Below are 72089 nucleotides of genomic sequence, written 5' to 3'. Positions count from 1 at the left end.
TGATCGACACACTACTAGACGTTGCTCTGCTAACGGACACTCAACGTCGGCCCGATGCGACGGACTGATGTTGATATTGGAAAAAACAAAAACATGTTGACGAACACATGCTGACGTTTGATCAACCGCACGGACACGTTTCTTTCTTGACTTGTCGGTTAACATTCCCACCGATTAAAGAGTAAAAAACGACATTTATATTAGCTCGGTTAGCAATAGACAGCAAAGTAACTAATGCTAAGAAGCTGGCTGCTGGTTCGCGTCATCAAAGTTTAACAAGCAAAACAAAACTAGGAAGCAACAAATAAACGTAAGGCCGTCAAAGAGGCATTAATACGTCCGTGTCAGCTAGCTAATTGTTAACTAATAAATGCAGATGGCGTAAATACAACGCTTAGCAAACAAACGTTAATGTTAGCATGTTTCGCAATGGTGATGGAATGTTTTCTTTTCGATTAAACTAAGATAGCTTTATCGTCAACTCTCTTATAAAGTAGCGTCTGAAGTGACCGCGATGTGTCATTCTTACACACAGCTTTGAGTAGTGAAAGTTAAAACTGAGCTTATCTAAATTCGTGCAACTTATTTAATGTCTGCACCAGGAGCTAACATTATGAGAACATTAGCGCTGTGAGCTAACGCTAACCAGCAGCTGCGACACACCGTGTGGTGACAACCTCGATCAACGTCGTTAGCCGTGTCTGCAAACTAATGTCACGCACTGTAAAACAGTTACCAAAAAGCACTTACCTTCGACTGATATGCATGGGATGTCGATGGGTCCATGTCACCCATCTTCACCGAGTACCTGGCCACCTGGCGTTTTGTCAATAACGTGACAGCTAACGTAGAGCAACGAGCTACTCGACCGTAAACACACGGAGGTTACCTAGCTTTTGCTTGCTAGATACCTAACATCATAGCTAACGTCGTCTACGTTACTTGTGCTAAAACTCGAAGCAACAGTGTTCACTCAGTTGTTCCACCAACGATGACGTCCACCTACTTGTGCTCGCGGTATCAACTAAATCGCCTCAAAGTTGCAAAACGTGTCTCCCGTAAATAGTAAACGTTACTACTGTATTTACACCGGTCTGTTGCTTCACTACGCAGACTGATAGTAGAGCGGTTCACTTTAGCTGTCACCTGGTAGCTCTCTAATCATCTTCTGTGGTGGTTATTGGCGTTTGGCAAACCATTTTATGCGTGGATTACCGCCCCCTACTGGGCTGGAGTGCGAAGCAGTAGATTGGCATGTCTCTCTATTTGTCTTGTTGTTCTTAAAATAATTAGGAAAGGAGATTGTGTACCCAATTCCCCAATTAAATACTATACTCTGGAGATTAAAAGCGTAAATTGCATATTGGGCTACCACTGTCTTCCAAACTAATTAAAGCCACATAAGTGTGCTTGTGAGCAGAGATACACTTCCCCTATTCATCAGATAAACGTGTAAACAGCCTTCTAGTGGCAAACTCTGCACAGCGCCTGCATCATTCAGCACAGAGAGGGTCGTGCATCCAAATGAAGCAATAAGCAAAACACATTTTAAGTGGAGGGGGAGTCTTAAAAAATACATCCTCTCATACATCCTCTAAAATTAAATAAAAGTAGCTCTAATAAGTCAGATTGTCATGAGCTCAGAAAAAAAGCCGTCTTTAGCTTTGTGACAATGGCTTTTCCAGCAAATCCATTTTGAAAAGTTTGTTTATCTTGTGAAGTAGGCATATTTTCTCAACCCAAAAAGGGTAGAATTCAAAATGTAGAGATACATTCCACTGAACACGAAGGGCATAAAAAATTGTAATCTCAAAAATGGAGTAAAATGTACATTATTTGCCTCTGAGATGTAGTGGAGTAGATAAAGTTGCATAATATGGAAATACTCAACTAAAGCACAAGTACCTCGAATTTGTACTTAAGTGTACTACTTGAGCATGTACTTTTTTCACCACTGGTTTTGTCTCAACCACCCCAAACAGCCAATAGCCTGTTTTCTTTATTCTTTCATCTGTAACACAAAGACTGAGTTTCATTCCAAAGATTCTGTCACCACTGTACCCATTTGTATGTAAATGTACTCACTTCATCCCATTCACTCCCACATGTATTGGAATCCATAAAAAGAGAACACCCAGTGCAAACATTTGAAATGATCTATCACGTGTCGAGTATTAAAACCATACAAGTATGTAATTCAAATATAATATGGTTTTATGCTATGCCATAAAAGTAATGTCAATAGTTAGAATTACGAACTATGATTAATTAATCCAACATTATTAATCGTGGGTACAAATCCACACATATATATATATATATATATATATATATATATATATATATATATATATATATATATATATATATATATATATATATATATATATATATATATATATATATATATATATATATATATATATATTAATTGCCGAACGTCGCGAGGAGAGCGCTCATTTAACAAATAGAATGCCTCACGTGTAAATCATAAAGAAGACTTTTTCTCAACGGAAGTCCCTTTTTTTTTTAACATGTTCCGGTTGATTTCCTTGGTTTGAGATTCCGCGCGCGTCGACGGGAAGAAGTCAATCTCCAAACATTCTGATCGAACATTATTGTTAAAGATGTCGAACGTCAGACTGCAGCATTTCAGGAGCTTTTTAACCGAACGCTTTACTTCTGTGGCCGTGGATATATTTGGAGAGATTGAAACTATTGTGGAGGCGTACTGCGAGGAAAACAAACATCTGCGGGATGTTCTGCACATGGTGCTTAACCCTGAGATACAGCTACAGAGGATAGGTGTGTTTATTTACTGACATTAGGTAATACAGCTCAGTTTTAATTGTTATTGCAATGTGAGGTTTATGTCTCTGCATCAGGCTGGAAACGAGCCCATGTTAGTTAACGCTAGAGCTGAACTACATAATGAAACGTAACGTTAAATAACGTAATATTAATAACAGTGTAGCGGTTTAAACTGAACTGCAACGTTACATTGTATAAGCTTTCTGCTGTGATCGTAACAGTTTATGCAAGTAAGTGCTCTACTTGAGTACACCGGTGAATGTTCTTCACTTAAGTATTTGTGTATGCTGTAAAGCAGTATACTTTCAAAGTATTCTCCCTCAACTAATACCCAACTCTCAAATTACTCTTTAAAATAAACATTGTTCAAGACCAGAGGGATGTACGACAAAAGCAAGTTTGACACAGGCAGACTTTCTTTGCGACTAACCCTAAAACCTCAGAGAGATAAGGAGACTCGCCAAAGAAGCAGCACTGATGAGACGTGAAAACTAACAACAGAGCCACGTCTCCGCCATTTTGGACTAACTGCTAAGTCCAGTAAAACGTCAACATACAAAAGTCAAACAAAATTATTTCTTTTTTTATTGTCATTTATGGCATGTGCTGATAGAAAAATACAAATGAACATGCTACCTGTACATCTATTTACTTACTTCGTACATTTATGAAAGAATCATAGCAGTAATAGTAATTAACCAAAACTTAGGTTAACATGGGTTAAGATTTACAAACTCAAATCCAACACACTGCATATTATTCTATTCCCTCAGCTGAGAATCTGAATTGTTTCTGGAGAATAATGCCAGAAAAAGATAATGGAGCCACTCAGCCTCGAAACACTCCCTCTAAAAACATCCCTCTTTTCAATCCCCAAATCTAAACCTAACATCCTCCGGAGGTTGTTTAGGTGTACAGCATGACCATCTAACCAGGAGGGCCATCTTTGTGACATTGTAAACTGGCTTTATTGATCTAGCGACGTTGTACACCGGGCAGGGAATATAGAAACTACCAAAACGTCTTTGAAAATACGTTGATTATAAAACCATCTAAAGTGTATGAGTACATCCACCCCTGACTGCAAAAAAAGATCTGAGCATGTTCAAACAATGAATGGAGAGCTTCACTTGTCTCCCTTTTTATCTGTTCGACAGCATTGTTTTCTGGTGTGCAAACAGAACTACAGCTTCAAGGGGCCCGTACTGTGGCTTTATTCTTTTTATACCCAAAGTAAAGCAAACAATGTATAAATACTTACTATTAGCATTCTCCTTTTTCTCCACAATAGATGTTCCCCAATACACTGGAGCGGCCACATACGTCAGAGAGCAGCCCCCTGAGCTGAGCAATAAGTTGGATCCGGAAATATCAGAGCCGCTATCTAAGAAACCTAAAGAAGAGCAAATTGAACAAGACAGAAGTTTTGGATCAGAACAACAACTAGAGCCGGGGGAAGTTGGTAACTTCATTTCCAGAGAGCAGCCCCCTGAGCTGAGCAATAAGGTGGATCCGGAATTATCAGAGCCGCTCCCTAAGAAACCTAAAGAAGAGCAAATTGAACACCACATACGTTTGGGATCAGAACAACAGGAGCCGGGGGAAGTTGTTAACTTCATTTCCATAGAGCAGCCCCCTGAGCTGAACATTACCCACGACACTGGAGCAGCCACAGACGTCAGAGAGCAGCCCCCTGAGCTGAGCAATAAGGTGGATCCGGAAATATCAGAGCCGCTGTCTAAGAAACCTAAAGAAGAGCAAATTGAACAAGACATAAGTTTGGGATCAGAACATCAACTAGAGCTGTGGGAAGTTGGTAACTTCATTTTAAATGTGGAAAGTGACCCCAACAAAGAGGAAACCAGCATGTCCTGCATTATTGACTCATTCCACGTAAGAGTGGTTGAGGTCAACCCAGACTCTCCAGGAACCATCTCAGCTAATGAAGACGAGGACTGTTACGCTGATGAAGACCAGGACTGTTCCGCAGCAGCCTCGGATACCTCGGCACCGTGGTTCCCAGATCTCACACCGCTACCCAGGAGTGAGGAGAGCACAAGTAGAAGTCGGGAACTTCAAAAACGTGATAAAAAGTCAGGAACAGGCTCAACGGTAAGGTTGTTTTAATGCCATAGAACCCCATTTAAAAAAGCATTTCATGAATAAATCTAACTGACAGGCTGGAGAAGCTTTGTGATGTCGTAGAAAAACATCCAGTCATCCAGAACAATGTTCTAGTTGGAAGCAGAGTCACGTGGTTGTTGAGCTGTCATCAGAAACGCCCCTGACCGGCTCAGGTATGCTTATGTTCCTGCTCAAATGGAAATAGATACCGGTACTTTGAATGTATTTTTTTTTATGCTGATGTTAAGGCAAAGTAAGTATTTTTAGGATTGCTTTGGGCCGTGGTAACTTCTGATTGTGACTTTTTCCACTCAGAGTAAAGGTGTATCGTTTTTCAGAGTTCATCTGGGTACAAAACAAACCCTGTATATATCCAGCCATGGATAAGTCCCAGAGAATTACAATACAGAGCAAAAATGCTCTGGAGAAAATGAAGTTGTCCCAAATGGGTTTTTATCGTGCAACTTTGATCTGAAGATGTCCTGGAAATATCCCTAAAATGATCCTGTAAGAACTGTGGGAAAACACCGTGGCGCCCTTAAGGACTAGTATCGAATGTTTTGTTTGTTTTTAACAGTTGATGCGTGAAATAATAAAAAATGTTCTCTTCCTGCTACGAAATGTTAGAAGCCAAGGTGGTCCCGACAGAAAACCATGCTAGAATTACCACGGTAAGAATGACTGCACTTTTATAATTGTGATTATTATATTTTCATTTAATATATCGCGAATAATTGTAACTTGTTTCATACAGGATGACGACCCACCAATCTTTCCTTCCTGCCCCGACTGACTGCCGGTCCTTTTTGACAAGGCTCACAGAAGCCTTCAAGTATTTTCCAGATGACAAGAAGCCTCTGATAACTAAAATGGGCCTCACGGAGGATGTGGAGTTGGTGGACTGTGCTTTTGGTAAAGTCCCTAAAGGTTGCTCCCTGTCCTATCAGTGCCCCGTACCATCAGAAAGGGATTACAGGATTCACATCGACGAACCCCCTCGACCGCTGCTCCCCCTGGCTGATCACAGACTGAAGCCGATGCCGGTCGTGCTTACCCTCAGCGCCAAGGAGCAGGAACACATGAACGTCATGCAGATCACCTGGGAGGCAGCGCACCTGCTGGAGCAATCCACGCGAGGACACAAGGAGGAAGAAGAGAAGCTGAGGACTCGGCGTTTGACCAGCCGGTTCAAGGAAGTCTGCAAGCTCAAACCAGGAAAGACCAACGCGCAGCACCTGCTATTCAAGATACAGAAAAGATTGCCCCGGTGCAAGGCGGCGCAGATAGAGGAGGAAATGAAGGCCGAGGCACTTCGGGAATACTGTAAACATTTGCGCGTCAACTGGTCCCCCTGCGGGTTCATCATCCACCCGAATGCTCCGTGGCTAGGGGCGCTGCCCGGCGGGTTGGTGTACGACCCCAAGGAGACTCCCAGCTTCGGGCTGGTGCACGTCAAGTTCACCGGGTTCAGGAGCTTCATCGAGTGCAAGTTCCTGTTCTACCCGGATGGAATCCTGCAACTGAAGAGCAACCACTCGCACTACTGGCAAATCCAAGGAGAGATGATGTTGACGGGCACGGAGTGGTGCGATCTGCTGGTGTTCTCCAGAGAAGACATGCTGGTTCAGCGCATCTACCGAGACGACGCCATGATCAACGTCATGAAGACGAAGTTGGATGATTTCTTTTATTATTACTACCTGCCATGTTTGTCTTAAACTGACGGCCCAGCTCGAGCGTCGCCACGCTGCTGTTATACAGTACTTGCTGGTGGGTGGTTGGTTGTGAGTTTTCACAGATTGCAAACTACTTGAATGTGATTTTTCTTTTCTGATCACACATGTTCATCTGGCGTTATTAAACAGACATTGTATTGGTTTCATTCAGTCTAGTCGACAAGAAGGTTTTTATTCAGTAATGTTTCTCATTGAAGTATGTTTTCATTAACCACGGATACATTATTGATCCTTTGTACTTTATTTTTCTTTGAAATGACTGTGGAGAGAGCCAGATGCCGTAGGTAATTCAAAACTGAAGTAGAGTTTATATTTGTCATGTTTACCTCTCTTCCTGCGCTCCAGAGGTGTCCTGTTCTAGGGCTGCACCTACTTTAAAGACACTTTTTTAAATTGTTAAATAATCTGCTGATCATTTATTTGATTATTCTACCTCAATTTCTCCGAACCCAAGCTCACATTGATTATGTTTTGACGGTTTTTCTGTTTACTTTCATAAACGATTAAGAAAACCAGCAAATATACACGGGTGAGAAGCTGGAACATATATTTTACTTAAAAAGACACACGGTTGATTACTAAAGTTGCTGATTCTTTTTTTGTAGTTTTTGTTTATCGTCAATTTGTCAACTATGTGAGTGTTCTTTCTCATGTTGGTTGAGTTGTGTTTAATCAAGTTTTTCATCACGTAAGAAGCATTACAGGTTCAAATGTTGGCACAAATTTCAAGAGACTACAAAGCACAATAATTGGTAGTGATTCTGCAGTTTGATGAAGCAGGAGGTTTGAATGTTCCAAAATAAAGATTCTTACACAATACCCAATTTATTTTCTCATGCCAATGCTTACACTTTACTTACACTTCAAACCCTTTCAGGTCTCAGGTCTTCAACTTTGAAGAAAAGCAAAAATCAAACTTATTCAGCTCTTCTAACTCCCACAACTTACACTGTTCATACACAATTTACTGAGAGTGATTTCATCGCTTGCATAACACTGACAACATTTTGTTATTTTACGGCAATTATTTTTTTTTGCAGAAAATAAAGATATTTGAAGAAAATCAAGAGGTTGAATTCGCAATGATTGATATTAATTTGAAACAGCGTTGCGGAGGTAAAGCCAATGGCAACAGGTGGAGTGTTGTCTTGTGTGGCCTCTGCTCCTGTAGGGGGCGCTGTGTCCACTCACTCTGAGGTAGTTGCAGGACTCCGCAGCATCTCTTTGGTTAACGTCAGTTGACGTCGACTGAAGCGATGTATTTATTTTGGGTAGAAAAAAGAAGACAGCTATTCATGTAAAAAAAAAACCGCGTTGTCATGTTTCACTCTTACCCCACGTGCGTGTGTGTGTGTGTGACAACAATTATTAGTCAGCAGTTCTCACACAGTCAGTCACATTGTGTCCTCTAGATTAACCGGATGCAGTTGTTTTGATATTACCAGCTCGCTGCACTCGCTCAGGCACACCACACGCACACACACGCGCGCGCGCGCACTCACGCACACTGTTGTGTCCCGTCTCGTTGATCTCGTGGGTCAGGGTGCTTTCTGACCACCTTTGTTTTTTGTGTGAAAATGGCTGTTAATAAAACATACATCAGTATCGGCTATGCGTCGTTTGGTGTGCTCGTGGGGTTTTCTGCTTTCCTGGTGTGGAACATCGCGTTCAATCAGCCGTGGACTGCTGCCATGGGAGGACTGTCAGGTAAACACTGTTTGCAACAGTGCTTTTTCCCCCTTCTTTTTTTGCGCGTGTCATGGTAAAGCTCAAGTGTCCCGTGCATGTTTTTATTCCAGTATTCTGATAAAATACCAGTGAGCTGAAGGTTTCCTAGTTACTAAACCTACTGATCGTAAAATATGAGCCTGTAGTTACACAGACCACAGTGCAAACGTGTTTCAGAAGGGCAGAGATGTCAATCTATCAACAGTGTCACACAATAAGTCAAAGTATTTTATATATATACATATATTGTCAAGGTCAAAGCAGTATATCCTGCTGCTGATTTTCCATTTAATTTCAAATTTTTCTGTTGTAGAAGCTAATTCAAATGATTGGAGGTATTATAAAGTACAGACATATCAAAACATCTGCCACATTAGTTGGATATTATGACCGTTTTTCATAGGTTATAATAAATAATGCTCGTATAATAAATGTTACAAATACAAAATATTAAAAGGACAGTATCATCCCACATATAAACTTCCTGTATTTAATGATAATTTACAAAAAATTTCAAAGCATGTTCTAGTGTTTGAATAGTGTAATGGTACCATTCATTTGAAGACTGCAAGTTCATTTTGTGCTTCAATGAATAGAAACCACTGTTTGCTCAGAAGGCACATAATTGCATACAATTGAAGGCAAATGTTTGGCATCAGTGTAATTGTATGATAATAATATGATCCTCTGAGTCGAGTCATTTCTAAGTGTGGCTCTGATTTGAAATTTTGAGTGTTAAAATGGATTATTATAACGTCAGATCCCATTCAGTCTACCAAAAACAAAAGATGGAGCGTTGGCTTCATGCATATTCATGTGTGCAGTGAGTTGTGTTCAGGGTTGTTTCCATGCATGTGACCTTTGAGCTGCTGTTGAGGTTTTTAAGTCCATATCTATAACCTTTGCACTCATCTGTTCCCAGGATGTACTGTTATCAATTTTAGTGATGTAATACATGTTCCCAAAGATAAAACATTTCAGTGTTATGAAAAACGCGTTAACTCTCCAGCTTTCTCAACAATGGCCACCCAACACCGACACTGCTGCTGCTGTCAGACCGCTCCAGTTACGCTCAGTGAGGGCTGTTAATGGTCGGTGATTTAACTGTTGCATGTGGCGGAGATTCACAAAAACAAAAAGGGGAACACAAAGAAAGAAGTGTGATTCATTTGCTCAGCATTTTGGCAACATGCTGTGTCATGATGTGCCTGAAGATGCACACTCACTCCTGATACCACCATCAGTTCATGACCTTACAAACTCGGGTCGACGTCTGTCACGTATGAGCAGTCAACATCTGCTGGTGAAAGTCAGTCACCGAAAATCAACATATCATTGTTTTTATGACACACGTGTCTATGTAGTATTTGTCTTGGCATGGTTGCCTGTAAAAAAATCTAAAAATGTTTCATCGACTCAAGAAATCTATCAATGTGTAGTTCTTAGGTCAAAGCAGCTCTCTGTGTAACATGTAGTCTTCTGAAAGCTCACCTGTCGGTTGTGTTTGTCCCTCAGGTGTGCTGGCACTTTGGACCCTGATCACTCACGTCATGTACCTGCAGGACTACTGGAGGACCTGGCTCAAGGGCCTCAAGTTCTTCTTCTTCATCGGGGTCTTCGTCTCTCTGTTAGCAGTCGTGGCCTTCCTCAGTTTCCTGTCTATTGCCATCAGCAACAAGCAGTGTAAGTTCTTCTACATCGCCTTCCTGTCTCACATAGTTTGGTGTTCACGCTGTTCTTCTCTCAAAGTGTTTATGTTCTGCAGTGTGGTATAATCACACTGAACACACACAAGTAACAGCCCCAACAGACACAATGTAAGTTTGAAGGCCAATACGTAAGAGAAAGATCAGACACAATAATGTAAATAATCACAATCAACAAAGAAATGAAAAAATTCAGCACAAGTTGCAACAGCTGAAAGAAGCTGGAGAGCGAATAAGATGATTGGTTTGAATCCTGGTCGAGTTTGGTGCCTCCACTCCGCCTCCACCTGACTCTTTTAGGTTTACATGCAGATTTCCTACAATTCCCAGAATGCCCTTTGGGAAATTATCGGAGCAAGTTTCTCCAGTTGAGAAAATGTCAGAAAAGGTCGTCCCTCTTACACAAAATGCAACGTACATTGCCTTTTGTTTCTGCTATTGCTATCTCTGTTTCATTTTGTCATTTTGGTCAGTTTTTCACACTTCGGGCCAAATTAACAAACTGCTTAAAATGGACGTGAGTCAAAAAGATTTGAAAGATTTGACCCCCATCTTCTGAGACCTGTTAAATATCTACGTGGTCGTGGTGAATGATATAATGTGTCCTATCCTACATGTGATCACTTGCTTTCAGAGGCTACTCACTTAGCAGTAAGTAGGAGTAAGTCCGTTGATGAGTCCGTCTTTTTGTCACTTTCAGGGAAGTACTTTTATACGAGTAAGTTGGATTTGTAAAGCTTTCGTGAGTGTAATTGTTTAAAGTTTATGTTCGTATGGGCCAAGGCCTTTTCACCCGACCTCACCGATGCTCTTGTGGCTGAATGGGAGCAAACCTCGTAGCCGTGTTCCAACATCTTGTGGCAAGCCTTCTCAGAAGAGTTGATAGTTGCTTTCGTAGCAGATTAATGGTCATGGTCTCTCCCTCCCACACAGCCCTGACTGACCCTCGGAGTCTCTACCTGTCCTGTGTGTGGAGCTTCATGAGCCTGAAGTGGTCCTTCCTGCTCGCCTTGTCCGCTCACCGCTACCGCAAAGAGTTTGCCGACATCAGCATCCTCAGTGACTTCTAAGGGCACTCAAACATCCCGCAGTGACTACACAGACTTTGGAGTACACTCGCTGCGCTGGCTTCCCAGCCTGAGAGTCCAGATGTGTTGAAGGACATTTTAAGAGGAATCAGAAGAAAGGTTGGACTACTTTTTGTTGTGGATGAGAACCCTGATCCTTGTTACTCCCTTGCCTTCTTGGCCCAAACCTCCTCATCCTTTTTTTTTTATCGTGTTTGCAGGGTTTGTTGCTGACTTGGCCACTTTACAGACAGATCCAGCCCTATTTTATAAGATCTTTGATATATTTTCATTTCCTCAGCACCCTGCTTGGTCATGTATCTGCACAATTTCTTCATGACACAATACATCCAAAAAAAATGGTAATGTTTTTCATGACTCAGTGAAGGGAATTACTGTGCTTCCACACAATCTTCAGTGGTAAATATGTGTTGCCGTTTCATGCTGTAGCCACTAGAGGGCGCCATCCTTCCAACAGTTCAACACCATGTACGGTACACCATGTAAGGACGTGTGCTTGACATCCCAGCTTACATCTTCTTATTATTTAAAAAAAAGTTCTTGTTCAATGAATGATGAAATGTTGCACATACAGCGGTCAAATGGATGAAATCTGCATATCACAGTGCATCGCTCCTAATGGTGACAACACGATGTATATCCAAGAACCTCTTTAACCGAGCGTGTCGAGGTCTTGCAGAGGGCAGGTCACCCGAAATCCTGCAGCATCAACGTGACTGCTTTCATGTAACAAGCACCACATGTCCTGGTTTGATGTGTTCGTGAACCATGAAGGGGCATTTTTAATGTAAAGAAGGATTTTTGTGTTATTTTTGATCAGTGTGAACATGGGCCTCAATCATGGCTTCGATTTGTGACGGTAGCGACACCACTCATGTGCATGCATGTTGCTTTGCATTGTATTGTCCTCATCTGAACTGCTAATGACGCTTCTATTGTTGCTTCAAGAGATTGTTTTGCTGTATTTCCTTATATCTCTGTACATGTTGGAAATGAAGAAAGAATGAACGCAGGTGTTCTTGGATGTATCTGAGAGTCATGTTAATAAAACGTTTTTTTAGTCATGCCCTGTGCTTTGTTGTGAATAACTGTTCCCCCTTTTTTTGAAGAAGTCATATTTTTTTGGTACAGTTTCTGTTCCTCCAAAGCATTTAGCTTTTACGGAATTTTAGCAGCAAAAACTATTTTTTAAATTTTCTTCATAAGACTTGTGACTTTCATGTAGCATGAGAAAGTGTCACAGGGGCAGAATGAAGGTGCTACACAGCCTCCTTCCTACCGACCCCGGGTCAGGAGGGTCAGTGTCGGGCATTAGAGTGGGATTTGCACCACGAGAGGAATAAACCACTTTCCCCCCACCCAAGCCACATTTATGAAGAAAGAAACTCCCCACAGCACTGTAATCGCAACTGTGAATGCAGGTCAATACGCTGCGCTTTGAAGTCAGGCAATTATTCCATCCATCCACATTTTTATTTTGCCCCTCAAAGGGAAGGTTTTTGGGGGGGGGGTTGGGTGCAGAGACATTTTTCGTGTGTGATTTTGTTAAGGCCTGATAGGAAGACTTTGAAGTTGAAAAATATGCGACTGAAATATTACAGCCCTGTCAGTGTTTGGTGCACTATAATCCACTAAGTTATTCATTTACATGAAGATATCTGGTGAAGAAATGTGTCTCTTGAATCCTGCAGCTGCTCCCGAGTGTAACGCAAAGTGAATCATGCGCAGTGTTTCTTTATTTACTAGAAGTATCAGTAACTTTGATCATTGCGAAGCCACTATCATTATTTCACCCTCTTTGTTGCTTTCCTGCATCCTTCCTCTTGTGTTTTAAGGACATTTTTTGGTGGTACTTATATCTTAATTACATTACACTGGTTTGTTTGTTAGCCCCCAGAGTCTCATTGCATCAAGGTAATTGCGATGTTGTGGTTAAATCACCATGGCAACATTTTTTATCTGTCCGTTATAAACTTCGACATTAAGAAACTGGAAAACAATCCGGCTCACTTTCCACTGAGCAAGCTGGGGGCTTTGGAACCAAATGCGTCCTATTAAATTTATACACCAGCCTGTAAAACGTGTGTGTGTGTGTGTGTGTGTGTGTGTGAGTTTGTGTGGTATGTAAAGAGAGGGAGGGGTCTCGTTTTATTCAATTATGGGACTCCTTTCTACCCAAATCAAGGAAGGAAGTTGTCTCAAGTGTTGACTGGCAGTCTGGTAGAGTGCGGTGAGACTGGAAACTAAAGTTTAGACCTTCAAATAACACAACCATCCTAAACATCCTGTATAATTAGATAGTAAAGAGCAACAGCAGCTGAATCAAAATCTATAACAAACAACGTAAAGGGGAAAATATTCCTTTGCATTGCACACATGCACACCTTCACAGCAGATGCTGTCAGAAAACGACACAAACGCACCTCTTCCACCCGTCTGCGACTCGTGAGTACTCGCTGACTCATCAAAATGAGCAGTTACATGCGTACAAAGTCAAATACTGTACTTAAGTAAAATATCCATACATTTACTTTCTACGTCTACACCATTACATCTCAGATTCTGTACATTTTTCTTAACTACATTTATGACAGATTTACGTACTTTTCAGATTTGTGTGTTTTGTACATCACGGTCCGTTTTTTAAGATGATGCATTGTTATAGATTAAACTCCCCAACAGTGTATGAAGTGGTTAAATCAGCTCCGTCTTGACCAACTGCAACAATACTGTTTACATATTAATGTCTGAACTATCCAGACGTCATGATATTACAGCACTGACATGGGCCATTCTGCATAATTAGTACTACTAATGCAGTATTTTCACATGTAATGTATTAATGGCAGTATTGGAAGAAATATTGCAATCTTTCACTTAGTTAGCATAGCAATATCACATTATTAATAATCAATAATGCACATCATTTTACACCAGTGGAAGAACAAGTCTATTAGCAGCAAAAGGTATTACAAGTACTTGTTAAGTGGCAGAATAAATTATATTCCAGGAATATACTGATGCATTAATGTTTATGTTGGCATTGTGAAGCTAATTTTAACTACTTGTTAAATTATTGATCAATTAACTGTTGATTGATTAATCTACAACAATGCGTCATACGTTATGGGCTGTCTGTAAAATGTTTATCTTCAAAGTAACCAGTAACTTCATTTGTTTGATCATCACAGTTTAATATTTCCCTCTGAGATGACGGGAGCAGAGGGACAAAGTAAATCAAGTAGAGTACAAGTGCCTCAGAATTGTACTTGAGTAAAAGTACTTGGTTACTTTCCACCAGTAATACAGGGTGAACAGGGACTCACAGCTTTGACTAATGTCTGCGATGCGTGCTGGACAACAGCTCCACTGTGAATTATGATCGTCGGTATTAATGACACAAAAAATGCAGCATTTGATCTAAAAAAAGATGCGTCAGGAGGAAAAAGTCTAAATGAAACGCAAACATCTTGAATTGGTCGAGCACCAGATGGCCTCTTTGACGTTAAGAAGCCGCTTTGGCATTTTAAGAAGGCAGTCCCAGAATGATTTCCGAGGAACTTCCGCAAAGCGAGGTACAAAGCCCACAGATATTTAAGCAATATCCATAGAAATTTACTGTTTTATTTACAAACTGAAACATATGTTTCTGGTCCTGTGCAGCCCCCCTCGCCTCCCGTCTTTCCCTATTACCACACTAATCTACTGCTGCAGGATTTCTCCCACACTATCTCTGCTTTTTCCTTTTATTTGTCTCGGTATTGTCTTCATCCTCACTCATCATCCGTCATTCAAACTCTCCCTGCAGACCTGCCTGTTAACAGCACACCCCAACTCGGCTGTTGTTTCTTCCCTTCTCTGACTCTTGTGTTTGCTGTGTGCGATGCTGTCCGTGCCCCTGGGACCACTGCGAGCTCGCATCTGAAACATTTTAGAGACACACATATTTGCTGTTTTAGAGCACAAAGGGATATGCCATGGCAGAGGCTGTTTGAAGTGGCTTCACATGGGGGAACCAGAACCAGAACCAGGGATTTGAGAGAAACCATAAAGAAATGTAACTTCGGTGAATTCATCTAATCCAATGGAAGTGGGGATTGATTCAATGTGAAGGCGCGCCCCTTTGAAGCTGGCCCTGTTGATGTTTCTAATGCAATAGCTCTGTTGTAGAAACGCAGCATTCCTCTCTACCTTGCACACAGTGCTTCACTGTGAGTTTGACAGGAGTGGATGCGTGATAGTGCCTAATCCAGGAGATCCCAGGTTGGCACTGCTTCCAGGAACCAGTATTTGAAGTGTGAGATTGGAGACAGCAGTGCTTGACTCCCCTCAGGCTCCTTATCTAAAGACATGATGTTTAGATTGATTTGTGGGGTGATTTCTCTGGTTTTCGAAACAAGGAGCCGTGTTTGTAGAGAGGCCAAAAGGTGTGTCAGTGCCCTCACAATTGGAAGATATTCAGACTGAGACGAGAGCACATTGTATCTCATGTACGTATCAAAACAAGAGAGGATCGGAAACGCATTCACCTGACGGTGGTTTTCCTTTCCTACCCGTGGCCTTGTATTGCATTGGTGTGAATATACAAACTTTATATCGTCCTCATCACAATGTATTCTGTTGTCAGCGTTCACGTTTTGTATGAAGCTGTCTTGTGGCTTATTATTAAGCTCATTTCAGAAGTTGAACCAGCATGGTCAGCTCCGATCGGCTGATTTGGCGACTCTTATAAGTGTTTACAAAGAAAAAGAACCTAAAACATTGAATTTGAAGAGCTGACTCAGCAGAGGAAATGACTTTCATGTGATGATTTGCTATTTATAGGGCTCGATCACGTCAGCGTCTCTGCCCGGCCGATCAGAGTCAGCATTATTAACTGGAATAAGCAGTGTGTTTTCCTTCTGTTGGTCATGAAACGGTTTCAATAGAAACAAAATACGTTGATTCTTTTTCATCCACATAGAAGTTACTGTTCCTGTTTTTTCCATTTTTTGTCCAGGTGTCACTTTATCACATGCACACGTAGATCATATGACCCTCTGTTTGCACATATGGACATGATGTGATGCAACAGTCAGGCAACATTACCCGCTCACACACATGCACACACACACACACATCTAGCCTCAAATCTCAGAACAAGTTTCATCTTCCACTTGTTTGTTTCTGTGTGTAACACTGACAAACTTCATAACTTTTTAAACTAGATCCCTCTTTTCAAGTCTTTATGTGTTGTAACTAATGTCTTAATTCAAAGTTAATAAATAACTTACTAATGCCTTATATAAATGTTTTTGGGTTGCCAGGTTGTGGCTGGAAAGGGGCTTTTACTAATAATTACCTACATTTAAAACTGCATTATTACCAAAGGGAAATGTTATGTTGTTTTTAATGATGGATTATACATTTGATTAATTAAGTTTCTACGACTTCAAAGCCCTTTATAAAGAGTGACTTATAAGAGAGTGGTGCTGAAAACAGTCTCAACGACACACAGTGGATGTCTGTTTTTAACCATCATGCACTTCTTCTTCCCATCATATCCCAGAATAAGCCACACAAGGCTTTCTCCAGCCCAACCTGCTGCTCAGCGCACACCAACCCAGCATCCTGTAGTCCCAGCTCAGCTGTGAGCTCCACTGGGACTGTTTGTAATGTGCCATGAACGAACCCCACCACTTAAACACTGTAATCAGAGCCAGAGCAGGATATTGGCTTAATTACACATGAAAGCAGGGACATTTGAAGGAAGCTTGAGCACAAAATATTATGATAAATTACGGTCTAATACGAGAAGATAAGTCACAGCTAAACAAGAATAATACAGGCTTGCACGCAGTGCGGGAGGGAAGCATTTTTGAATGCATGATTTCACTTTTACATTTGAAAAACACATATGTTAAAGGTATCTATAAACATTCTGGAGATTTCAATCATGTCACATGGTCTTCGTCAGCAAATGGAGTTTGCCAGTTGTTGGAATTGTCGATTTCATTAAAAACATTTTTTTAGTAATAACAATCAAATAAAAAATGTGAAAAAGCCCAAACAATAATATTTATTAAGAGTTCAACACAAAAAAAAATGGATCCGCTTCATCCGGACTGTGTGGGTGTGGTTTGAACAGGTTTGATTGACAGACCTGGCAACATGAGCAAATAGCCCAACTGTCACATTTTGATTGGAATACTGTGAATGGTGCACAGATGTATATCACCGTTTTCCATATGAGTCCAGAGGAGCACAGAGAAAAACAGCGCAGACAGAAATCTGTCAAGTGAAATAACCAAAACTGCTCTAACTTTGTCAGAAAGTTTCATTTCATTCATCGTGAGAGGCTAATTTAGACGTATTGTCGATGTGGACTTATTAGTTGTATACATAAGAATGTCAAATAAGTTATCATCAAAATGTTTCTCTGCCTTTGTGGGCACATTCTTACCAACTGCGCTTTATATAATTTCGAAATCTCAGACATAATGGAATAGTTTGACATTCTGGGAAACGTATGGCTCTCTTGCTGAGAGTTAGATGAGAGGATTGACGCTACGCTGACATTTGTACGGTAAACACAAAGTTACAGCCAGCAGCAGATTATCTTAGTTTAGCTTTGCGCAAAGACTGTTAACAAGGGTAAACAGCTAGCCCGGCTCTGTTCTAACAAAATCCACCGACGCAATTTGTAATCTTTACACTTTTTGGGAGGATTAAACAAATAAAGATAAAAGAGTTGATTGTTGACCCGTAGTGGTGCTGATAGGCTGATTTTGTACCTTAGGACGGAGCCAGGCTAGCAGTTTCCCCCTGCTTACAGTCTTCATGCTAATCTAAGCTAACCGAGCTGACTCCAGCTTTATATTTAACTCACTTCCATGAGAGTGGCATCAATCTTCTCATCTAACTCTTGAGGTGAATATTCTTTGTCCATTGATGGTTAAACTTTGAGAGTTTACCATTTTTTCCTTCAAAATCTCCACCTTTGCACAGTTTGCATTCGATTTGCTTATTATCCACACCTCTCGTTCCCCCCAAGCCCCATCACCACCATCCCCCACATACCATGCACCTTCACCCCTTCATCCCCCCCACCGCCCTGCTCCTCCAGAAACCCTCTAAGTGGATACCCCACAGGAAGGGCTTCTCCAGGGGGGAAATGGGTCCCAGATGTCTGCCTTTGTGCCACTATAGGCTCCTCGGGAGGGATGGAGCCGTGGACGGGTGGGTATGGGGTGGAGGAGGGTGTAGTGTGCAATGTGCAAACATCAATAACGGCAGCCAGGAGGGTGAAGAAACTCCCGGGGTGAAGGTGAGGAGGAATTTAATGATTAGTTCCTTTTGTCAAGCCAGCGTGGATTTCCAAACACATCATTTATGATTGGTCACGCTGCCCCGCTCCTACCAGCTGAGCACGTCACCGCAGTGCTTCGTCCTTTTGCTGGATGACGGTAATTGAATTGACTGCATTACGGTCTTAAAGAAACTGTTTTCCCCCTTTTTTTTTTCCTGGAGAACTTCAAAAGTTTCAACATGGCCGCTCCTCAGTGCAGTATTTCAGTCAGGACCAAACCACATGTTGTAGAGACAGAAACAGACAATACATTGGCCTTCTTTGATATCCAAGCCCCCTTGTGTGTGTATGTGTGCGTGTGTGTGTAAGCCAATATATACTAATATATATTGATATATTGATATATATTGATATGTGTATGATCTATTTTCAGCTCTAGAAAGGGTTAATTATGACCCCCGTGGAAATAAAACGAAGACGAGCGCAGGGCCCGAGTGTTTAGTGAAACATTATGTCAAGACTCTGACAAGGAAATGAAATGTGCAACATCAATCAGCCTATGAGGACAGAGATCAAACGAACCTCCACACTCCTGCATCTGGTTCTGTTTGGACAGCCTCACTTTTTTCCCCCTTCTCTCTCTCCTTTCTTCTCCTTTTCTTCTCCCCTTTTCTTATTCTTCTCCCATTCTCTCGCTCTCTTCTCTCCCCTTCTGTTCTTCTATGTGCCACGACATTCCTGTAGGCCTACTCGCTTTGTTAGCTCATTTTTTCCATGATGGTGGCACACCGCCACGATTTTGCTCAAGGTAAGCGGCAGCTCCCGAGATTAGCCTCCGCAACAATGACTTTCCTGTCCCTCCACTGTCTCCACCAGAGCTCCCAATAAGCCCAAATTCTAATACCAGTTAATCCTGGAGTTGACTTGCCTGTTATGTAAATACGACCTCATATAATTCACTGTCTCTGTCCATGGCCTTGCTTTGATGGCCAGATGAGGGGTTTTTTTTCTTCCAAGTTGATTAAACCCAACTGGGATCGAGCTCCTTTCCGTTCAACGTCCCTCTTTGAATGAAATGTAAACCAGTGCAATCACGAGGCTCATCAAGAATCTTCTGAACTGCTCTCTGCACACACGGTCCTTCAAATGCCGCGGCAATCACAACCAAATTGTCGGCTAGAAACTGTCAAGCAGCGTGTCAAGAGTGAAATGAGGTTTTTCGTTGGAACCCAGAAAACTTTTGTTTGTAAATAATACAAGTTTCTGAATATCTTGTCTCTGCGTCTTCATATAACGTCTCTGGACTGTGACTGAATTTGTGTCAGTTTTGGAAACATCAAAGATGCAGCAACTCTGATAAAAAAAAAGACATGTTCGGAGGTGTTGAAATATAAAAGCTACCATTAAGTATGCTGTCATCAAAAAGTACCAAATTTCAGCATCTTAGAGCAGCGGAAAACTCCCCGCAACATTTCTCCGCAGAGATCTACGCATGAGTCACTCAAGTCGTGACGCATGTAAGGTGTAAACGGTCACAATGTTGGGAAACTGTTGTGGATTCAAAGTAAGATTAGTGCACGATTTAGTCATTTGATGAAATTGCAGGTCGTTCTGCAGAGATTTAAACGAAACATTAGCTTGAGCTGTGTTCCGTCATTTTCTCAAGGAGACCTGTCTGCTGTGTCATGACTGCCAACGTGTAGAAATGTGTTTAAGTGGCTGCAGGCCCAGATGGGTTCGCGGTGTGGAGGTTGAACATGTGTCGGCACTGCCTCGAGGCCATGGATGGCACAATTACGTGCTCTCTCACCTCTGCAGACTGAGGTCACTGGGCCACTGAGGTCAGGGGTTATTTAGGGTCCTGTCTGTGCTCCCTTCCCAACCCGACGTAGATGACTAGGAGCAGCTGATGTCACCAAAACGCTGGTTAGGTGTTAGATAACGGATGTCTTACGAGGTGTGTAGGAGTTCAGAGTACATCAATGTGTACAGAGACAATGACAAATCTCAGGAAGCTCATCTTATACAATTCTTTCCAAGATGCATGCTTGCACAACCTCAAATGTTCTCTCAGATCAACTTAAAACTGCTGCAACAGATTTATAAAAATCCTTTTTTTTGGTTTGGTTTTGGACTTTACGGTCTGGCATGGCAAACAATTTGATAGTTTTGCAATTATAAACAAAGCGCATTTTTTTTAACCTATAACTCCTTTGGTCTTTTAATTTCTGCAGTATTTTGATTGAGTTGGGCCACGTTGTGACCCCGGGGTTTAACGGATTTGTTTTTACAGTGTCCGGTTATCAGCATGATAAAAAAACATGGCAGACAAATGTTAGTGTGAACTCACACTTGTTTCCATGTTAAAGGAAAAAATGAAAATGCACATGATTGATGGCTTTTATGTTGTAGGAAGAAAAGCTGTTGACAATGTGTGTTCATAAAAATACCATATAACAAGTATTCAATACCAACGTTTACACAGATGACTGTCAGAAATAGAAGGTTTAGGTTCATTCCTGTACTAATGGTGAGTTGATGAACGAGAATGCAGACACGGGAGTGCATGCTGACTGACGCTCCAGCCCCAAATCTGGAACCCATAAAGCCTCAGACATCCCTGCAACATTAGACACAGCACTTCTTATTGGCTCAGAGGTCCACTTACCCCCTTCCTCTATTGCCCGCCCAGCAAACGCACACTTCCTGCTTCTCCGCCTGGCTCAGGCCGAACCACGCCCTCTGGATGTCCGCTTAGCCAAAGAGAACTGCCCGCAGGCCCTGAGTTAGCATTTGGGTATAAAAGAGGCGGAGGTGGACCTGCCTGTCAGATGGTTTGTTGTTGTTCTGTCTGCCAGGTTGAGAGGGGAATGTAAAAGTTAGAAATTGAACAAGGTAACCAGGAAACAGGACAGCCAGAGCGTCGTCCAAGCCGATGGAGTTTCTGAAGCCGTAACTTTCTTTGACGAGAGAGAAGACTTTTGTTACACGAGCTTGTCAAGTTCTGGTTTGTTGTTGCTTGAAAAAGAGCATCACAGCGTCTCGTCTTTGCAGTGGAGGCTGTAAGGTTGTCGGTGGACAGTACGATGAGAGAAGAGGTGTCCTGCACCAACTCCCCCGAAGGAGGTCTGGGGGCCAGCGAAGAGGAACTAGAAAGAGGGTCGAAGAAGACCTCCCAAGCAGGGAATCGGAAACGTTCCCCTTACCCCAAGAAGGACGGCCTGGGTCAGGCAGAGGAGAGCAGCACCGGCAGCCCCAACAGCCTGGTTGCATGTGGTCCAAAGAAGGTGAAGAAAAGCCCTTCGACAGTTGTGTCGTTGGCCCCCACGTCGCTGGGCCCCAGGCTGGACCAGCCATTCGAGGACCTCCACTCTCAGCGCGTCATCGCCAATGTGCGGGAGCGTCAACGCACTCAGTCCCTGAACGACGCCTTCTCCTCTCTACGCAAAATCATCCCCACGCTACCTTCGGACAAGCTGAGCAAGATCCAGATCCTGAAGCTGGCCTCACGCTACATCGACTTCCTCTACCAGGTGCTGCAGAGCGACGAGATGGACGCCAAGCTGGCCAGCTGCAACTACCTGGCCCACGAAAGACTGAGCTACGCCTTCTCTGTCTGGAGGATGGAGGGTGCCTGGGCAATGTCCACCAGCCACTAGGCCAGCCATCGAACTTCTCTCCTAAACCCTCTCATGTCCACATCTCCACCCCACCGCCTGTGTCTGTGTTTGCACCCATTTCACGACCTCTGAACCTCTGAATTCTTCCCCTTTTGGTCTGATCTTAACCTTTTCATCTCAAACCTTCGCCTACATTCCTGCTCCATCTCTGTGCTCCATGATGGTTCACTTCACCTCTACACCAGTGTTAACATCCAGAGTTGAATCTTTGCAACTAAAAACCTGTTCTCCTGCATTGTTTCCACCTTCACTGCTCTCCCCTGTCTGTCCTAAAGTTTAGTCCAGTGCAACAAGACGCTCCACTGCAGCCCCTCAGGTATGGACAAAATATACAAAAACACACTCACAGACAGCATGAACACATACATAAATCATACACAAACACGCACGTGTACACTCACCGTGTCATCAGCACACGTGATTTTGTTTTTTCTTTTCATGTTTGAAATAGTCATAGTAGTATATTATTTGTTGACTTTCCGCTCAACAAATAAATACCTCCAATGATCTTAACAACGAAATGCACAGACAGGAATAAAAATACCATTCCGTGCTTCAAATATCCTGTTCAAATAAAAGCAAAAATAAAACAAAAACTGTTCTAAGCTTTTATTTTACAAGACATGCAGCACATTAAGAAAAGGCTCAATAACAGATGTATTCAGACTAAAGAATGTGAAGCAAAGTTGTTTTATAAAGCACATTTATTTATAAATGAACAATAAAATCTCAATATAACTATACAACAGCTGTTAAAATGCCTTAATTGCAACACATTAACACACACTAACTAACTTATTGGTTTTGATATTTGCAGCTATGGAGTCTGTTTATCTTTGCGTTCAGGTGAATACAAAATGAACAGTTTATTATTTTATGCAAATATACAAAAATTGTTCTCCAATTTATAAAATTACATTTGGATGAAGGGCATGTCAGTTATATTATTTTACAAATTATGTCTTTAATTCTGATGTTTTGATCTGTATGTTTGGCTCAAACTTTCACTGAATTCGTTATCTTCACACAAAAAACACTCAAACTGAAAAAACTGATTTTGTAAAATGCAATATGCTGCTAATTATTGGCTGATATTTAGTTGTGTGTTGATACATAACACAAACTTTGTTGATAAATGTTTCGTAGCTTAAATAAATAAGTCATCAAATTAAGTGTTTGTTCTGTGTTGGTTTGTGCAAAATATTCTGCCATTTTGGGTGCAATTGCTGCAAAACACATGTCAGTGTCACGAGACATTTCACGTTAAATAAAAGTCATCAAGAAATAATATAAAACAAAGGTAAAAAAATGACATATAATGTAGATAATAATTTAAAATCAGATAACAAAGAATCAACATGTTTGTAACAAGAAATGACAGAAATGTCTACAAATCCACTCAGCATATAAACAAACCTCTCTTGAAGTCAAGGCCACTAAATAACGTTCAAACAGCACAATCACAGTACAATAACTTCGGTAAAACATCAACATTTCAAAGAAATCATTTTAAGCACTTTGGTTGTTTCACTTTATTGACTGAACTGAACAAACAGCACATTATCATCATCGTAATCTGAACGCTCCAGTGTTTGACAGACCTCTGATGTATTTAAGACAAATGTTTTCCTCCAGAATCTGTAGGATCGGCTTCACACAGGGTCTGGGTTTTTTCAACCATTACCAGATTCCAGCACAGGTACAGCATGAAAGGAGGGAAAGAAAGGGAGAGTGGGGAGAAATAAGTGGAGGCACATCTCTCTCCCTCTCCCTCTCTCTCTCTCCCTCTCCCCTGCAGCCTTGCCCTCTCTCCTCAGGATCTTGTATCGTGCAATCAGGCCCCGCCGGGGCCCAGACAAGCAGGAACCTTTAGATTGGAAACAGTTGTGAGGTATTAGGAAGGTGTGTGTACCAGGGTTAGGGTCAGGCACACGGGCATGTGTGTGTCAACGCATGTACATGTGTAATGGTGTGTGTTTGTGTGTGTGTGTGTTTGGAGTGAGCTTTAATTACCTGTGCAGTGTGCGTGCATCTCTGTGTGTTTATGTGAACACATCTGCAGATTAGTAAACAGGAATACACTCGCAGATGTTGTTTAGTGGATTGTATCGCTCCCCTCTCTGGGTTTTAGTTTTAAAAGACTTACAGTTTAAATTCTGTAAATAAGGCAGCCAGGAAGTCCTTCAAAATAAAACGACAACATACAAGATAAGACAAGGTGCAACATCTGTGTTGCTGTGCTGGAAGAAATACATAGTTTTTAATCAGCTAGATTTTAGGTTATAGTAAACACTTGACTTTGAACATATATATATATATATATAAATGAACACACGTAAGTACAGCATTTGCACAGTTACATGCAATTCAATGTGCAGGAATCAGTGAGTCACAAATACTACTGCAAGTACTACTACACATACAACATATATTACAATGTCCAGACACACACACACACACACACACACACACACACACACACACACACACACACACACACACACACACACACACACACACACACACACACACACACACGTAGCTGCCGGCCATGTGCACACTGCAGGTGTTCCACTCTGCTTATTATTAAACCTCCAGTGGCCTCAACAGCAGACGTCGAGGGCTCCACTCAGCGCTGTGGATGGAATGCCAAGGCCCCTGCACGTGGTAGCGGAGTGTCCTTGAACGCAGCGCAGTAGTTATGACCCACCACTTTGCCTGCTCTGCCTGTTAGCAACAGCTCTCCAGGGGCCGCCACGAAAAGTGCAAAAAGAGTGGAAAGAAATTCAAGGCCTGAAACTGACCTGAATGTCTAAGTTTAGGAATGATTACGAGGTTAGAAAAGCGTCCGAGCAACATCAAAGACAGACGCATGTGCATCCACGCATGCGTGTGTGTCTGTGTGTGTTTGGTGTAATTTAAATTAAATTGTGCATACATGTGTTAAATGACATTGATATCAGTGTCACTCCATTATGTGAATACAAACAGAATGTCCAAAAAGGTGCAGCCTATTTTCAAGTTTTCTGAAAGCTTGGTAGGCTGTATATGTAGGGGGTAGACAAAATAATTGGAACACTTGACAGTATAGCAAAGTGTATTATGTTCCATGTGAAGTTATTTGAAGCCGTAATTTATGTCAATGTATTAGATTGCAGGTAATTGACAAAGATATTTCTGTAATTTTGTCCACCCAACATAGTTTTTTACCAAGAAAATAACTCTTCGTTTATTTGTTCGACCTTGGTTTACACCATCTGTACAAAACGTATCCTAAATATTTTGTACTTTCACTGTAGGAGAACCTTTATATTTTCCTTGAGAGTATAGCATAAACACACACACACACACACACATACAATACAAGAACATAAACACACAGGGGAGAGTTATGTATATTTATGATGAGCATAATTTTAGAACGCGTGGGTGTCTGGCTCAGGATGAGTCTTTCAGAATGAGAGGATTGTTCTGTTTGAGTTACAAAAAACAATACTCTCCCTTCTGTTTATACTACAATCAAAACGCCTGTCACTGCTTTTTCCTCTGCCGGAACCACTGGCTCTGCTGCGTGTGAGTGTGTGTGTTATATAGTTTGGACTGACCAGCTGTTGGATGCTCTGCTGTGCATATCAAATCTCTGGCTTTCACTTCGGACTGATCAGGGACCAGATGTATCGTCCTCTGAGGTTCATCTGCATTTTAAAAGTCTCATCCAGAAGTTGCGGCTTCTGATAGTCATCTTTATTTTTAGAGAGCCAAACTGTGAGCTGAGCGCAGGTGGGAGGGTTGTGTGTGTGTGTGTGTGCGCGTGCATATTAGTGTGTGTGCATTTGACTGCTACAGGCATATGTGCCAGTGCATTTGTATGTGTGTTGGACTACTCAGACAGCTGCAGGGCTAGAGAGCCAGAGGAATGACTTCTGGTTTGACACGTAGGCAACAATACGGCAAATATTTGGGTCCAAAATGCATCATGCGCTGTCAAACATTCACATGAACAATTCACAGAAACAGAAAACGTTATTTGCAATTTAAATTAAAAGTTTCAATAATTAAGGAAAAATGCTCAGCAACAAAATGTCAGCAGCATCATTCAATTATTTTTCTTTAACAATTGTTTTCTGTGAATCTCCAATGCTTAGGCAATATAAACCCAGTAAAAGAGTAGCACTCCCCCACCAACAATTAAAACAACATCGAGAGGCACTTACTGAATGTACATCAATTTAATGGCTACTGGAGAAAAAAAATGCCGCCCACAAGTATTCAACGTAGAGTTTAATTTCATGAAAATGTAACTTTAAATGTTGTAAAAACCAGACGGATAAATGTGAGTTTCAAAAGTAACGTTTCTGGAAACAAAAAGCAAAGCAAAGAGAATTAGTGGACGCCCTGCACTTTGTTACATTACATGAGAAAGAAAAGCTTTTGTCTGTCAATTTACACATTCACACATTTATGGCATAATGAAAGTCATGTGACGGCCCGACGCCCACAAACATACGTGTAACTCTGTCTTGCTGACTTCTTCTTCTCTCTGTGTCTTCCTTGAAGCATGGAAAGGCGCACTGTACACTGTAATTAGGGTGAACTGAGAACGCTCCAGAAGAAATGTTTGCTTGTTAAAACACAAGAGGAGAAGTTAAAGGAGCTGTAGGGATTTTTCCACTTTCCGCTAAACGTTCTGTGTTTGTTTGTTTGTACACACATGTTATAACCTCGACACACATCTCAAAGACTTTCAGTGGATTGTTTTGCAGAAAATATGCTTCAGAATGAATCACAAGTATATTCAATGTCTTCTTACCTTCAAAGTGTCACGCTAATACAATGTTTACCGTTTATGCTCATCGCTGTGTTTCTCCTCTCCACAGAAAACCGATGAATGGAAAATTCTCTACACTCAAAGAAGAAATGTGTTCCTGCCTAACCAGATAATCCCCCATTTTTTAATCTCTCAAAACACTATTTTCTTTCTCTTTCTCTGGACACGGGCTCGAACTCACGAGGTGTATTTTTGCAGCTTGACTCCCAACAGTTCTGTGTTTGTGAAACACCGGTGAGGAGACATGACAGTCAAGTGCTGAACATTTTTAAAGATGAAAACAAGGGAAAATACAAACAGCTGGCCTGCGTTGACAATGAAACAAAATGGCTGCTGGTTCGAGTGCCTTGTGGGTAACACCGTGATAACCATCATCCATTTGACTCAACGCGTCGGATGACTCACTGCCAGACAGACATTAAGATGACTAATGATGATGGCACAGTGATGGTTAGAGGGCGGTCACAGCCAATGAATGTTTACAGCCAAAATGCTAATAAGCTAATCGCTCTGGCTCTCAAAGCCCCATCTTGTGGGAAAATGAGGAGCACGAGGAATCTGATGCAGATCTTCTACTTTGTTGTGCTGCAGTAAGCTGGATTGCTTTCTGTGTTTTTGGAGGTTTTTAAAGTGTATGTTTGTGAATTTGGTGTATGCACACTGTATTACTTTAACTCTGCTCATGCATTACACTTGGCTTTAATGAAAAATGCCCATGGGAAAATGTCTTAAACCACTGATTACAGTTCAGCCACTATTCCTTTTGTTTTTTTCACTTCAGCTTTTCTGTTATTAGTGAGCGTAGCAGAGTTGTATTTTAAAATGCAAGACAATCTGATCGATGTATGTTTTTTCCTGCCGCTTTACGAATCTTTGCAAACTTGCTGTGAGCGTTTTCACTGAATAATGCAAAAAAAAATAAAAGCAGAAAGTTTCTTGTAAAATCCGTCAAAGTGATTCCAGCCATGATATATGACAGAGGATTCATTTGATCCTTCAAGTAGTCTAATTACTGTTTGATCATATTTCTTTTGTATTGTTTTGCATTTGCTTTTGATGATCTTTATTGTGTCAGTTCCTGTGGACAATAAAACTTTTCTTGATGCTGTATACGAGTGTCATATTTTAAGGACTAATGGCATACGTGTCAGCATTCAGTAGTAATTCAGATATGAGAGGAAGCTGCGGTGAATTTGCTCAAATTAAATGGTACAAGATTAACAAAGTTAAAATGAGCATGCCGTCAGAATACAAAAATGATCTTCTTCAAATGTATTTAATTTACCTTTATTAAGGATTTTTTTTGGGGAACAAAAATAGTAATAAAGACAAAAGGTGACAACAAAACAAAGTAATTATGTACACTGTACACAAACAAGTCTGAGAATCCTGGACTTTGCCTGCAGTTTAAATCCAGTTTGTTAAGGCGACCTTTACACAGGCAGGTCAGCACGATTACATTACGTCATTTAGCTTTTATCCAAAGCGACTTACAATTCAGATCCTATCACACCGTAGGCACAGCTACGGGAGCAACTTTGGGGTTACGTGTCTTGCTCAAGGACACATCGACATGCGACTAGCGGAGCCGGGGATCTAACCGCCGGTCGTCTGATTGAAGGACGGCCCTGCTCTCCACTTAGCCACAGTCGCCCACTTTAAGGCACACAAGGCTGACAATTTGGTCTCTACGTACGCACAGGGTTCATTTTTTTTTTTTTTAGATCAAATCCAAAAATAAGTCATTTGCATGAATTAAGACAAAAGATAAGACATTGGGTATGTCGGGTCACTGGCCCGAATGTTCTCATAAGACGACGCAAAGCTGCACTCAGACTGTCCTACATGATATGGAGCTGAGACCATCATTTGTTTTCACATTTTCACGACAAATATTTGACCGGTTTCGTGTTGCGTACACAATGCAACATAAAGAAAGAAAGAAACAAAAAAATCAAATGTACTGCACTGAAAAAAGTCAAATCCATAGCACCGTCATAATTGTGTTAGACATGCAAAGAGAACTTCAAAGTAAATAAATAAATCATTTTTTTTTGGAGAAATGAATTTGTTTATATATCCGTCCTGTGCTTCTGGTGCTGTTCAAAGTTTGGATAGAAAAAAAGAAACATTCACAAACTCTTGAAAGTCTTTGAAGTTCTTTAAGCCATGCCAGTCCAGGAATGGCACATTGTTCTCATCAACTTTGGTTGCGCTTAACCTGTGTCCAATTGCACTGTGTGGATATTCAACTATCTCAGTGTCATTGCTCCGTCCTACTGCTAAAATGTCGTTGTTTTGTCCGGAGAGCAAAACATCCCCGTCGCCGACAGTAAACAGAACGTTGCTACGTCAGCGACGGACGAAGGACACGTCGGTTTGTCCTCATCGTGAAAGAAATACAAGTTTAAAAGAAATTACAAGTACAGCAGGAATGTAAATCCACAGGTAGAAACACTGGTCCACTTAACAAACATGATCGAAGTTCAGATTTTAAGACCCAAGTCGTGCTGATCCTGCCATCCTGAGGGCAATATAAGTGCACTTTGAGTGTGGGGCTGTCATTAAGGCTTTGGATTGGGTCTCATCCAAAGTGTGATCTGCATTGTCACATATACAATCATTACTGAGTGGTCACGCTGCGCTGAGGCATCATGGGTGATTTGTGTCTTTGCTGATGTGTAAATAATGTCTTCGTCCCCTGATGTTGATACTCCAATGACGAGAGTTATTAGCTCTTCATTGTGACTATAGCCACCGATAAGAACTACAGTATGTCTACACTTCTAAGATGCACTTCATAAAAGACGGCAGCGTCTTCTTTTATCCCACACTGTAACTAGAGTCTTGCTGCAAGAGCAGAATAAGACAATCTAAGACAATATGTGGACTTACAAAAATATATGAAACATATGCATCTCAGACTTCACTGTAGCTTCACTCTTACTGGATACAACAACAAAAATCGTCTGACATTCGCGAAAAAAATAATCTAAAAACATGAGCAAACAGGATGTTTGATTGTCAACATGGCCGATGTGGCTGCGTCTCCTCCATCGCGTCCAGTTCACATTACAGAGCGGTGCAGTGCAAAACGATCAGAAGCCCCTCATCCGTTCCTTCGTTGGATCTTTGTCACGTTCAGACAAATGACATCATCATAGTGGGACGCGGTTGATATGTCGGCGCGTCCGGTAGGGACGACTCCTTCCGCTCTTGAGTGATTGGCTCCGTAATGCCAGGAGACCTTTGACCCTGCCTTCAAGGTGACAACACTCTGCGTGGTCTCTCGCAGGTGTTGTGGAAGTCATGTACAAGATGAATGTTTAAAGTCAGAGTGCTTTGTCAAGTGTGTGTTCCTGCTACGCCACGTTATCAGCTCCCATTGCTACAGGAGAATGGAGATGCTTCAATAATCTGCCTCTAGTTGTCTTTCTTTTCATCTATTTCTCACTTCAGTGACAGATGTCCTCTTCAGGAAAAGCTCGTAGAGGCGTCACGAGAGTGTGACGTTTGCCCAGGTGAATGCTGTCGCTCAGTGTGTGTTTGAATCAGAGTGGTCAGACTGCAGCCAGTAGGTTTGCAGGCTTAGGAGTTTTCATGAGGCGATGAATACAGTGGTTGAACTGAGGAGGACATCTGCTTCCAGTGATGGTCCAAATGCATAGCTGTGTGTGTGTGTGTGTGTGTGTGTGTGTGTGTGTGTGCTTGTTTCCATCGAGACTTGGTTAAAGGCAGCTGTCAGGAGACTCACTCTTTTCTCTGTCAGTTTTTCTGGCTGTTTCCTTAATGAACGAGAGAAGTAGAAAGATTTTACGATAGATTAAGTTGTGTACCGTTGCTAGAGCAGAATATATTAAATAAGACGTCGTCCCTACTTGTCAGAGGCAAAAGCTCACATCGACAGCGAGGCGATGGCGCTGACGGCCTCGCTGTCCGAGTCTCGTCTCAGCCGCCGCCTCTGCGCCTGCAGGTAGGAGAGATCCACTGTGGAATCTTTCACACTCTGCCAGTACTCACCTGCAGGATGCAAGAAGATGAAAAAGAGGGAGACGATGAAGGGAGGAGAAAGAGGGAAAGATTAATGACCTCAGTTCTTGGTATTCTGGTGTTGTTTTCATTCATAGTTCCTTGAGGTGAAGTTCCTGCACTGCATTATTTAAAATCAGTACTTGGTGTTTGATCTGCCATTTGCAGCTGTTTGATCTGAATATAAGCATTGGCTGCCATATAAACAGCCCGTGGACTAAATATCCATGTTGATAATTTCAGAAATGTAAACTCCAATTCAATCTGTTCTCTCGGGGTCTCCGGGCTGGAGTCCTGTGACACACAGTGGAAGTAAAATCAATCAGTGTTTGCAAATGTGTTCGTCGAGGAGCATGTGTGTGTTCTGGTTGTGCATGCAACTCGCGTATATTTCACCCTGGGCCTAAATTATAGGCTTAACATTCTTGTGGCTTTGCAAATATTTTTAATTAATCTAATTTGGTTGGGATAACATTTGTGTGCAATCAGGAGGGGATGTTGCGAAGGTCGTGTGCCAGAGAAGTGTTTGAAGATAATTGGAGCCAGGGCGGCCGTGTGTGTGTGTGTGTGTGTGTGTGTGTGTGTGTGGGACGGCTGCAGGGAGGGATGGGAGACAGGGATGTAAAGGAGGAGAGGTGGTCAGAGAGCAAGAGGGATGAGGAGATAAGGGAGGAGAGTGCTAAGTAGAGAAATAAAGAGACTGCAGTGAGAGCATGGGAATGAAAAACGATACTGAACAGCTTATGGAAATATAAACTGAATTATTTTTCTGTTAATTGTAACTGATGGAACCGATGGATCATAAAACTAGAAAAATGTTCCCACAATGTGACAAATATTAAAAGAATCATCATTTTTTTCAAAATTTAAATGTTTGTCATGTGATCGCAGCAGAAATAAAGTTGCAAAGCAGAACGTTTTTATTTCCAAAACAAAAGTTTCTTTGGACATCCTGAAATGTTTCCTGTAATTTGTAAGTGTATTTGTAATTTGACCATGCCTCTTCTGCTGCTCCTATTGAGCTCTTTGTCATTATTGTGACGTCTCTAAAGTGTATGTGACATGTGGCTTGTAAACTGGAGCAGGTTATGACTGACTTTGGTGAGGGTCAATGAGAAATTAAAAGGCAACTGAGACAGACAACGGAGGCGAGAGTGAAGGAGAAATTGTGCAGGTTAGATAAAGAAAGCTGGCAACAACTGTAGAGGAAGACTGGAAACAGCAAATTAGGTTTAGAAACAATTGTTTCTAAGTGTTTCCAATACTTGCAAAACTAGTAGAACTACTAGTAGAATAAAGGATCAGCACCAATGAGCGAAATATGGTCAATGATACCATAATTTACACCATGGACCCCCCTGAAGACATCAATATCAGATTTTGTAGGGTCTCAAAATTAGCAAATTCTTTTATATTTATCTATTTTATGAAGAGTATTTTCATATTTGAATATGAAAGGTGATGAGCAACACAGAAAACGCCACTGACAGTGACCACGCAGCCCGTAATGGTGCTGCTGCAGTAATTCTTCAACTGTACAGTTAATATTGACAAAATAATCATTTCTGAACTCCGCTGTTCTGTTCCTCCTCCTCCAATCTGAGAAAACGAATTGATGTCCTTCAAGGGCCAGTGTGTAACATTTTTGGGATCTATTAGCAGATATAGAATATAATAATCATAACTATGTTTTCATTAGTGTAGTAACAGCTCGCCGCACACAAAGTCCATTTGAAGTGAAATCCCAGTGTCCTGTCAGAAGATTACAACAGTTGATGAAGGTGTCCATGCTGTGCCAGCTGTGCATAACATCAGGCATGGTTTTGTTTGTGGAGAGGTGTCAGTGTGTGTCTGTGCCATCGAGTTGGTCTGCTCAGGTGCAAATACAAGTGAAAATAATTGACTGGAAACGTGTAGGGCATTTCTGCCTGCGTAATCTGCAGATGTTAAATGTTTTAAATTATCTCTATATATATATTTTTTTTTATATATATTTTTTTCCATGTATTTAGTTACTTGTTATGCACCCCTACAGTTTTTGCACATACTTCCCAGCAGCCAGCTCAGAGCGTATTTGATTCGGCTGCTGGTCAGGTTGTGAGTCTTGTGCAGTAGTAACGTGTCAGGTCGGTTCAGGTCTGGAATTGATTTAGAGACAATTTGCTGGTAGTGGGTCGGTTCCAATGCTGAGCAGCAGGTGAGCGGCAGGTTTTGCAAAACTGGAAACACGCAGGACTGTGGACACATTGGTTAAAAATGTTTTTCATACAATTGTCATTGTTTTGATCTATTGGCTTAAAGTCCAATGTGTGTGTTAACATGTGGCTGGTTTCTCTGTTAATGCACTAAGTACAAGAGTCAGTTCTCACCTTGGACCTGGACGACTTTCTGCAACGACTGGACAGCATTTTCACAAGGCTTCTGGTCCAACACGGACTGGGACAGGGGCTCCACCTGGGACACAACACATGAAGTGGTTAGAGGATGGAACATACTGTATATCTCCACAGGAACACACACACACACATGTACTGTACACGCACACATCTCACCTCCATGCCCAGCAAGGCGCTTACGCAGGCTTCAGAGGCATCACAGATGGCCTTGAGGTCATGTCCCCCCTCCAGAGCCATTACCACCCGACCCCCTGCCAGTGACATCAGCTGACGGGTCAGGAAACCAAAACCTGGTAGAGAAGATCACACAAACAAGCACATACACAGGTTGAATTAGATCATGACTGGTCAAGGAGTTGTCCCCAGATATTGATTAAAGAGATTAAAGGATTCCTTCAGTGTTGGTGAAAGTTGATGGAATTTCCCATGCCAGCCTCGAACTCACAAAATGAACTTTAACGAACTTGGTGTCACCCACATGAGTGCAGAGCGGTGCTCTCTGCCTCGTAGATGCCATTGCCTTCTATTCAGACGAGTGCTCATCATTTACAGATTTACATTTTATCTAAAAATAAAAAAGATTTTCTCAAAACACAAAGAAACCTCTCCGAATTTGCACTCAGGAAGTTTTTTTTTTTTTCAAAACTCCTGCATTACGTAGTGCTTCTCACCTGATGCGAATGTCTTAATGTCTGGTTGTGGCTACCTTGTGATTGACAGGTCGGGAGTTCGTCTGGGAGTTGTCCGTGTTTTCTTCGTACAACTTTAACCCTTTCATCGTGTGTTTTCACTTCATGAAAGTAAATTGTAACCTTTGTGGTCGCCTTGTTCGGTTGTACTTAGCTCCACCCGCTTGTGTCACTTCTGGTTTCAAAAAGCCCAAATGTTAAACTTACAGTCCACCAACCAGCAGTGGACGTCACAGTGACAACATCCAGGTCTTATACACAGTCTATGTAATGAGTAAGTACGATGAAGTTCAGACCAAACGTTGTGTGACGTTAACACTGATTGATATCCCTGTCCATGCCTGTGTGTAAGAGTATGATAATGAGAACGTGAATGAGGGGCTGATTGAGGCTTACACTTGGCTGTGACCTTGTAGCCTCCCAGTGACGACAAATGTCCCTCGACAGCATCAAAGCCAGCGGACACGAGCACCACATCAGGGGAAAACTCGTGGGCAATGGGCATCACCACGGCTCTGAGGAGGAAGAGAGGAAACAACATGCTGTAACCAAATTCTGCATCTTATGTTGCATCCGTTCAAGCCCTGTGGCCCAGCTGAATTACATAGTACATTTAAGTAATCATCTTTTCAACAGGTGTTTATAGTTTGTGAAAAAACACTTGGAACAGCGTATACAATAAGTATAGAGGAAGTCACTGAGGGATTGATTTGACATCGTAATAGAATGAATAAGATTAGTTTTTGTAATGAACTGAATATTAAGTTGCCTGTAAAGTAAAAAAAACAACAACATAAAAACTGAAATCACTGCAAAGCCAAGGTGATTGATTTGCGACTGGAACAATTTACAACGAAATACTTTTTTTCTCTCCTGGATCGTTAACTGCAAACATTTACTTCATTGTAAAAATTATCCATTTGAAATTGATGAAAGATAAATTATCAAAGGCCACGTTCCAAGCGCTTGATCTCTGTTCTCGATCCACTCCTGGTGAGTGGCCAACACTAGAAGGTGGGGTAGCTCCCAGGTGTGAATGTGTGCAACTGTTTAAATGTGAAGCAGAGCACTGCTGAAAAAAAAGAAGCATGAGCGCTCTGCAAACCTTTACCAGACATATGAAGATAAAAAAAAAAGGCTGAAGCAAAGCAAATGTAGGCAGGTGGCAAACGCTGCAAAAAAGTTTCTGTCTTTGCGAGTGACACACGCATATAGACATGAGACCCTTGACTTATCTGGACTGAGACGCCCACATACTGTATGCTCTACTCAGGGGAGACCACTTTCCTCGCCTCTACGCTCTCCTCCTTACTTCCTATCCTCTCCCGCTGCCAGTTATTTAGCAAGACCGTACGGCCCATGCCGCGTTTGATTCTCTCTCTCTCTCTCTCCCTCCCTCTCTCCCTCTCTCAGCGGCAGTTCAAAGGCGTTTGTGTGCGTCTGGTTCCTATTAGGAGCTCGTCCCTCTTCTCACGTCACTGACAGCCAGCCATCTGGGATCCATTGGGCCTAATTACGCCGCCTTTGGATTCCCTAACAATGCACCCCCCACTTCTTCTCTTCTGCTCTCCTCTCTTTCATAGTTTGTCATTCGTCAGTAGCCACCTAGAAATGCACATGTAATATGTGCATGCACACATACGTGCTATGCACAGGGCAAAATATAGACATGCCGACGCTTTCCCTTTAAAACTGGACGTTACGTGAGTGTGCTGTGCTACCGGTGATTAAACTGACCTTAAATTCTGACCAACCTTAGTAATCCTCCACACATACACTCACACGATGCCATGACACTTAATCTCAACACAGCTGAGCTTTCTCTTGATTGTACTAGAGTCCCAGCGCCACTCGCGACCACAATATTTCCCTCGTCACTCACACGCGCCCGAAAACAGAGACCCACATCATCAACAATCGCAAGCTTTCTGTTCCATCCTGAAGAAAAACACACAGAATCTGGAACATCCAAATTGAATTGTAAAATGGGGACTAGATACTTAATTGCATAAAAATGAATTCATGATGCATTACATTTTGTCTGCATTTATTTGCACCAGTTAATCCACAGAATGGTGGCAAACAAAGTCCACTGAAAATCCTCTCTTCTGTTTCATGTATTTTGCTTCTTAAAAGCTTGACTATCTTGTTGCAGCTTTCCAAAGTCCAAATGACATATTTATGATTATTGTGGAATTTGTTGCCCTAATTAGATAGTTGCCACTGACAGTAAATGTGGGTTTGTTCCCTATGAGGACACGTGACAAAAGTCTTTGGACGGATAGGCACCCCGGACATCACGGCTATATGGTATGTGCCTCAAACCACTGGAGCACCAGAACACTCCCTCTCCACAGAGCTTTGATACAGGGCAAAGCTTCTCTGGGTAACACACAACACGGTACAGTACTACAGTGTGGTTAACTCAGGAAGTTTTACACATGAAAACACTTGCCATTCTCCTAACTGGATGAAAAAATACCAAAACCAGACGCCTGCTCAGGAAGAGGCAGTTGTTTCTTAATGAGAATCCAGAGCTCCAGTAAACACTGGACTTAGTGTTTCCGAGCTTCTATGGATTTTTACCAGTATGGCTTAGCTCATTAGCATCTTTCCTTCGACGAAGGGCCCACCCACTGTGTCTGCTGCATACAGAACCATATATAGAGCTCACATAATGTTTAATCATCTGGTGGCAAGCCAGCGTTGCTGACAGAATTTGTTATAGTGTAGAACAGGACAAAAGTATATTCATTCAGGAAAAAATTGCTTGAATGAAATGAAAATTGTGGGGAGGGAACCGGTTAGTATCACCAACACGAGCGTGTACGGCTTTGTTTTCAGTTAAACAATCAAAGGAAAGCTGTGGCTTATATAACTGCAAAAACCATATCATATACAAAGTGTGTAGACATTACTGAGGATATCAGGAATCAGATATCAAACCTGCCTGAGATACAACAGGTATTCCATAGCAGTGAACGAGAACCAACTTTAAAGTATATCCATGAATATACACTCAAAAGTATGTCTCATGGGTGTTGCATTCCAGTGGGCTTCAACGACGATGAGGAAATATTGAGTTTTTGTTTGCCCTCCTGGCACACACACTAATTTGTGTGAAAAATAAACAAAAAACATCCTGTTCCTCATGATTATAATATGCTTTTCTTAACATTCTGTCAATTTGTATCGTATCTGGTGTTTTTATTGGCTTAACTAGCTTCCCAACATCATGGCACTTCATTGATAGCATGTGAATAACAACCGTCACAGTGATGTAACTCACCACAGCAGTGCTACAAACTGAAACTTGTGACATGCTATGTTATGCTTTTTCTAAATAATCGACAGTCGGTAATGTATGCAAGTACATCAAATTTGTAGCAAATGGGCTTGAACATCAGTACGGACCTTTCATTTTAGATTATAAATTGCAGAGTACTACAGTATGGAAGTAAATATGACGTGGCTAATAGAGACAGGTTGAGGTCATTCTTTACCTGAATGCAGCCAGGTACTCTGCGTCACCCATGGGAGGGTTCAAACCACCTGTCCATCCTACGTTAACATTGAAGCCCTCGCCTGCACCTGCACCCACCTGGATGGAGAGGAGAGAGAGGGGGGGGGGGAAAGAGAGAGTGAGACTAAGAAACAGAAAGAGTCTCTGTGAATGTCAAGAGAGTTAATGAGTCCCAGTGAAAGTTGAGAAACTGCGAGACGATGACAGATTTGTGTCAAATGTTCACAAAATAAGCACGCCTGTTCCAAAACATTGCATCGCACCAATCGAGGAAAAGTGACTCAGTCTGTTTAAGGCAATACGAGGGAGTGATTATGATTCCCAAATGAGGGACGGATGGCTATTAATTCGACACCCCTGCCGCTCCATTTTGATTTTGATGCAATTTGTCAAATGACCTTACAAATCAAACCGAGCCACAACAGAGCTACACCCGTTCATCATTCCCAAGCTTTAGGTTATAGCTATAGTTCACATTTGGAAATTGCTGTATGATCTCGTTAAAATGTTCCATTTATATGTTGAAAATATATTCCTTGTATGTAACTGGAATGACTCCATATTCTGTTTTCTGGATATGTACATTTAGTAGGTTTGTTTATATGACATGCCAAATAAAACTTAGTAAACACAACTCATTTATATTTTATGGCGTACTGTAAATGATTTCAGTGGATATTATATTTTCTGTATTAAGATTGACGTGTGGTTCCAAAATGCCAGGCAGAGTTGACCTCACATATTTGGGGCAAAGCGTGAACTGAGGCCCGGGTCCTGGAAAGAACGTTTTATAGATTCCTGCCTTTTTCTTTGTAGTCCTGCTAGCAGCCATTTAGCTGTTCTCAAAGCCCTTCACTGTCAGTCAATGTGTCAGTTTGAGGGCAGAATGAAGAGGGTGATTGACATATTCTTGGCAACAAGGCGTGGTAATTTCCTTTGTGTGTGTGTGTGTGTGTGTGTGTATGGGTGTGAGAGGATGTTTGAAAGAATGCTGATGAGCATCGCAGAGCGTCTGTCTCCATTCTTCTCTCAGTGGACGGGATGTTCACAGGGAAAACTAAAAACACATGAGGCCTCCTGTCCTTTGCCAACTGGTAATGTACCCACATGCACGCGCATGTGCACAGAGAAACACACACACACACACACGCACACACACAATTCCTGCTATTGCTCCAAGTCTCTTGCGCTCCTCTCTGTCCTTTTTCTCTCTTTCATGTTTCAAGGGTTCCTGGACTGGATTAGGCCGTCGCTGGTTTTCTGTGTGGTACTCGGCACTCTCTGTTATGGGTATGACATCACACTCTTACCCCATGGTGTGTTATATCCCTACACGGGGGACAGCAAGACTCCAGAGGTTTACCACACAGCTCAACAGAGGTTGAGGGGCCACTTAAGGCGAAGCCACATCCAAGCCAGCAGAGCGTTTTATGTACCGTCCCTCATCGGGGGACTTTATGGGAAAACATTGACTATTTCATCCTCATTACTGTGGGAGACGATGGGAGAGTAAGAGGAGGGGATGTGGGGGATTGAATGGGTTGTGAATGCCACCGTGGGTTGGGGTCAGTTCATCTGACTGGGGATAGTCATCACACTTGGTTTCTGGTAAGACCGCAGGCAGAATTCATAGGCATCTCAATTTCCTGTATGCAAACATAGGCATGCAACTCGAGTGTACACATCCTGTTGTGAAGTTCTTACATCCAAAAGCCCTGGAGTGTCTTCAATAAACTAGAAGTAGGGAAAGAAACCTACAGCAGATACACAAAATCAAAGTATGATGGGCTCACGGCGAGTTCACTGGACAAACATATTTGCAGCATTTGGAAACGTCATGTTGAACAAGTCAAAAAGTTGACAGTGGACAAATTAAACAAGCTAATATGAGCTATTTAATAATATTACAGATGCTCTCTTATAATTGAGGCTTTAAAATCATGTATATTATGAAGGGCTGTATTGTTACAATCATTGTTCTTGTTTTGACAAGTATATGCTAAACACAAGGCTCTTGAGCTCCCTAATGTGCCACTGAAATCACATAATTACCAAATATTTCCCAGCCCACATATCTATCTTCACATGGGTGGTATTATGATGAATTATGTGTTTTTAGGAGTCAAAGTACAATAATCTCCTCGGATCATCTCCTCTACAAAGAGAACCTGTGTTGTAAGTATAAATGTTTCTCGTGTGTTGTTCTTTTGTTAAAGATAATCTCGGTACACATAAACACTCGCAAACAATCAGACATTTCCATGGCAACAGAAACAAAGCAGAAGAACACATCACTGCCTGGGAAGGCGACCGACCTCACTGGGATGTCCACTACCAGGAAAGAAGTTGCCGTCGTCATAGCGATGCAGAGAGATGTACAACACGCTCGGGTCATTGTAGAAGGCTTCCTGGGTGCCGTTTCCATGGTGAACATCCTGGACAATGATTGGATGACAGGTTAGGAAGTTGCCGTGGAACCAAATCAGACATGTACACATAGTTAAAACCATGATGGATTCACATATTTCTTCAAAACCATCCAAACAATCACAAAAGAGAACTTCATTGCCTTTTTCTCAAACCAGCAGGGACTGTAAAACCTGCAAAGCTTTTCCCCGTCAACGGCATACGTGTTCCAAATCTTAAAGCTTTCTCACGAAGCAGGTAGTAATCAATGTTCGACGCAGCAATATGTCAAAGAGCACGGTGTGTGTAACGACATGGTACAGGCTTATATACACACACATGGTGAACAGACCACCTTGCTGCGGATCAATATCTGCACATGTGTGTGTGTGTGTGTGTGCATGAAACTGTGTGTGACTCTATGGCTACTGTAAGCATACAGTGCTTGGCAGTTCAGATCTCACATGGAGACCAGAGATAACGGTGCCTTCATTAAATAATGATAAATAGAAGCGCTACTGTAGAGGGCTGCTCTGCTTCCGGGACCTCGTGTGTGTCCGCGATACCATTTGTGTGCCAGTGCATGTGTTTTCATCTCCTGTCCATGTGGGGACCAGAAGATGCTGGTCATGCTGTGGATCCTCACCCAGTCCACGATGAGGATCTTGCTGACGTTGTGTTTGTGTTGAAGCTGCTTGGCAGCGATGGCCACAGAGTTGAAGAAGCAGAATCCCCTGTGGAGGAACAGACAGGAAGAGAGGCGGCCACATGTTTTAATCAGGACATCTTCAGCAAATTCATATCACAGAATCACCATATGGACCTTAGGAACCTCGTCTGCAGTTATGTGGCATCATGTGGTGGCTATTCAGTCAGTGCAGGTTGTGACAATCACAGCACTGATTCTAATGTGCAAGTCAGAGAGAGAAACTCCTGCCAGGCAAACATTTACTGCAAATATTGGAGAAACTAGGGTGTTTCATTTCAAGTTGTTTTGTATTTCACATTCCACTGCTGACCAGCAACAATGGCTTTTCATATCATGCTGAACCCACACATTTTGTGACAAACGGAAAACCAAACGTATCGTAAAATGTACTCAACATTCCAAATGATAACAGCGTGAATTGCTGGCAATACGTGTGAGACGATTTCAGAGAAATGAACTCAGAACTTGGCGCAGCAGTTCCTTTTTACCATTACTGTCTACATTAAAGACATGCAAAAAAAAGTGTTGATGTTTGAAAAAACAATGGAGGAATGTTGGAAGTGGCAGTGTCAGCATGGGTCGTAAACTGTGAGTGCCTTTGTGTGTGTGTGTGTGTGTGTGTGTGTGTGTGTGTGTGTGGAAGGTAGATCAAAAATGATGTGCATATCTGCTCATCAAGAAAAGTCATGATCATCCCATAAATAACCAGTGACAAGCACTGCTGAGCACACACACACAGGCCCAGCTGAATGTGGTTACTTGGCTGATATCAAAGAATGACACACAGCCATGCACACGAATACGTACACATCCTGTGCACGCACACACATGCACAGTTTCTTTTGAGGGGCCTTGCTCTGTGTCTTGAAAGTTTAAAAGAAACTGAATGGAGGAGGTAGAATGCCTCGGGCATCAGTCAGGTAGCACACATCACACAAACTCAGACACACACACACACACACACACACACACACACACACACACACACACACGCACACACATTAAGATAGAGAGACATACGCTCGCTCTCTCTTTCTTTCTTGCTCAGAAGTGTAGCTGATCTGTAATAAATCCTTTGAAACACTTTGTAGAGACCTCCTGTGTGTGTGTGTGTGTGTGTGCTGCTGTACTTACAGAGGGGAGGAGTGGTTAGCATGGTGTCCAGGAGGCCTCACCACTGCAAAGCCATTCTGTAAGAAGAAAGCGAAAACTAACACCTTTCTGCTTTCAGGGGGCAACCATCACAGTTCATATCTTTAAGCTCTGTTCAATGACACAGCAGCTATCTACAGGAGAGGATTTACTAAAGCCACACTGTACTATTTATAACGGTTGTTTGTTTCCCAGCCTGTTACACAGCAGCTCTGAAATTCCTGAGAACAGACATAGGACTTGCTGATGAGGGAATTTGGTAACAAAGACACACCTTCAGCTCTCCTTGTGCCACCTTCAGTGCCAGGTCTGTGACGCATCCTGCAGCAATACGGGAAGCTACCGACGTGTGAAGTTCATTCCAGATGGTATCAATGTCTACCTGTCAGGACAAAAATGATGAGACACATAAAGTTAGTTCAAAGGTCAGCCACCGTTGTTAATGGAAGATGCAATCATAAAAGCTGAATCAAAAATCTTATTTTTTGAACAACTAGTTGTTGCAGCTATTCTTTCTATAAACCCCGTCTTCTGCTTCAACGTTACTCCATGTTTGAAAACTCACATTGGTGGTGTGCTGCGGTGGAACAATGAAATCAGAGGAATTTCTTTTATCACAGACTTTGCCATCTTGTTCCAATCACCCTTCTTCAACAGAGCACCAAGGCCCGGAAATCCAGACAGATCAGTCGCCTTATCAACTAACACCCAGCCCCCTTCTTCTTTTCCTACCTCCTCTCCTCCCTCTCCTCTCCTACTCTCTTATCTGCCTCCTCTCTTCTTATTGTGCTTCACAACAGTTTCTCATGCGCATTTTCATCTGTGTGTTGCTACATCAGAGGACAAAACATCTTTTGGTCCTTTTATATCCTCTTCATTGTTTCTTCTCTCATGGTCCATTGACTGATCTTGTTTTTCATTCCCTGTTTCCCCACATCCAGTCCCTCTAAATAAAATCCAGTTCTACTGGCACGCACCCCTCCAAGCAACAGACTCTATGTGTTCCTTCTTTCTTCCCTTCTTCCTCTCTCTTTCTCTTCCACTTCTCACCTTTGTACAGCCTTTGAATTCTGACAGGGTTTTAAAGTTGTCTTAGCCAAAAACAATAGCATTAGCAATTTGTAGTATTATTACTTTAATTGTGTAATGAGGCATAATCAACCATGTAATGTTTGCTGTATGCAATTAGATAAGTGGAAAGATTCCCACTTGACTTGTGCTTTAAAGGGGTCTACGATGTGCATGCATGCATGTGTGTGTGTGTGTGTGTGTGTGTGTCACTAACCCCAACTCCTCCACATGGTAACATCACAAAAATCCGTTGAGATAAGATTCCTGAAGAAGATTATTTCTGTCATTCAATTATCGTGGATGTTAATATTATCATTATGACCATAATTTGAGTTTAATTATGATTTTTGTCATTATTGTTATTGATATTACCAGCCAGCTTGCGGTTGTCCAGCTTGAGGCGGTTGAGTGGGTTTGTTCCGAACAGAAGCACATGTTTCTCTGAATGGACTGACTGCAGCTCTTCCAGAGTGGCCTTCCTGCTGCGGATACGCTGCACACACACACACACACACACACACACACACACACACACACACACACACACACACACACACACACACACACACACACACACACACACACACACACACACACACACACACACACACACACACACACAACACAGACACACACACACACACACAAACACAGACACAACTGCATATAATACTGACTCTGGGGTTATGGATCTAACAGTATGTGTAGTGCGTGTGTGTGTGTGTGTGTGTCATACCTCACACTGGCTCCTGAGACCTCTTTCATGCAGTCTGGACCAGATGCTCTGGACCCTCCCAGCATGCTCAGGGTGGCGGCTGTTGTCCCCACAGGTACACTGGTGCTTCTGCATCTGAGCATCATAAACCAGTCCTAGATACACACACACACACACACACACGCAAACATACATGTAGAACTTTGTTTCCCTTCCGCAGTATTTTATCATCCAATTGTACATGAATTGTAATTCATGGCTTCTTTTCACATTTTCCTGATCAAAAACACAACCCTCACCTGTGGTGAAGCGTAGCTGGACGTCTGCTGCGGTGCTGGACAGTGACAGGGAAGGTATGGTTGTGGGTGGATGTGGAGGCAGGGAAGTGGAGGCTGGGGAAGACCGGGTCCGAAACAGAGGCTGATGAGGCCAAATTAGGGCAGGCACAGCAAGGGGGTCCAGCTGGAGACCTGATCTAAGGTTCACCTGCCTCTGTGGTTCCCGGGACAGTGGATGAAAAGAAGAACAGGGAATGAAGGATCAGTTAACAGCAGCAAAACATGGCAAAGACTAACTGGAGTAAATGTCCACACACTCATGAGTCAAATGCCTATCTCCAGTACATTGCAATTACTCATTATTTGGTCAATATAATACCGCTTGTCTAGAATAAGCATCTGATAAAGAAAATACATCATTGCCAAGCATGCTTCCACAATACTGTCGCCCTCCCTCTTTTCATCCCGTATAAATAAAGCTACAGCGCCCTCTGATGTCCAAAACGTTTAAAGCTTTTATGTTAAGGAAAAGTAATACATCATCCCCCTGGAAACTCTGCATGTGTGTGCAGATATGAGTTCATATCAGTACCTGACTAAGTGAATGTGAGACCTCGATCAAGCTGTCCCGTGAGGAGGTGGTGGATTCTGTGCCATAAACTGAGTCTGTGCTGGCAGTGCTCTGTCTCCTGCGGTAGCCATCCTCACACATAGAGCCTGGTTCTGAATCGCACACGGACCCAGGCCCCGAACCTGATTCTGATCCATTCTCCTCCAGGTCCATGTCCTCCGATGGGATCTGTGTCAGACAAGGCCTTTAATGGACTTGTTTGTCAGCTAATATAAGGTATAGGTTTGACAGTGTTAAAGTCCTAAATGCACAATGAGCAGGTTGGAGAGTTAGCTGGTGAAAGCCCACTCCAGATTCACACTTGTGTTCGAGCAAGATCGTCTGATTGCAGTTTTGGCTTTATCTGTGTCTGCCATTTTCTTACTTTTGTTTTGGACGCGTGCTTGTGATCTGGCCTGGACACGACGTTTTTAAAGAGGTTGATGACACGGCAAAATAAATAATAAAATGGAAAATACAGGCACAGAGCAGGGTCTCCACAGGTACAGACATCGCCTAAACTTCTAGTGGGTCATAAGTGATGGTTGAGAGGAATTACTTTTGTATGATTTCTTTGGAAAATCTTACTCTTTGTGCCTTTAAGGTTGCTTATGCTCTCTTTAACAGGCATTTGTATACAACTGAACATCACAAAGGATGTATGTAAAAAAGAAAATGAAGGGGAACCCAAGCACATGTCCAAACAAAGACTCCAGAGAATAAACCTCAAAAACATCTACCACTGTCAATATAATTTCTTTCATTTGTATACAACATGCTTGTGTCCACGCCTGCCCCCCTCTTACCTTGCACAGGTGTGCATTGTGCTTGAACCGCTCCAGCCCGCTCTTGTGGTATTGCTGGGTCAGCTGGTGCTGGATGTGTGAGTGACCGCTGGCATACAGAGTAAGGGGTGAGTGGCTGTAGGGCGGAGGCTCTGAGCGTGTTCGCTCCAGAGGTCTGTGGGAGCGCAAGGTAACCACGCCTTCCCTTCTGGTGGAGGAGGACAGGTGAAGCTGCTGCTGCTGCTGCAGAGGAATGGAGCTCAAACCATGAACTGCAGAGAGGGGGAGAGGGAGGAACAGGTTAAACGATGGCAAATAAAGATGGGGGCAGAAGGGTAAGGGTACATGTGAAGGAGAAGAAAAAAAAGCAAGCACGATGGAGATAAACCTGGCAAAAATGGGCAGGAAAAAACAGATACCAAAATGATTAGGAAGAAATTCAAATGGAAAAGAGAATGTTAGAATATAAGGGAAAGAAAAGAGGGATAGGGAGAAGAAAAGCACGGACAGCTGGTATAATCCTGGGATTATAATACTCGAGATCAATTATTCATATCTGATGTGAGTGAAATACAACATAGCTGTATTTCATGCTCAAAATAATTATGCAAAAGAAAATACGCCTTCATGATGATGTTGTTGGAATTTACAGCATATTTCTGTATTGTTTGTGAAACCGCATCCCCATCAAGTGCCAAGTAGAGGGCGTCCTTGTGCTATTTATATTACAATATTCAGGGCATAAGAAATGTAGCACATAACAGAAGACATTAAGCTTTCTAAAGTCTATATAGAACTGAAGAAGGATGGCTGTAGATTGCCCAAACATAAAACATGTGCGACAACGGGGGAAAAAGTGAAAAACTTCCTGCATGACTTGCATAACTTCCTGATTACAGGCAACAAAACAAAGGCTTACACTTCACTTGTCCCTTCATCAGTTATGTTAAGGTTTCACCACTGACCACTCCCCACCAGTTCCTGTGTACCTAATACTACGTTTGACGTCAGGTCAGAGGTAAGTAGGGTTGGTGGGATGTCACCTGTCCTTACTAAACCATCCTAGCATATTTAAGTTCTGTCTGCTTTGAAGAGTACTCAAATGTTCTCTGTGCCACCATGGCCAGGATGTGTCTGTTTACACTTGTACTCTCTTCCAACAATAATACCTTGCCATGTAGTTTCCTACACATCACACATCTATAGATAAGGCTGGCGATTGCTCTCTTTGCACCCTCTATTCATGAACCTGCAGAGATAGTCCCGACAGTAATGTGACAAAGATGCTAGTTCGGCTTTGCACAAGAGCAGAAATTGCCTGAATTGATCGGGAAAAGAAACACAGCTCAATGTTTGCTGCCTTTTAAACCTTGAAGTGTATCAGCGAGGAACATTTAGCCGATTTAACTAAATGCAGTGCATCTCTATTTTCTTGAAGAACAAGGAAGCAATAAAACAGTTGCCAAATATCAGCAGTCACCGCGACAGGTTCCTCCCAAAACCAGACGAGGACGCCCAGAAGACTGCTGCTGAGATTGGGTCATAGAAGCAGGACATCATCCAGTCACACAGCTTCAAGCAGAGCAAACTCCGATCTTTCCAGATTTTTGTGAATGGCTTCCTATCCCTCTTCTAGTGGTGCCAGCTCCTCATAAGGGTTATGTAAGATGCCTTGCATGGCCTCCAAAAAGGTCATCTTTCATGGTAGGTTTCCTTTTAAAATGACCCCAAAGGGACATAAACCGTTGGTATGCAGACTGTCAATTTGGTTGACGAAAAGGTAGGAGAACCATCCAGCTACCTGTGTCGAGTCTAACAAATCCCACTATCCAATGACTGCGGAGAGTTCAGATCGTCAAATGAAGGTGGCATGTAGACACACCGTATTGTATTGTGTTGTGCATGTCGACATGATTGTCTTCTGTTCATATGCATGTTGAAGTATTTCCATTTCTGCTGTACAACACAGTCACAGTTACCCAACTCACGAGAGACAAGCTGGGAATGCACCAGTCCGGTGTGTGGTTCCAGTATGAGCACAGGCTGCAGGCACTGAGTCAGGGCTTGACTGCTTCCATCCAGAGGCAGGTAGACCTGATGCAGAGCAGATAATGCTAACGGCCTGGCTACTCGGAGGTCAGCCTGTGAAGAGAGGAGACACGATGGTGAGAAACTCCAGAAAGACCACTAGGAATTATGGAAGCCCTCGTCATTGTTGCAGCCGAACGCACATGAGCAAAATGGAGGGTTGGTGCATGAGGTAAGGGCTTCATGGGCTGTTTGCAATGTAGCGATAGAAGCTCTATCTACAAACATGCTAACATTTTCATCAAGTGAGTAAACTACCACATGACTGATTCACAAGATATGAAGGCACCACAGAGATCAAAAGGGAAGTGAAAGCCTAAATACACCACATGTGTCTATAAGTGTTCAAGTGTGCAGGCACTATTCTAGACATTCAGTCTTAGATACACATAAATTCATAGACATACACAGATGTGTATCCGTGTGATCTGTAATCTTTTTTTCAAAGATAAAGGGAATCCCAGAAGGTGTTGTTGCTCACCTGAGCAGGAAGTCCAGCAGTGATGTTGGGCATTGCAGTGCGGTTGGGAGGTGAGTTGAAATGAGCCAGCAACCTCTGTGCCTGAGTGAGACAAACATAATGAGTGTAGAGATTATCTGTACAGATCACTGCATGCAAATGATCACATCATCCAACACAGAAACATCAAAAAGCAATATTTGCACGATAAAGTTAATTTGACTTATCTTCCAAGTGCCCCATATCAACATTCACTCATTATATTAAAATATTTATCATACAAGACTTGTGCGTTAAAAACCGGTGGACCCATTCTATCTCAATGTTTAATTGAATGAGGAGTAATCAAGCAACATGCATTTGTACAATGGGTCAAATCTCACTGTTTATGGCAGTGGGCACCATTACTGTACTGCATTTAACACCGAATCAACATTCAACTGTTGGTGGTTGTCCTTTAAAGAGCAGATGTAAAATCATGTTTGTACTGCTAAAAAGAAAGAAAAGGGTTTTTCAATGAAATATTTTATGAATGAATCCACAATGGGAAGACAAAATGAAGGTGCATGAAGGAGGTTGAACACTTGTATTGAAGAGGACACTGATCCCTCATCAATGTAAATATAAAAGAGGGGCTCACCTCATGTGCCACTGGGAGGTGCCCATTATCCGAATGGAGGCTGTCGTTGGGTGAGCTGCACCCTGATGCTGGGGTGCTGCTGCTGCTCGGGGAGGAGTCTGGGTGAAAGATTTGAAACACACGCCCATCAGCTCATAAAGGCCAACACGATCAGAAAACATGTGTTCATACAGCACCAAATGACGCACATGTCAAACAGGAAATGAATCACACTTCTGTCAGTACAGCGTGTATTGAAATAACATGCAACAAAGTAACAGACACAAATGGCATTACAAAGCAGTGTTCACTTGAAATAGCTAAAAGAGCGATGGCGATAAAACAGAAGATGGTGAGAGTGTTTCAGATAAATGTAGATACTCAGAGTTTCTGTCCTGTGCTTGACTGCGGGAGGGGCGCTGATCTTACGCTGCAGCGGGTTTGGCCTGGTACTGATGAGCTTCTTCAACTTCAACTTCAGAGTGGGCTCAGAGACTGCAGACACAAATACACACAAATACATACATGAAGAAGAACACACACACACACACACACAGACAGACATACTTATCCCAAAAGTCTCATAAAAAGGAAAGATATCTATGGCTTTCAAACTCACACAACTTAATGATAAACTGACTGATGTCACACATCTTCTACATCAGCAAGACTGTTCCCACCCAATAATGCAAATACTGTGAGGATGCACTCAAATTCCAGCAAGTTTTTAAGCAAATACCTCAACCCTGGTCAACAGCATAAAAAGTCTGATGTTTACATTGGTCAGGCTCCAAGGAGCCCAAACAAAACAATCAATCAGTGGCTGGCTCAGAGCAGATAAAAGGCAGCTTTGTGTTGTCGCCGTGCCAAAAAAAAAAAGCGTGTGTGTGTGTGTGTGTGCTGGCACCTAAGGGTTCTAGGGCAACGCAAATAAATAATGTTTGTGTACTCGCAGAGATGAACAGGCAGACGAAACCACGCCCACTCTCATTCACATGGTGAGCGAGACAGGCGATAGACTCTCACGCGGTTCATTTTACAAATACCTTCTTGAAAGTTATGTAACTGAGTTGGTCTTTCTGTCTCACTGTTGTTTTTACGACCGCTCGGCCTCTCTCTGGCCCTCCAGGCCCTCTGGTCCAGGATATATAATGTAATGACAGTTTGCCGAGACACTGAAAAGTATTGCCGTGAACGAAACATCCCAGCGAGCGTCGCAGTCGAATCACTCTGAGTTTGAACTGAAATCACACGGGGCACACACCGCAACAGAACAGACCTAAAACGGAAAATCACCGCCGACCTTCACGGCTCTAACCTCAGGGTGGGAACTCTCATCACAGACACAAAAAAAAAAACCCAGAGTCATCTCACCTGTCCTGCGCAGAGCAAGGTCTTTGCGCTGGTCACAAGCTGTCGGCTGAGACGTTGGGGACATGTCAGGAACCGGGAGCCTAGGGATCCAAAATAATACAGGATAGACTGCTTCACTCATGAATGGGTATAACGAGTTCTTTAAATATTCTTGTTTATTATTTATTCTTCTTTTACTTTCATTAATGCCAGAAGAGAGGCTGGCCTTGCATTTTGAGACATCATTATTGATGTGCGTGTGCGTTTTGTCTCGCTCACCTGTATCCTGGTGTGGGGCTGCTGTGGTTGGGAGTGACCCTGTCATGGGCAGGCTGGCTCTTCATAATGATGTGTTCCCGAAGTTTCTGCCTTACCAGAGGACTGGCTACGGCACCTAGCAGTCAATAGAGTCACTTCATCAGGAAAAAGACAGCCATACAATAGGTAGACCTACAGCCAAACAGTGGGGCTGCTGATATAAAATAAAGAAGAAGGAAGTCAGGAGACTTCTGAAGTCGGATCCAGGATGTGTTTTACTTTCCTCTGACCTTTCTTCTTTTCCTCTGTACGGTAAAAACTAAAAACAGAAACTAAAGTGTTTCCTGAAACAAGTGCGTTTGTTTGCTTTTGGTTTGATATGAGTACAAATTTCCTTGGAATCTGAGAATACATCACAGCCCTGTAGGAAATCCCCTTCTTTTATTGAACCATACAGTGTGCTATGACTCATGCGAAGAGCACTTCAACAGCCAAATTCAGAGAACCGAAGAGAGCAGGTCGCAGTCGGGTGAAACACATCGTACGGTACTCACTCTGCTCATTTTTACTCTTTCGTATAAGCTGTTGTAGCTCCTCTCTTTTCTCCTGCTCCATCGCTCTTTGCCTTTGTTCAATGTCGTACTGAGGAGGAGAAAAAAAATGAAGCCATATCAACGCTGATCAGTCTAGTCTGCTTGGACTGTGCACGTGAGATTTGCACAAAAAAGCGACAAACATAGCTCCTGCCACATTTTTCTCACAACTCCCCCTCAAAAAAAAACGTTTCGACATGACTGAATAATCCCTCTTTATGTTACACTCAAGCACTAGAAGTGCAGCACCGAGCAGCTGATCCTGAACAGCTTCGATCAGAACGAATGCTGGGAGGGTTGCCCGTTTAAAGTGACTTGACCTGCTGCTTACTCACTTCTGCTGAGCGTTCATCAACCTGTGTAAAGACTAGTGGCCAAAGCAGCTGGCTTGTTCTTGTTGTTGATGTGACAGGAGGTCCATCTGCCTTTCACTCTGCATCTCAACCGTTATCCAAATAAAATGCCGGTGTGGGGATGAATGTTGCCAGATGTCGCACGACTTGAGCAGGTCAAAATGTCACGAGCTATATTAAGTCTCTGTTTATGTACTGAACGCTGAGGATACAGAAATATTAAGGTGCTTACTTTGATTATTGACATTATTATTTACACTGCTGCATGGTTTTGCTTGGTGCTGCTGATAGGTTTTCTTTGTCAACCCTTTCACCTACACTGGTTTAGTCCTTACCTGCAAGTGCTGCTGGGAAAACTGGGAGCAATGCTGAGAGGTCAGGGGTCCGAGGAAGAAGGGAGGGCGGGGGGCCAGCATGGCCGAATCTAGGCCTGGATGTAACAACCTCTGGGTCACACTTAGGTCCATGGGCTGCTCCCCATGTATGGCTAATGAAACCTGATTGCTGGTGATCACATCCACTACAGAAGAAGAGAGAGAGGGAGAAAATAACACGTTCATTTGTTGAAGAGCATCGCTGTCTATGCTTATGGGTGTCAACGTGGGGTGAGGATTATTTCGTCTCTCTGGAGTATATGTTGCTCTCTTTTTCTGTGACTGTTTGTTTCTCAGTGTCCATATGGTCAAACATGTATCATCATCATAGACGAAGACAAAAGTAGTACAAATATCTTAGATGTGATAAAACAAAGGGAAGCATGTTTTTAATAGGTTTTCAAAGAAAAAAGTCCAAGAACAATCTGAGGTGCCTTTTACTGTGTGTGCTTCACATAAACATGACCAGAGGGCACTCCGTTTATTTGGCATAAGTGTATGCCCAGATGTGTACTTTTACTTGAACTCTGCACATTCACCAGTCATATTTCATTTCATTCAAGTCTTCCTGCCTGAAGTGAACTGGCCATTGTCCAACACTGCATTCAGGAAAGCAAAAGAGAGGGGTGTTTCTGTGTGCTGGGGTTGGAGGGGCACAAAAGAAAGAAAGAAAGAAAGAATGAAGGAAACAGGGTGGGCGGTTGGATTTGAACATTGTGTGGTCAAGGCATTTGGGTCAGGTACATCAATCTGTCATCTCCCTTCCATGTTTTACTCAAATTAAAGAAATAAAAATCTAAGTTTAGCACGAGTGAGACAACTGAACCAGGCGTTGGTGTCCTAACGAAAGACAGATGTCTTTTTATAGGTGCAGGGGAGTGCAAAAAAAGGTTTTGATCCATTTATTTAAAAGCCATTGTTAATACATTGCAACACCCTTACATTTCAACTCAAATGGTTTAACTGTAGCATGCATGGCACAGTACGGGCCTGATGGTGTGATCTATAGAACATAACAGGAACGTTAATGATAACTGGTAGTGAGGAAGCGTCAGCCTAAGTTTTTCTCGGGTTTTGTGATGCACCATAACAGCAAGACGAAAACACACGCAAGCTCACAGATAACCTGAAACCATGAAACATGGGGATGAATGTTTCGGTGCCGATACAAAAGCTTAGACAGACACAGTATGGAAAGAGACACCTTTCCTCCCTCTGGGGTAGAGAGACAGCGGGAGGGAGGGAAGGACATAGAAATGTACTACAGAGAAAACATCATCAGAAATGTTCAGCGGTGGGGCTCAAAACAAAGCTCCTTACAGGTGGCACACAAGTCCCACTGCACGTCCCTCCTGCAGGAGCCTCACAGTACGTTTTACAGACCCGGGCAGCGTTATTAGAGAGAGAAATAATCATGTCCACGAAGGCGTTACGGGGTTGACAGAATTCCTCTTAAGAAGAAAACACTCCCACGCTCTTATTGCTTAGGTCAAGTGAGACTTGCACACAGTGGAGCGTGACAAAAAACATATGGGGAGTTAATACGACCAGAACTATTTATAGTACGAGATAATGTCGCGCAGTTTAAGCCAAGTAGTTTCAGTTCTGTTGTCCTGCTTGATACCAAAAGATAGAATTCATAATAACAACACTATTTTGTTTGTGAGGACAGCAATGTGTTCATGCATTCTAGTGTGTGTGTACGAGAGAAAAGCAGAGATACGGTTTCTGTGAAAGTTCAAAGTTTGCATGATTATTTGTACAGCTCATAATAGAGACAGGGAAACACAGATAAGCCTCCTGTAACAAATGACGCCTGCAATTGGCACAATTATTGTGCCACTGGAATCCGACCTCAGCAGGTAACTCAAGGAAGCCGTGCCATGTCAGACAACGTGATCTCTGGAATATTCAAACCTGTTCCACTTGTATCTGGTTCATGCCTGCGTAACAATATGTCAGAGCTGAAGTTGAAGGCTTGTTTATTTAAAGCATCTGGTGCTTTTTTTAAATTTTTTAACTGTAATTAAAAAATGTTAACCAATGCGACAGGAAATACCCGTTGTAGCAGAACAGTATGTATTACCAGAAGAATGTTTTCAAAGGAAATCAATAACTGGAGTAGCGGGTCTGTGGTGTTAGTGGTGGTGGGGACTCAAATGATGTGCACACACACACACACACACACACACACACACACACACACACACACACACACACACACACACACACACACACAATTACCAAACAAGTCAGCTCCCTCGACAGAAAGGAAATGATCAGGAAGTCAGAGTTACTTCTCAGCTAAACAAAGAAGAAGCACCTGTGGTATATTTTTACCGAATGAAGTAAAGACCAGGCTGCAGCAACCATACGTATCTAAATTCTATTGACTTTAAACACAAAGTGTCTTCCCTGAGACACATGTTCTACACTGACTTACTTGTATTTATAAAATGTTTGGTATTTTTTGGGTAGTTTCAAATGAAAGGCCACTCTTCCACACACATGTGATTGGCTGTGTGTTATGTACCAATACTGACGCTGTGACTTACATTGTGAAACATAACTTAAGACAAAAGCGGCTTAGTCACTGCACGATGCATTCAAAGAGCCAACTGGACAGTCAAGGTTTCCTCCACAATGCCCCTGAAGGGTTTACAAAGCTGCTGATTGCTTCCTCTCGTCCTACCAGGACTGCACTTGAAGAGGACATTGACAGTTTGCAGTTGTTTCAACATCACGTTGTAAAGAAGTAGTGTAATCGTAGAGGTATTTTTAGCCAACATTGCTTTCCATGGTCTGCTATTCATCGATTGTGCTCATAAAAAGGCAAGATACATATTTTAAAACTGAAAAGAAATGCTATTTATAAGATAAAACCTTGAACGTTTTTTAAAAATAAGGAGAAGTGCATCGAGATAAGCTCTGTGTGCGTGTACTTCTGTCTCTCACATTTCAGCGTTGTGGTGCTAAAAATAAGCAGGAGAGAAACTTCTGGTTTCTGTAACAGCATATTCGTTTCACAACCATCATCCTCTTTCTGTGTGCCTTCTGCAGCAAAACACTGAATCACCGACACACACACACGCACACACACACCGACACACTCACACAGAAACAGCGACTTCCTGTTTCTAAAGTTAGTCTGCACCATAACATCCTCTTGGTTCATTTACACAAGCAGAAGTTGCTATTTTAGTTGACTGGCTTCACTGGTTCACTTTTGCAGCTTGAGAGTTGCAGATGTCCTTTAGCAGTATTTATACACACACACACACACACACACACACACACACACACACACACACACACACACACTGTGGCCCTAAAATGTGCTTTGTTTATTGTTGGAGTGAACTCCACGGTGCTGTTGAATGGAGTTACGTCTGGAAGTCACACATCAGGTTAAGTGCTACCTGCTATTTGCATAAACACTGGAAGCAGGCTTGAGGTTTATGGCTGGTTAGATTTGCAGCAAAGCAGAAAGAGCACGAGTTCAGAGACGAAATGTCACGCGAACTACAAACAAATTAACTCAAAATGACTGTTAATGCTGTTTCTAGCAACCATGCACACTGAGTGTAAAAAAACGTATGTTTATCAGGCTAACACTGAGTTATGTACACACACGCACACTATCAATTGAATGACAGCTACTCCACCGAACTGGCCACCTTCCCCATCTCTCCACAGCTGTTGGGGACATTCTGTCCCTCTGCTTCCGAGCAGCTGGAGTATCAATCTCCGTATGTGTGCGCATCCACACGAGTGTGTCCTTGTGCGTGTCCGTCCTATACGCGCCAAGATATTAATAGCTTGCAGTTGTTTCTTTTGAGTGTACACAGCGGGTCTTTGTGTTTGCATAAGTAGGATCTGCTCGTGCGACAGTTGAGGGTGCATGTACACTTGTACCCGCGCTGGCGTGTGTTGGTACCGATGTATTATTAGCGCCCATTTGTTTCTTTTTGAAGGAGCACTGTGGCTCTTTGTGCAAGTTTCACTACATGTAACCATGACGGTTTATTTTTAGTGTCACCTGTCAGTAACCACTCGTGTTTTTGTCAGTAATCATGCAAGTGCACATGTGCTTAGGGACACTGAGTTGAATTGCTGTTTCTCAATATATTATTAGCATCACACCACTTGTTTTTATGAGTGTGTGGCATGTGTGTGTGTGCGTGCTTTTACGTGTATTAATAGCATTCCCAATTGCCCACACATGCTTCTGTATGTGTGTGGTGCGTGTGCTAGTGGCTGTCAATAAGCATCATATTTATCAGCTGTACTGCAAATGAGAGTGGGTGAGTTTACTCCAGCGTGAGTGTGAGCTGATGATATTGGCCTATCCAAGTTTTGGCAAATATATTGTTGGCAGATATGTGAACAGAAATTGAAGTATCAATGTTTTATTGGCCGCATTTTCAAGTATGTTTGACATTATCTTCCAACCAATGAGATGGACTTCACATCCGCTAAGACTAAGAAAAGACGGTTGGACTCCCTTGTTTGTGACAATACTGCAACCCCTGGAAAGCGGCAGGTAAAAGAAGTGCCTTCACCGACTGCAGGCGAACTGAACACCCTGTTTCAGCAATTGAGCCTGGCGGGATCAAAAGCTGCTGTTTTGAGGGTAGTGCCTGACATATGCAAGCAGTTCAGGCCCACATCACTGTCAGAGACATTTCCTTGTGTGTTGACAAGCCTATACAAACCAGAACACTTGACGCTCAATTTTATTGAATTATTAAAGAAATGTGAAGAAGTGGAGCTGACTGTTACAGCGGAACAGGCGAAATCTGTGGAACAGGCTACCAGATCCCAAGCGTCAAGTAAACTGTGGTTCCGATTCAGATCTGGCCGCATAACCACCTCAAAGATGAAGTGAGTATGTACATCAAACCCTGATCTACCATCGCAGTCTCTGATAAAAATCTATATGCTACCCAGAGTTGACCTCTTTCTCTGTGGATGCAACTAAATGGGGGTGCAAGCACGAGGACACAGCCCGAAAAGCGTACTCGGAGAAGATGACAGAATCACATGACAATTTTTTGATTCACGACTCTGGATTTGTCATCCACCCCGACTACCCGCACATTGGTGCTACACCGGACGCGGTGGTGTCATGCGATTGTTGTGGCAGTGGGGTGGTTGAAATCAAGTGTCCCTACTGTGCACGTGACAGTACAATTGATGACTTGACTGCGGGAGGCGTGAAGACTTGTCTGGAGAAGGACGGCGAGCTTGTATTTTTGAAAAAGGACCACGAGCACATGTATCAGATACAGACTCAAATCAGTGTGTGCAATGCCGAGTTTGCGGACTTTGTGCTATGGACAGAGAAGGACCTCCACATTGAGCGTATTGAAGAAGACCAATCAATGTGGGCCATAAAGGTGGCATCGTCCAAAGATTTCTTCAATAAGGCTGTCCTGCCAGAACTTGTCGGGACATTTTATTCTCGAGAGAATGTCCAGACGCCAGCACTGTGTGCCATCCAGGTACCATGCGGACAGAACTCGGCGAGTGCAGATGATGACCACTCGCCAACATACTGTTATTGTGGGGAGTCTGAGGACTATGATGACATGATAATGTGTGAAGATGAAAATTGCAAAGTAGTCTGGTATCACTTGGTCTGTCGGAAAATCAAACGCGTTCGGAAAGGCAAGTGGCTCTGCCCTGACTGTAGAAAACAATCTAAAAAGAAGCCTCGTAAAACTAACAAGTGATATATGTAGTAGCTGTGTTAGCGATATTCAATGTTTACTCAGTGTAATACAACATACATGTATGTGGATTGATTGGAAGAAACAACAAACAATAAAATACACTGTACAACTTGGAAATGTATGTAGTTTTACTTTCACAATTATTCCAGTACAAAATACTTGTATGTTAGAAGAAACATGCTGACTCAAACGCTGATGTGTATTTACAGAAGTCTATGGCACATACATTTAGAGTGAGTGACAGTGTCGAAAATTCACCATTCACACATTGCAGTATCCCATATTTCATACAGTACTACACATAACCTGTCCAACATCACTCTATCGGAACTACGGATGGGCACAGGTTTGTTAGAGCACAGCAAATAATCATTGCCTTGTCCAGAGTGCTCAGTTGTGAATTGTTTGCCATAAACTCAAGCGGAAGTGTGCTCTGTAGAATGGTATGTAGAATGGTATGTAGAATGGTATGTAGAATGGTATGTATTCGAACATTTGCAATTCTTCTAGTTGCCTCCACTTCCCTACCGCTTAGTTGTTTTTTCCCTTTCGTGAAGGCGGGAATGTGCAGAGTAGCTCCCATCATCCCGACACTATCCGCAATGTCAAACCCACGATCCGCGAGCACCACGTCACCAGGATTTAGTTTATTGAGCAGTCCACAATGTTCTGTTATGCATTTATCGCTGGTTCTTCCACCCCATCCCTTGGATAAGAAAGATATGTTGCCTTGTGGTGTCACACCAATCAAGAACTTCACAGTGTTATTGTGTTTGTATGAGGACCATGGCCATGCCCGAGCACCAAGGTGTGTCCAAAAAAACTTCAAAGCAGTCGATGATAACTATAACCGTAGTGCCAAAATGCGCGCGGAACGACATCGGCATTGTCTCCTGTAGCTCCTCCCTCTCCGGCCAAACAATCAGATCCTTCAACCTCGTGTGCAACACGTCAATCATGTTGAGAAAAATACGCGAGGATGAAGACTTGTTTATTCCAAACCTCTGACCGAGATCCATATGGGCCAAGTTAAGTCTGAGTTTTAATAAACAAAGTGTCAGCTGTTGGAATTTGGTGAGAGCACTGGCAGTAGAATATGGGATGTGTGGTTCTATAAAATGCTATAGAATTTGCAGGGTTGAGAAGTCCGGCAGTCCAGTATAATATCTCACTTTTTCATCATTATATTCGGAAAATTCTGAATCAAACATGGATCGTTCATCGGAAAGTTCCTTTTTCAAATTCAGATTTTCCGAGAGTCGGCGCTGCATCTCAGCTTGCATTGCTGCAATCGTGGCCCCACCGAGGTCCGTCTGGTTGGCTTGGTTATTCTTATCCTCGTCCTCTGCTGCTGGTGGGCTGTCATATGCATGATCCGACATTAAACTCATACAACTTTTTCAATTATTTTACTTAAAAATGGGAGGTTTGATATTGGCCAATCATTTTTCATTGTTGCGGAGTCTAAACTAGCCTTCTTTAGGAGTGGTTTAATAACTGCAGTTTTTAGGGCTTGTGGGAAGACACCTGAGAGAAGGGATGTGTTTACAATTTGTAAAAGATCAGACAAGCAGAACATCCTGACATTTAAGAAACTGGAACCATTCAATGTCCGTGATTTTGAAATCACTGAAACAATTATTCAACTATCAAAATAGTCCCAGATTAATTATCTGTCAATCAACTGATCAATTAATCAACTCATCTTACGACATTTTACAAACAAAATGTGAGGAATCTCAGTTATGCCAAAAAATGTGTACGCTAGCCTATATGTCATTATGACAAGCATAACACACTTCTTCTAATTCCTTTTTTCCCCCATGGCTTATGAAGTCACAACGTATCGTGCCATGACATGAGCCATGCATTCCCACACTTGACTGTCAACAGGATAACTGCACAAGCAAATATACGATTCCTTCATCGTGTAGCCTTTTCTTTCTTTCTCTCAGAGTCATCAGTGCATTTTTGTATCGTACCAGTCACTCTCTTCCACCAAAGGATCAGAGGTCAGACAGTTATAACGTGACTTCTCTTGATGCTGTGTCCCCGAGGAGCACGGGAAAAAAGACGAGGGGTCGCCAGCTCACTCTACGGCCTCTACGGCCTCTACGGCCTCTACGGCTCACTCTACGGCCTCATCAGGGACGGTGATGAGTCTGCGTACAGACGGGAGGCTGAACGGCTGGTCCTCTGGTGTGGTCAGAACAACCTGGAGCTGAACAAGCTCAAGACTGTGGAGATGACAGTGGACTTCAGGAGGAGCCCCCCATCACTGCCCCCCCCTCACCATACTCAACAACACTGTGTCTGCTGTGGAGACCTTCAAGTTTCTGGGATCCACAATCTCCCGGGACCTGAAGTGGGCTCCCAACATCAACACCATCAGGAAAAAGGCCCAGCAGAGGTTGTACTTTCTGCGCCAGCTCAGGAAGTTCAACCTGCCTCAGGAACTGCTGATTCTTTTCTACTCAGCCATCATCCAGTCTGTTCTCTGCTCTTCCATCACTGTGTGGTTTGGATCGGCCACCAAACAGGACAGAAACAGACTGCAACGGATTGTTAGGTCTGCGGAGAGGATCATTGGTTCCAGCCTGCCCTCCATCCTGGACTTGTTCACCTCCAGAGTCAGGAAATGTGCAGGAAAGACCACTGCAGACCCTTCACACCCTGGACACAAGCTGTTCCAACTCCTCCCCTCTGGTAGGCGCTACAGGGCTCTGTACGCCAAGACCACCAGACACAGGAACAGCTTCTTTCCACTGGCCGTCACGCTCATGAACAATAAATAGGTTATACTACACTATTGTCTATAGGTTGATGTTCACATGTATATATATAGATACACACTCTTTTTTTTCTCTTGGATATATATCTATACTTGTATTATAGCTAAATGTTTATACCTACATCCGTTTTACTTTTTTTTGCTGCCCTTTTTGGTTCTTTATACATATATTTTTCTTGTTTATTGTAAATTTGTGTTTGTACATTGTGTTTGTACATTGAGAGCGGAGTGGAAACCGGTGACAAATTCCATGTATGCGTAAGCACACATGGCCGTAAAGCTGATTCTGATTCTGATTCTACAGTTGTGTGTATATGAGAGTGTCATAAGCGAGCATGCTCTTCAGTGTGATTCTCCAGCTCGGTTTCTCAAAGCCAAAACAGACTGACAATTGTTGAAATTGTTAAATTTTTTCCCTCCCGTGGGTTCCAAAGGGTCATCTTTTTCGGAGGGGGGAAACACTGCTAAATTTGGCCCAGGGAGCCGTCATAAGGTTGGCATGAGACTGAAACTCTGTCTTGGCCGAGAACACACAGAATATGTGTTGCTGCTAAAAGAATCGGCGCTGATACTTTCATGACCCGCTCATCACTCATGAGAGTGATCACACCCTCAGTCAGACATCCAGGCAGACCACACACAAATTATCACCGTAACATTGCCCTCGATTATGCAAATGAGGACGCGAGCCCACATTTGACCTGACGGGAACACCATCCGACTTCCTTTATGTACTTCAAAAGCAACAGTGACTGATTCAGGTCAGTGGTCTGCACACCGCCTCCACCTAAATACATCCACTCCCCTGCTCTATGATCTTGAGTGAAATTGGCCTTTCCCCCTCCGAACCCCCCCCCCCCCCCCCCCCCCACGCACACACTCCCATGATACACAGGCAGAGGGATGGTCCTGTTGCTGTGTTTTTGAGGAGCAGCTTGTATCAGTAGTCAGCTGAGTTGATCTTAAATCAGGAACAGGAAATGTGATCTGGGGCTTTTGGCTGGTCCAGAACACTGTCCCTATTGTCAGTACACTGCTGTGGCTCACACTGAGAAAACACTGGGGACTTTTAAAGGTTATCTGTGCTGGGAAAAGGTTGGTATTTACTTTCACAACTAGCCTGTGGCACAACGGTATACCCAAAATGGATATGATGGATATGAATGGATGATGGCCGAATCACTAAATATGACTTTGTCCTTGTTGTGTTTATGAATACAAAGGCCTATCTGGGGTCGATAAAGGAGCTTCTACAGCAAACTTCTCTGTGTTTACTCTATAGCACATGTGTCAAACTCAAGGCCCGCGGGCCGAATCCGGCCCGCCACGTCATTTTATGTGGCCCGCGAATCCGCCAGCAAAAAAATAATTAAAATAAAAAAAAGATTTTTTTTTTTTGTTTTTTGGAAAAATAATTAAAAGTTAGACTTGAAAATAAAAGTATCCCCATGGTCGAAATTATGAGATAGAAAGTTGAAATTATGTGATAGCACAACAGGTGGACAGGAGAGGCAACAGCCCGAAAAGAGGTTTTCCAACAATTGAAAAAGGATCGACAAATAATCCCAAAATGTCCACGAAGAGAAAAATTGATGCAGAGGGAAGAAAATGTAATGAAAGATGTGAAAGCGAATACGTTTGTGCTTCAAGGAGAACAACGGGTCTGTCTTCTGTGTTATGAGGCGTGTCGGTGATGAAGGATACAATTCACGTCGGCATTTTGACACCAAACACGGAGCTAAATTTAACCTCCAAGAAAAACATCAAACTGTCCAAGAATTAAAAGGCAGACTGCAATCACAGCAGAATATATTTACACAGCTACAGCCCAGTGCATGCTGAAGGTATGTGAGCAGAGCTCCGACCAGATACAGACTTTTACAAATGTCAGTTTGTGAAGAAACACCATCGCAGACCGAGTTCATGAACTAGCAGCAATCTAACAACACAGCAGCTAAGAGACGAGCAGGTACTTGTGTTTCTAATGAACTGTTGATGAAAGCACAGACAACACGGATACATCATCTATCCATGTTCATCAGACCTGACTCTCAGTGAGCAGCTCTTGGATGTAGCTGCCATGCACAGGACGACGACAGGGAGGAACATTAGTGATGCAGAGAGGTGACACAAACAGCTTTGAACAAAGTTAATGTAATAACTTGTGTTTGATATTTGTCTTTGTTATTTTCTTTAGTAGTTTGATCTTTGATAGAGTCATATGGGTTTCTTAACCCTCAATTAAAATGATTTATGTTATAACAGAAATGTGTTTAAATATCTTTTTTCATTTATATAACTGCATGTACAATATGTTTACACTTGAATAAACAATAATCAAATGCAGAGAGAGTTATTTAACAATATGTTAGGAGAAGTTACAGTTATACAGTCGTACAGTTACAACCGGCCCTTTGAGGGCGACCGTGATGCTGATGTGGCCCAGAGTGGAAATGAGTTTGACACCCCTGCTCTATAGGGTCGAACCACTGGTCACATGGAGATGGGCAATGAATCTACTATTGATGGACTGTCCCTCACTGGTCATTGTAGTAATCCACGCAGCATACAAAGTCAAACAAAGCAATCTACTGAACTTCTGATGACCTCAATTTATTACACTGAAGATACTACAGACATTGTGAATGCCCCATCTGAGCTGAAGCAATTAGTTGCTCGTCAATCCGTCAGCTCATGGACAGCAATTTGTTTTGCTGTCCGTGTTGTTTTGAGGACATTTGTAGGACACTGTATCCGTAACTTGATACTTTATCCTGACATGTTAGAGAGCTATTTGCATTTCTATTAGAGGGTTACTCACAATGCAAAGTGAAACCAGCTTCCTACCTCAAGTCAAAACAATACTGACTGCTAGCAAGCACACTGCAGTGCAATAAAATGATATGAATTGCAAGCATTACATTAAAACTCGTGAGGGCAGAGTGTGACTCGCAGCTGACGACTGCAGGAGAAGCACAGTGGTGACTTATGTTGGCGTCAAAATGTCTTCGTGTACAACACTGTGGAAAAACCCCACAGTCAGAAGGACAAGAACAATTTCCACATTTCTACTGTTCAGAGGGAACATTTAGCCTTTTCTCTGAGATGATGGCGCTGAATTTTCACTTGAACCTTCAGCCTAGTGTTTATGACACAAAGCCAAAGCAATAGGCTGTTACAACTCGTGGAGCAAAAATGCCTTTGCGATCAACAGTTTGAGGAGTAAGATGACACTTATCATGCACAGACAGTAGCATGAGGGGCTGATTATTATGACCAGAGTCAAAGAGATACGCTATTGTAAACACACAGAGTGTAGGTGGTGTCGATTCCTTTGGCATGGCCCACATGAAACTAATGTAACTGTATCCCCGCCACAGCACCGAGGCTATGACCTCATCCCATCCAACGAGGGAACCTGGACACATGAGAACATTATTCCACGCATGGCTGCCGTGTGTGTATGTTCCTGTGTGTGTTCTCATTTGTTCGGGACTGGAGGGGTTTGGGTGTGATCTAACAATTTTCACGACTTCCGTCATAACACAGCACACACACTCAAGACAACACAGCTGCCCACGCCGCGGTCCAACAAACAACCAAACATGTGTTGCCTAGTAGTGGATGAGTCAAACTTTTCAATGAAAGTTTTGGGCAGAATCGGAAATTCTACACTAGCACTCACAATGAGGGCCTTAATACCATAATTACATAATTATTAACCCTATTTACCACCTTAAAATGGTCATGTTGCTAATTTGTAGGATAATTAAGGCAATTTAACTTCAGACTGCAGCATCTGACTCTGGGTCACACCTCAGGACATGTGCACTTATTCTTATTTTAAAAATCATTATGGCATTTTTTTTTTTTTTTAATTGCTGAACTGCATTTCTTCAAATGAAAAGGAGAAAAGAACATCTAACTGCACATGAAAATCTCAGCCAGGTGAGCTTTTACACCTGTTGAGTTTTGCACGCAAGCCAGGATAACGTGCATTTAGCCGTGTTTACGCTCGCGACCATGCATTCTCCTGCACGAGAAAGCAGTAAAGTATCAGTTGTGTGTTCCATCTTTGACAGTGAAAGCTTTTTCAAAAGATATAATTGCAAGTTTGAACTGCGTCTGATAGCTTTACTTCACGGTGCACGTTTAACAAACAACATTAAACATCGCCTACCGTTCAAACACTCCAACTTCATGCGAAACTTCATGCGACACCGAAGGGTCCGACAGCCAGTGTTGAGGTAAGCGATGGCAAGTCAGAGAAAATAAAAGACGGATGCAAACTTCGTCCGATTGTCTGCCGTTTTCATCTTGGGTCTTTTTGACTAAACCGGTCGTTATTTTGTCAGTTATCAGACCGATAATTAAACTCAAAAACGTTCCGTCAGCACGCGCCGTTGTCAGAGGTGTACAATAAATACACACAGGACGCTAAAGCCCGGCAAAATGTAATTACGTTCACCGTCACCGAAGTCTGCGCTCCACTTGTCCGTCTCCTTCTCACTGACTGTCAGTGGAGGTGAAACTGCTGATACAACCTGCTGGGAGTCACTTTCATCTGCGCATGTGCTGCTGGTGTGAGGGCTCCATCTGCTGAACCCAGCCGGGTAAGTAAAGGTGTTCTCAGTGTGTGTGTGTGTGTGTGTGTGCGTGTGTGTGTGTGTGCGTGACAAGACTCTTGTTCATCAACTTTGTTTAATGACACATAGCCAGTGTTTTCAGTACATCGGCGACACAAACTGAATACAGGTCATGCATTCAGTTGGCTGATGATATGACATTAATTGGTCGACTAAAAAAACGTACAAAGAGTTCAAATACTTGTATCATAAATAACAAGATGTAACGCATACATGACCAATGAAGCTGATTCTGATTCTGATACGAATGAGGAGCATAATACAGAGGACAGAGAGTAAGAAAAAGGAGCAAGTTTATAGAACTTTTGAATATATATATACTCCTGTCACATCTGCCCTCAAAACCTGCAAGAGCATGTAAAAATGTATTTAGACCGTATGTTTATTGAATTCTTGATATGCTGCTAATTTACCACGTAGCTCCTTCTGTGCCAACATGTTTATTTTACTGTACTCTATGACATGCCTTCTTCCTGATGTTTCTGTATTTTTATTTTGGGATCTTAACTCCTGAAGCCAAACGCAAATGTTCACATCCATGGACAATGCAGTTCTATTCTATGTGGGATGCACGCACACACACACACACACACACACACACACACACACACACACACACACACACACACACACACACACACACACACACAGACATACGCAACAAATTTACTCTTAATTTAGACAGCGCTGCCCATTCTCACATGTCCTCTCCCGAACTGAACTCTCTCTGTCTCGCACGGTTTCCTCATCCTGCTTGTAGCCAAATCTCCTCCACCCTCTGCCAAAAAAAAATAAATCAACATCATTCGATCCATGAAGATAAACCAATCTGCGACAAACAAACTAGTGAAGCTGAGTGTTTTATTTAATATGACCCAGGCCAGTCCTGAGAGGGAGTCAATAGCTTTGCTGTTGTTCAGTCAAATTGTGTCTAGGGGGGAAATTAGGGCCTGAGTTCAGAAAAAACCCCGCTATCAACAAAACTCAGTCTAATTACAACAACAGCATGTCTTTTTGCTTGTGCTCTTGGCAGGACTGAACAGTCCATCACTATAGTCACGGGGTTGACTGTGTCCTCAATCATTTGAGATACGTACAAGCAAATTGAATTTCATAGCAGATCTCCGTTTCGAACAGCTTCTTCTGTTTGCACATGTAGAGAATGCTTGGTGACTCTTACATTTTCATTCAAAACACTTCATGTTCCGAATAATAATTAATTCACTCTTTTGTTATGGCATTGCCCTTTAAAAATAGTTTCTTGAACCATTATCAACACGTCATTATTCATGTCAATCGGATCAACATAGGTCTGTGAATGACCACATGTTCAAATTATATACAAAATGATACCTGAAGGAGTTGATAGCTGAAAGTAAGTGTCAATTGAGAAGTAAAATAAACGAAGGAATAAAGTCACTTTCCATCATTGAATTAAAAAGGGCCATGAACAACATTAATTTAGCTTGTGGCACAATTACTGAGACCACTGATGTAACCTATTGAGCAGGTATGCTAAACCATAAGCACAGTGTCGGCTTTACAGGAACTTTGAAATTCTAAAACACACTTTTTGCAAATAACTGCACACGGTTATCTACATTAGACACATCAACAATCACCTGCACCCAGAATGCACACGCGAAAACACCTGTAACCAATTCGACAACTTAGAAAGCAGAGCTTGAACACTATAAATAGGATTCAGGTTTGTTCTGTGATGTGTACAACAATGGAGGCACATTTTGGAGAGAGAGAGAGAGTTAGAGGGACTGTAAATGCAAAACACTGGATTTTGTTTACAATACAATATGTAAATCTAATCTTCAATTTAAGTGATTGTGTCAGATTCTGTTACGGGCATATGCATATTGAGAATTAACACATTTGTTTGTTTCCCCATTTCATTTGCATTCATAATTTATATTTACAACATGCTACAAATGATCGTCTCTGCCAAAGACGAGAGACGTTAATGTTTTATACTTAGCACATCAGCATGCAGTTGGCATGTGACAAGAGCTATTTATTTGGTGCTTTGTGTGTAAGGGTTTTGCAAGAGATGTATGATTCTTTGCATTTTGTGTATCTGATTTGTTTTTATGTGTGTTGAGTTTTTAAAAAGAGGGCACTAGTTTCAAGAATTGCGTTTCAGCAATTGCAAAAGAAACTGCAGCAAAACGGATGAAGTTGGCACCGTCATTTGTGTTTCTGTTAACACGTCGTCATCAGTTATCAATAGAGCGCTCCTTTCTTATCTCTCCCCCTCACACTATTTGTACACCGTTCCTGCCAGCATAAGGGCAGTGCCACTGCTGGATAGCTTGCGAGTGTTTGGATCTGTGGACATGTGGGCCTGACTGGATTATAGAGAGAGAGATAGAGAGAGAGAGAGAGAGAGAGAGAGAGAGAGAGAGAGAGAGAGAGAGAGAGAGAGGGTCAGTTATTAGACCCCTCAGTAAAAACATCCTCACCTTACAGTACAATGACAGTATGAGCAAGATGCTTTCAAAATCTTGTCACAAGACGCTCATAGAGATGCAGTTTTATACAGAATCCCTGAGAGGATTTTAAAGACTGAAAGCCAGAACAGTGGAGAAGGGAAGAGACACACATGGCATACATGGGTAGGACTCCAAGGTGAAGTTTTGTGGCCATAGGGCTCACTCCTCTTCCAGTCACAGGAAGCCAGTAGGAATGAGAGGAATGCAGTCAGGCAATGGTGATGGAGGGAGCAGCAGTTGCAGGGCAGATAGCCAAAAAGAGTAAAAGAAAAGGAGGCAGTCAGGGAAATGATAGGGAGAGTGAAAAAGTGATTAAAGAGTGGAAAGGGCTGGGGAGTAAATCATTAAGATGCACAATCAGGCAAAAGCCGCCATTGGCGGCGTTTGTATTTGCATGCAAGAGTAATTGCTCGCTCTGATATTGACAGTTTGATGTGGATAATGTGCGTGATATTGGAGGAGTCACTGACGGAAATGCCACAGTACATTATTGTGACCTGTGGAATGTTTGGAGTTATCAGTCAAACAGAGTATCCTGGTATTGGGTGGCTGGGGGTCAACAAACAAGAATTATCTTTTTACCATCCAGGGGGTCAGCCTACCTTACAGACACACACATGTGCACACATGCACAGACATGCAGACAGCACACTCAGACATGTGCAACACAGCCAAACAGTTCCTCTGTCTCTTTATCTCTTCAGCCTTTTTAGCTCATTGTTTCATTTTTACTGCAACTTCACTGTTTTGATTTAGTTTCCCTGCTCTCATCAAACCTGCTGAGGCAGTTTTATTCGGCTCTGATACATCCCTTGTACACCACCTGCCTAAGCACCACCTGCAGTAAGCTGCCAAAGAGCCAAATTCCTTAGCAGATGGTGCAGACCAAACAATGTTTGCCACACCATCTTCATAAGTAGATGCCAATGTTGTTTTCAGCTTGTTGCACTGCCCAGGGTGCCAGAAAACAAAATCAGTTCATTCAGCTTTCAATCACCAGTTCATGCAGAATGCAGAAAAGAAAAAAGAAATTCAACCGAACTAAGTATCTTCAGATCATTGCCATGTTTTGACATAAAAGGAAAAAAAAGCTCCATTACGTATTTTAAACAGTGGTTGCGCAGTACCTGAGCTCTGCACGGCACACATACCATTAAACGTGTTCAGGTAGGCGAGGCTAAGCGCCAGCAAGCAGCTGTGTGGTAACTTTGAACCGAGAAGGGCGCTCGAGGCTGCTCGCTGTGGCGGGTAGCCTCTAAAAGCCTTTCCATTCCCAACAGCAAAGCAAAGTCAACCCACAAAGGGGATAAATAGCACTCAGCGCTCGCCTAGTTTCTCTGGAAACTGACTGTGATGCTGGAAAGTGTTGCTTTTACGACGCCTTCACACTTCTGTGTGCACACATGTGGAAAAAGGTCAAAACATATATGGTTCAGAACAGTGTGCACCCCTTTCAGAAGGTATATGTGACATGCCTTTTAAAGGATCATACGTGTCAAACTGAAGAAACTCACTACGAGGGGATTTCACTTGAGCTGCTGTGAAAGTTAATGCTCATTGTGAGAAATTCTTGTGATCGTCTGTTGTTCATTAAGCACTTATATATCGAGTGAGACGTCCAAATATAGTGAGAGAAACAATACATTTTTAAACATCTTGGTGCCATTTAAACCATGACCTGGATAACAATGTAAAGGAATGTGGAAAAGACAACAACTTATCGTGAACATGAACTTAATATTTCCTTCCTCAATGACAAACGACAAAATCGGTTTAACTGCACAGTTTTTTCCTGTACAGTGAAACTTCCACATGGTAGTTTTATCTCAATTAGAGCAGATTATTGCAGTAAAAACACTCTTCCACAAGGGGGTGGTACACAAACAAATGACCGCGTCTGCTGTTTGTTATCTGAACACAAATAGCCCGTTCAAGAGTTGGAAGTGAACTTACTATCAGCCGCTCATTAGTATCACGCACATCAATCCACCGTGCTCCTTGTTCACTCGCTTGCAGCGCTCACTTGACCACGGTTGGCAGCCTCTGCTGTGATGAAGAACCCTCTTAAGACCAGAACTGGCTCAATGAGAGGTGACCGCCATACTGTAGCCATACTGCCAAGTTACTGCACTGTCCTTCAGCAATTTGGACAATGTGATGGAACAATTAGAAATCCAAGTTCTTTTGGTAATTGAAAACAAATTTTCGAGAAACCTTCTCAAAAAGTATTTGTGTAAGTTTCTTAAGTTACGTACTTAAAAGGTAACGCATTTAGAGAGGACTTAAGAGCTCCACACAAGACAAATGTCACGTCTTTGAAACCAAAACACACGACGTTGTCACCAATCCTTCTGTGTCCTCAGCTGACACCCACTCGGCTTGATTCAGACACTTTAGAGGGAGAGGTTGGTCCCTGAGGGCCACTTCCATCTTAACCTGCTGCCCCTCGACCTTTACAAACCAAACAAACCCAGAGTTTCATGATTTATCAAAATGACAGAAATGTGGACCATCAAGTTCTTTCAGTTATTTATACAGTTTGGCTGCTAAGACTGATTACTTTGTTGTACCCTGATACAATGAAGTATATTCCATGTTTATCCATCATATATCCATCACAAGTTCCTACAAGTCCAGAAGACGAAGATCCAAATCACAGAGGACATTTGAGAAAGCGAAACCAGGATGTATTTGCATAGAAATAGTTGCACTCTTGCATAACAGGCATTAGAATATATGAATTTTCATTCATTCTAATCCAAACATTTTCTGTCAATCAACTAATCGACTAATGGACAAATCATTTCAGTTCAATCCCTGAATCATACACTATGGCACAAGGTGCTCTTTGCTGATAACCTCATTTTAAAGGTTTTAGTTCAACAGAGCAGTTTTCAGATTTTAAGTGAGACTAATTTTACTAATTTTGGCCGTGGATTCTGAGAAATATTGAATGTGTCCGAGGCGAGTCTGGATTCATTAAGCTCTTAGGTTTTATCAGTGTTAAACTCCCTAAAACAGTAATTTGTGTTCTTCGCAGCAGGGACAAGGCCAAATAAACCATGAATGTCATCATTATAACCCCATTATTTTCAGAGAGAACACGGAGGACTTACAGTCTGATTTATTGCCCAACAAACCACGTAGACAAGCCTCTAAAAGTGAAGCAGCACGGGAGAGTAAAAATAGAGCGAAAGTTTAGTGTTTTTGGGGGCGAGAAAAGGCTGAGGCGAGCATTTCATCTTATGCAGCGACATTTATGTCCAGTACACAAAAACAAGGAAGGATCGGTTGCAAAACTAAACTAAACTAAACTTTTTACCTACTTTCTAATCACTTTAATCGATTACTATAAAAAGATGTGTCCTTGGGCAAAGAATGTACGCATGCACAAGCAACATTTCACAACTCAAGTCATGTCAACATTTGTTTTCAATTTTTGGTGTCCTTGATTGAAAGTGCAGTTATTCCGCGTAGAGGACAGCCGGTGTTGTGACAGCAATGTAATTAACTCTCTCACTGTGTTGACCAAACGTCTTCTGAACACATTCTCGGTATCTTTCTGTGCTTGTCTCCCTTCAGCATTGCAGTGAGGGCCTGCTGTTGTGTGTCTCCTTCATTCTTTGCACTTCAATACTTTTCCTGGACACACTACCTCTCCAGGGTGGGTGGGTCTGTTTCCAATTTTCTCCCCTTTCCCGTCCCGAGAAAGGACACTTCCATAACCAAACAAATAACACCAGAGAACGCGTTACAGCTCTTTGTTGTTTTTTTTGCTGTTTCTCACCACAGCGTTCTTCTTGCACATGTTTTATGTCGATGTGATTTTGAAGCGTTTGCAGTAATATCAATGTAAAGAGTAAACGCTCCACTGAAACCAGAACAAACCCGAGCTTCTCACAGCTGAAGCCAACCAAAGCTCACCACCGGTAGTAACAACGAGGATGAACCAAAGCAACAAAGATAATCTTCCATTTCAGCAAGACTGCCCGCTAAAATCCCCTCTATAAAGTATAATACCTAAACGATTGCCATACTTTCCTAGTGATTTTCAGTAATTTCAGGAAACAGCTGTTACACGCTTTCACTGATAGATATGTGATGTGTAAATGTGAAACATCACCTACCGGTTTTGGGTGCTGACATCCAGTGAGAGGTCCTTCCGTGCTCCCACAGCAGTCCAGTCAATCACAGAGGCAGCGGTCAGACAGGCTGGGAGTCTCGGAGAGAAGATAGATCCGGGGAGTGGTGCTGCAGCGCTGGAGCCTGGCTGTGCACTGACCGAGGGAGTCACAGTCAACTGCTTGACACAACCCTCTGACTTGGCTGTCTTGCACTTCCTCTCATGTGAGTTCTCTCTCTCTCTCTCTCTCTTGCTCTCTTAATCACTCACCACAAATTCTCTCTTTCAGAGAAGACACAGTTGCTCTGCCCTATCAGCCCCCTGAAACTTTTTGTCAGTGCTGCCCCTGCACCAGAAGCTCCAGGGATGGAGGGAGGGGGAGAGGGGCTGTGTGTTTGTGTGTGTGTGTGTGTGTGTGTGTGTGTGTGTGTGTGTGTGTGTGTGTGCTTCGGAAAGAAAGAGAAAGAAAGAGCGAGAGAGAGAGACAGATTGTGCAGTCGGTCGTCTGACAGACAATAGCAGGAAGTGTAGCTTTAGGATGGACAAAGTGCGCAGGACAGCAATAGGAAAGCTGCATCGAGCTTTACAAGTGTTTAAAAGACGTAGCCTATTACTGTAGTTTTACATTACATGCAGTCCATTAATACCGTAAACAAAAAAGCAAGTATGATGTTGGTGTGTCTCACTGTCATCTCATTCCCAGGGCGTCAATAAAATGATGACTTGTCACAGCCGTCCGCGTCTGACCAACGCACAAGACACCCCTTAGCGTCTGTATTAAGTGTGATTTATGCCTGACACATACAGGCTTGCACAGTTAAAGTCACGTCATACCATCAC

At 42.5% G+C, this 72089-nt stretch overlaps 4 protein-coding genes across 7 annotated transcripts in view; 2 read left to right on the top strand and 2 right to left on the bottom strand.

Moving 5' to 3' along the window:
- phf13 (PHD finger protein 13) overlaps window positions 1–1019 on the bottom strand; it is a 4994-nt gene extending 3975 nt beyond the window's left edge. The window contains exon 1 of the mRNA XM_079266469.1: window positions 751–1019. Within this exon, the coding sequence (XP_079122595.1) occupies window positions 751–795 (45 nt within the window). The 5' untranslated portion in view covers window positions 796–1019. The remainder of the gene's footprint in view (window positions 1–750) is intronic.
- A 7229-nt stretch (window positions 1020–8248) lies between these two features.
- slc48a1b (solute carrier family 48 member 1b) lies at window positions 8249–12112 on the top strand (the record flags this gene model as incomplete). The annotated part of the gene is made up of 3 exons (XM_079266472.1): window positions 8249–8378; window positions 9915–10082; window positions 11039–12112. The coding sequence occupies 3 exons, from the start codon at window positions 8249–8251 to the stop codon at window positions 11173–11175; spliced, it is 435 nt and encodes a 144-aa protein (XP_079122598.1). The 3' UTR covers window positions 11176–12112.
- Window positions 12113–21288: 9176 nt separating this feature from the next.
- Window positions 21289–28099, top strand: LOC306775905 (twist-related protein 2-like). The gene is made up of 2 exons (XM_079266471.1): window positions 21289–22477; window positions 27039–28099. Exon 1 carries the CDS (start codon window positions 21568–21570, stop codon window positions 22138–22140), a length of 573 nt encoding a protein of 190 aa, XP_079122597.1. The 5' UTR covers window positions 21289–21567; the 3' UTR covers window positions 22141–22477; window positions 27039–28099.
- A 161-nt stretch (window positions 28100–28260) lies between these two features.
- On the bottom strand, window positions 28261–71388 carry LOC306775894 (histone deacetylase 7-like). Of its 4 annotated transcripts, none has more exons than XM_079266455.1 (25): window positions 71254–71388; window positions 51412–51596; window positions 50685–50772; window positions 50152–50266; window positions 49894–49973; window positions 48901–49014; window positions 48541–48638; window positions 47922–48002; window positions 47341–47494; window positions 45374–45624; window positions 44550–44756; window positions 43979–44171; window positions 43701–43834; window positions 43337–43457; window positions 43179–43228; window positions 42168–42275; window positions 41876–41931; window positions 40679–40766; window positions 39942–40061; window positions 37607–37704; window positions 34500–34618; window positions 33571–33704; window positions 33388–33472; window positions 30868–31009; window positions 28261–30774 (listed from the first exon to the last, which is right to left on the bottom strand). In XM_079266455.1, the coding sequence occupies exons 1-24, from the start codon at window positions 71270–71272 to the stop codon at window positions 30885–30887; spliced, it is 2823 nt and encodes a 940-aa protein (XP_079122581.1). In that variant the 5' UTR covers window positions 71273–71388; the 3' UTR covers window positions 28261–30774; window positions 30868–30884. The 4 variants fall into 4 exon arrangements, with proteins under 4 accessions (XP_079122581.1, XP_079122580.1, XP_079122582.1 ...); XM_079266454.1 differs by lacking the exon at window positions 71254–71388 and adding an exon at window positions 64157–64316; XM_079266456.1 differs by lacking the exon at window positions 71254–71388 and adding an exon at window positions 64157–64316 and having other exon boundaries at window positions 48949–49014.
- Window positions 71389–72089: the final 701 nt, after the last annotated feature.

Source organism: Melanostigma gelatinosum, assembly GCF_949748355.1.
Source record: "Melanostigma gelatinosum genome assembly, chromosome: 3".
Taxonomy (NCBI): domain Eukaryota; kingdom Metazoa; phylum Chordata; class Actinopteri; order Perciformes; family Zoarcidae; genus Melanostigma; species Melanostigma gelatinosum.
Note: the sequence above shows the minus strand (reverse complement) of the source record. Positions and strands in the feature narration are given on the sequence as shown.

Excerpts from the sequence above, each read along its gene's own strand:
- LOC306775905 (XM_079266471.1), top strand. The coding sequence starts at position 21,568 with ATGAGAGAAGAGGTGTCCTGCACCAACTCCCCCGAAGGAGGTCTGGGG.
- LOC306775894 (XM_079266454.1), bottom strand. The coding sequence starts at position 64,190 with ATGAAGTTTCGCATGAAGTTGGAGTGTTTGAACG. Across the intron at positions 47,495-47,921 it reads CTGCTGGACTTCCTGCTCAG|GCTGACCTCCGAGTAGCCAG; the intron begins GTGAGCAACAAC and ends CTCTCTTCACAG. Across the intron at positions 44,757-45,373 it reads ACAATGCACACCTGTGCAAG|ATCCCATCGGAGGACATGGA; the intron begins GTAAGAGGGGGG and ends TGTCTGACACAG.